At 42.6% G+C, this 72089-nt stretch overlaps 2 protein-coding genes across 3 annotated transcripts; both read left to right on the forward strand.

Annotated features, from left to right (window-relative positions):
• Positions 1–21957: 21957 nt before the first annotated feature.
• On the forward strand, positions 21958–27942 carry LOC308322633 (uncharacterized protein). Its single transcript, XM_080774016.1, has 4 exons — positions 21958–22036; positions 25167–25261; positions 25906–26145; positions 26383–27942. Exons 2-4 carry the CDS (start codon positions 25192–25194, stop codon positions 26658–26660), a joined length of 588 nt encoding a protein of 195 aa, XP_080630142.1. The 5' UTR covers positions 21958–22036; positions 25167–25191; the 3' UTR covers positions 26661–27942.
• A 3930-nt stretch (positions 27943–31872) lies between these two features.
• lman2 (lectin, mannose-binding 2) lies at positions 31873–55905 on the forward strand. 2 transcript variants are annotated; one of them, XM_080774439.1, is made up of 8 exons: positions 31873–32100; positions 35017–35135; positions 38406–38523; positions 43468–43550; positions 46727–46888; positions 50761–50875; positions 50993–51112; positions 51920–55905. In XM_080774439.1, the coding sequence occupies exons 1-8, from the start codon at positions 31938–31940 to the stop codon at positions 52078–52080; spliced, it is 1041 nt and encodes a 346-aa protein (XP_080630565.1). In that variant the 5' UTR covers positions 31873–31937; the 3' UTR covers positions 52081–55905. The 2 variants fall into 2 exon arrangements, with proteins under 2 accessions (XP_080630565.1, XP_080630564.1); XM_080774438.1 differs by lacking the exon at positions 43468–43550 and adding an exon at positions 43658–43743.
• Positions 55906–72089: the final 16184 nt, after the last annotated feature.

A 72089-nucleotide genomic window follows, 5' to 3' on the forward strand; every position in this document is an offset into this window, starting at 1 on the left:
GATGTGTACTCTGTACTCTGTGTGAGAGCTGTTAGGGTGATGTGTACTCTGTGTGAGAGCTGTTAGGGTGATGTGTACTCTGTGTGAGAGCTGTTAGGGTGATGTGTACTCTGTACTCTGTGTCAGAGCTGTTAGGGTGATGTGTACTCTGTACTCTGTGTGAGAGCTGTTAGGGTGATGTGTACTCTGTGTCAGAGCTGTTAGGGTGACGTGTACTCTGTGTGAGAGCTTTTAGGGTGATGTGTACTCTGTGTGAGAGCTGTTAGGGTGATGTGTACTCTGTACTCTGTGTCAGAGCTGTTAGGGTGATGTGTACTCTGTGTGAGAGCTGTTAGGGTGACGTGTACTCTAGTGCTGTCAGAAAGAATTTCATAATATGAAAGAAATTCGAATATTAAAAAATATATATATATTCGAAAGCTAAAATTGCCATTCGAATGGAGCTTTTATCATTTATTAATTCTATTTAATATATTTATTTTGTTTTATGTTATTTTATCCGCTCACTAAATGTATTGAGTAACGAATCTACCGCTGTGAAATCTCCACGGCCGCTTCCACTGCATGTGAAAAGGTGCACGTCCGGTCACGTCGCAGAAGAGGTCAATGATTGGCTAACGTAGGGCCAGATTTCAGGGTAAGCCAATCAGAGACAGTCTACAGGGTGGGCGGGCTTACTGGCTGTAACTCTTTTAATCACAGACACACAAACCCTTGTAACACATGCATAGATACGTCTAGTATACTACACAGACAGAAATCGCCGGTAGAACGAAAATCATAATACAGTCTCATGACACAACTTTATTGCACATCTGTGCTTGCCTTTCATCCACGCTTCTATAGCCTTTTAAATCTCATTTCCCATCCACGGGCACAAGCAAAGTGGTATCAGCATCTTCCACCCGATCTGTGGTGTTGTTTTTGACGAGGGTAGCAACTAGTTAGCATGGGAGCTAACATTAGTTTAACGCCAAGGAGTCCTCCTTAATAACACTATGGTACACGGGAGGCGGCCTTTTTTCCGACAGCATTCTAGCCGACGGGGCAACGGTCCGCTCCGCAGCGGGGGGACAATGCTGCGTTTACACGGGCAGACACAGACGAATGCTAATATCATTTGGAGCAGCTACTGTACACGTCTGTTTGCATCAACATGTTGCTGGCTTCACAATGAATGATAGACTTTATCGTTGCGTCTGCCCGTGTGTAATGGTCAGGGTTTCAATGTCCACAGCAGGCAGACCTGTCAAAAACCTTGCACTTCCCAAAACTCACAAGACATGCCAGCCACGTGTATTATTATAGGCTAAATATGAGCTAAAATAAACAATGTAAATATTCGAATATATTCGAAAATTACAAATAATGAAGCAATGAAATTCGAATTGGATTATAGAGGTGAACTGACAGCCCTAGTGTACTCTGTGTGAGAGCTTTTAGGGTGATGTGTACTCTGTGTGAGAGCTGTTAGGGTGATGTGTACTCTGTGTGAGAGCTTTTAGGGTGATGTGTACTCTGTGTGAGAGCTTTAAGGGTGATGTGTACTCTGTGTGAGAGCTTTTAGGGTGATGTGTACTCTGTGTGAGAGCTTTAAGGGTGATGTGTACTCTGTGTCAGAGCTTTTAGGGTGATGTGTATACTCTGTGTGAGAGCTGTTAGGGTGATGTGTACTCTGTGTGAGAGCTGTTAGGGTGATGTGTACTCTGTGTGAGAGCTGTTAGGGTGATGTGTACTCTGTGTCAGAGCTTTTAGGGTGATGTGTACTCTGTGTGAGAGCTGTTAGGGTGATGTGTACTCTGTGTGAGAGCTCTTAGGGTGATGTGTACTCTGTACTCTGTGTGAGAGCTTTTAGGGTGATGTGTACTCTGTACTCTGTGTGAGAGCTGTTAGGGTGATGTGTACTCTGTACTCTGTGTGAGAGCTGTTAGGGTGATGTGTACTCTGTACTCTGTGTGAGAGCTTTTAGGGTGATGTGTACTCTGTACTCTGTGTCAGAGCTGTTAGGGTGATGTGTACTCTGTACTCTGTGTGAGAGCTGTTAGGGTGATGTGTACTCTGTACTCTGTGTGAGAGCTTTTAGGGTGATGTGTACTCTGTGTGAGAGCTTTTAGGGTGATGTGTACTCTGTGTGAGAGCTTTTAGGGTGATGTGTACTCTGTGTCAGAGCTGTTAGGGTGATGTGTACTCTGTGTGAGAGCTTTTAGGGTGATGTGTACTCTGTGTCAGAGCTGTTAGGGTGATGTGTACTCTGTGTGAGAGCTGTTAGGGTGATGTGTACTCTGTGTCAGAGCATTTAGGGTGATGTGTACTCTGTGTCTTTGAGCGTGAGCAGTCCACTATATTGCACACTGACAGTGATGTATTGCATCACATACATTGTGTAACACATCAGCCACATAACGGCACTTATACTCCTGTTGTCATATACATGACCTAGACTCTCTCCCCATGTCTCGTCTGACGTGTGTGAGCAATGTGGCGTGAGCGTGCATGCGGGTGCGTTGCGTTGCGTGCGTGCATGTGTGCGTGCATTCTTGTATCGTTCTTTATTATACTTGGGAGGGTCAAATGTCATTGCATAATATTTTAACTGTTAACCTGTACAGCACTTTGGTCAATTTCGATTGTTGTAAATGTTGCTTCATGAATAAAGGTTGATTTGATTTGATCTCATTTCATCCGTGCGTGCGGGCATAATGTGCGTGGGTGCGGGCGTGCGTGCGTGGAACATGGTAGACAGACAGACAGACAGACAGACAGACAGAGGCAGAGTGGAGCATGGTAGACAGACAGACAGACAGACAGACAGAGGCAGAGTGGAGCATGGTAGACAGACAGACAGACAGACAGACAGAGGCAGAGTGGAGCATGGTAGACAGACAGACCAGACAGACAGACAGACAGACAGACAGAGGCAGAGTGGAGCATGGTAGACAGACAGACAGACAGACAGACAGACAGAGGCAGAGTGGAGCATGGTAGACAGACAGACCAGACAGACAGACAGACAGAGGCAGAGTGGAGCATGGTAGACAGACAGACAGACAGACAGACAGACAGAGAGGCAGAGTGGAGCATGGTAGACAGACAGACCGACAGAGGCAGAGTGGAGCATGGTAGACAGACAGACCGACAGAGGCAGAGTGGAGCATGGTAGACAGACAGACAGACAGAGGCAGAGTGGAGCATGGTAGACAGACAGACCAGACAGACAGACAGAGGCAGAGTGCTCCATCATAACTTGGAGTGATGAATGATGTTGCCTCACTTCTTGTCAAAACAGAAAAATCAACCATGCACTGAAGGCTTCTCGGCCCGAAGGCAGAGATTCTTTTCACTGAAGGCTTCTCGGCCCGAAGGCAGAGATTCTTTTCACTGAAGGCTTCTCGGCCCGAAGGCAGAGATTCCTCTGTGAAAACAAAGCTCAGTCCAAAGAGACCATGGCGATCTGCAGGGGTAGAAATCAGCCCAACTTATACAACCATAATAAAACCTCAAACTCCAACACAACTGCATGGGTAACCAAAGACAAACACCACACATCATTAAAAGACAATATATCTCTTATGGCAAACCTCGCTCCACGCTGGACACAGAGAGACAGTTATAGAGACACACACAGACTGACAGAGAGAGAGACGTGCAGACACCAATGGACACACATGTTCACATAATTATAATATGATAAAATGTACAGTTTTTGGCCAGAAAGGAAAGTAAGCTTTCTAATAACATAAGCCACCTTTGTATTGGTGAGTGTAGAAGCCATCCTCACTGTTTAGTATGTCTATTTATTATTATTATTATTATCACAATTGTTGTAGTTATTATTTGGCATTATTGGGTATTGGTTTGAGTGGTTATTAAGTATTGGAATCACTGTTTGGACACCAAGGGCACGCCTCCCCAGGCCTAATTGATTGATTGAGAGAGAGCATATGTAGGCCTGGGTGATTGGGGAGCGGCATGCACCTGGTGGACAAACCAGTTTTACCAGACAGAACACGGAAGAGACAACACAGAAGGAGCTGCTTGTAATGTACCATGCACTTTAAAGGAAAGTAAATACAACAACATGACATTGAACCTGTGGACAATCTCTTTCTTTGACCTGCGTACATCCATAGTCCCTAGGTGCATCAGTGGGTTTGTTGGCTATAAGGTAGAAATGTTTGGAACCAACAAAGAGCCACAACAGTGAGTATAGCAAAAACATTCTTTATATTTACGCTACAGACGAGAGGCGCAACATGGTCTGCATTTATGCGATCGCCGGAAGTCGACAGTACCATAGCTCTAAATGCAACGCAATAGAGCTATATGGACCAGAGCCATGGTGCTCACAGGACCGCGCCCGCGAAAAGTTGCTTGCGCTGTCGCCCCGCAACGTCTCAGTGCATTTAAAATGACCGCACGCCGTGCACGACATTGGAAACGAATTACTATCCGTCAGTCGCTCCACGTCTGAAAAGACCTTAAAAGGGACACTTCACCCTTTTTGCAAAAAAAATATATGTTAATGACGTTTAGAAGCTTTAGATCACTTTCCTGGGGGTCTTTATGTGTGTACTATGTGGTTTTAGATATTTTAGATTGTAGCAGTGAGCCCGGTGTCTCTGATGTCATGGACACTGGGCTCACTTCCTTCCTGGACTACATGTTGTCTCAGTAAGACAGCTCTCCCCCCTATCCACAAGGAGGAGCAGTGCACCAAATAATTATGGGAATTGTAGTCCAGGAAGGTAGTGAGCCCAGTGTCCATGACATCAGAGACAACAGGCTCACTGCTACAATCTAAAATATCTAAAACCACATATTACAGACATAAATACCCCCAGGAAAGTGTTCTAAAGCTTCTAAACTTCATTAACATATATTTTTTTGCAAAAAGGGTGAAGTGTCCCTTTAACACAGAGGATTCTTATACTGCATAGTGAGATACAGAGAGCCAGCGGTGGATGGAGAAATGTAAGGCGCAGACAGAGAGGTTACAGACAGAGAGGGAGCGATGGAGAGAGACACGCAGGGCCAAATACAGTCAATCTCCCCTGAGGAGTTTGGCCCGGACCTGCAGAGTGCAAACACAACTCCTGCTGAGAAGAACCAAAAGAAAAATGTCCAAAAAAGGCTTCTGTTTTTGAGCTATTATATCCATAACCGAGGTAGAACAATATACAGCACAGCTATTATGCATACAGTATATAAGGCCAAGGGGTCGGCGACCTTTTTGACATGAAGTGTTTTAGTGTTCTTGTTGCCATGACAACATTATCTTGAATTATGCCACCACGTAAAAATACAGTTGTTGATTGTCCATAAACATATCAACATTTATGTCTTCTTCTGGACATTGTAATTATCATCATTAATAATAACGCACCTATATATATCTCCCAGACTCCGTCCCCCGTTTTGAATGTATGTAGAATTGTGTGCAGGTTTTGCATGCATTTGAGAGAGAGAGCTTCATTTAATGTTATTTCAAAAAGAAACAAATCCTCTCTCTCAGACTTATAACTATAATGTCACGTCACGTGTATATATACGGTATCTCTGGAAATGATGATCAGAATGCCACCAAACTTGGAAACTTGGATCTTTAAACCGCAGCAGAGTACAGTAAGCACCAGATGAGCGCCGGCATACAGTCCATAAAGCTGTGGCCTGGTGGGAACGTTAAGTTGACAGCGTATTATTATTATTATTATTATTATCACAGTGTCCGATGAGTTCCCATGAGAGGTCCATGCAGAATTGATGCAGCGTTAGCCGTGAGAATATAGGAGAATATGCCAGCACTCCACTAATGTCCTCCAGTGAAGTCCTTTAAGCTCCTGTGTTACTATACATTATTGAAGATACCATAAATTATTGACATATAAGAATTATTATTATTGAGAAGAGAAACCTCCCTGTGAAGTAGATACAGTACCAGTGTTGTTTTCGTCGACTAAAACTAAGACGAAAAATGTTCGTCGACTACCTTTTTTCCACTGAAGAAAACTAAATGGATGAAACTAAATTAAAACTAAGCTATGGTGACTAAAACTAAGACTAAATATAGGAGGGACTAGTGGACAATTTTGTCAACAAATAAAAACTAGACTAAAATGTTAGGAAGGGACTAGTGGACAATTTTGTCAACAAATAAAAAGATCGGCTATTTTCAGCAAGTGTATAAAATAAGTCATTATGACGGCAACAAGGCCCGCAAAAATACATTTTAGTCGACTAAATCACCTGTAGATTTAATTTAGTTGACAAAAATCTTATGACATTTAGTCGACTAAAACTAGACTAAACACTAATACATTCCAGGTGACTAAAATGTGACTAAAGACTAAGTGAAAACTCTTCAGGAGACTATGACTAAAACTACACTTATACTGTACATCATGCACCTCAATCAATGCATCTGTGCATGAATGCATGCGTCACTGTCTGCATTTGCATTTGTTTGCTGACAGTAGACCTGTTGCGTGCGTGCGTGCGTGCGTGCGTGCGTGCGTGCGTGCGTGCGTGCGTGCGTTCAATCACTTCCACGTATTCATAGGAGGACGTTCTAAGCATAACGGGTCCTGAATCACATCAGCAGACACCATGAATCAAAGAGACAGCTCAGCTCTCTCTCTCTCCCACTCAGACCAAATCAAAACGCACATGATGTAATAAATACCATTCTTAACCAAAGTTGGGCTATACTTTTTTTTTTTGTCAAAGAAAATCTCTCATCTTTGTTTCTGTGATTAATGGCACCCTCTCACCGGTTCTCCGTGTTTATCAGTACCCGTTTTTTTTTTTACTCCGATCGTTTCACAACATTTCAGCCATGATTTAGCAGAGCGCTCTTGTATTCAGCCATGTGTGCAACGGAATAGAAAGTGATTAATTCATACTAAGATCAACCAAACAGCCAAATTACTGTTATTTACCGGGAAAGTGATGAGAGACATGACAGAGACTACCGTTTTTTTACTTTGCTGAGATCATGCAGTCTGCACACGCTTAGTGCAGCTAGGCAGAGGAACATGACAGCTTGCAATTGGTTAAATACTGTATGCACACACAGTAGTAAAAGCAAACATCGCAAGGTGCTTTTTATAAATAATATTTACTTACTTACCTTACTTACTAAACCTGGGATCAATGGGTGTTGTTTTTTTTTTTTTTTTATTTATGTTTTGTTTTGGCTTTCACCTTTATTTAGGAAAGTAGTGCATGTGCAGGTGAGAAAAGAAACCCAGGGAGGGCTTATATGTGGTTCTCACCAAAGATACAATATACAAATAGTAATATACAAATAGTAAGACAAAGTAATCAAACTTAGGTATGGAAAATAACAAAAACAACAAATACATTATTTACACGTGTGTGTGTGTGTGTGTGTGTGTGTGTGTGTGTGTGTGTGTGTGTGTGTGTGTGTGTGTGTGTGTGTGTGTGTGTGTGTGTGTGTGTGTGTGTGTGTGTGTGTGTGTGTGTGTGTGTGTGTGTGTGTGTGTGTGTGTGTGTGTGTGTGTGTGTGTGTGTGTGTGTGTGTGTGTCTCTCTCGTTTGGGCTGCCAATAACCTCATCTCTCCTGCCCATACAGTAACAGTTACAGTATCACAATAGAAAGCGCATTACTCAGCGCCTCATAACAAAGAACATCGTGTCATTGAAATCCCCATAATGTCCATAAAAAACCCCGTCTGCTCTGCACACTGTGTTATAGTCCTATAAAAGCCGGGAGAGGTAACAATTCAATTAACCCATTCTGACCTGAGATCAGATTCATACGAGGTTTTCCACTAGGACACACACTGGTCTGATTATAACCCATTCTGACCTGAGATCAGATTCTTAAAAAATGTCAGTCGTTCTTCGATTTTTTTCAAAAATAGCAGACCTACAAGCTCGTAGCGCGCCACTCGGTGGCGCGCTATGAGCTTGTAGATCTGCTATTTTTCAATAGCTAAAGCATGACATGATGCTATAACACCAAAATGTGTTCCCGTTCAGAATGGGTTAAACCCTCAGTTTGATGGCCCATATTATACGTAGCCTGTACACCACAGGGTTCTCGAAACATTTCCATGCCAAGATATAACAATTGGAAATTATAATGTTTTATAGGAATATAGCTTTATAAACCTTTAAGGATATATGCTACATATCTCTATATAAGGATGTGTGTGTGTGTGTGTGCATATAAGGGTGTGTGTGTGTGTGTGTGTGTGTGTGTGTGTGTGTGTGTGTGTGTGCCTGCCATGGGCACGCATAGAAAGACATTAACTGACACAGTGGGGTGTCTCATTTAGTCTGTATGCTGCAGCATCCCTGATTGGCACACATCTGTGCAATGAGCAATCATTACTGTATGTGTATACGCATTACTGTATGTGTATACGCATTACTGTATGTGTATACAGTACGCATTACAGCCAGTTTGCTGCTGCCGCATGCTTGCCAGTGCCGTCTCCAGCCACAAATCAGTAGGGGGGCATACGTTTTTAAATCAGTAGGGGGGCATACGTTTTTAAATCAGTAGGGGGGGCATACGTTTTTAAATCAGTAGGGGGGCATACGTTTTTAAATCAGTAGGGGGGGCATACGTTTTTAAATCAATAGGGGGGGCATACGTTTTTAAATCAGTAGGGGGGCATACGTTTTTCCAAAGGGTGCACTTAATTTTTCAAACCCCCCTATATGTACTGTATAACAAATACTCGCCTATTAACAAAGTGATGCGTTGAAAAAGGCTACGACACCAACCACAAACTAAATATGTTGAGCATTATAATGTCTTCTGCATACTGTATATGCACCTTGTATTTCTATTAAATATTCAATTAATTTAAACTTATATATATTTATAATAATAATGAAGAACTTACAAGATTTAACATTTGTAAAACATAGCAAAATATTGGTAGGGTAGGATACTAGTAGCCAATCTGGACTGGAGGGGCACAAAGTCATCATCATCATAACCTTTATTTAAACTCGGAGTACAATTGAGGGGCAAGCCCTCATTTTCAATGTAGCCGAAATACAAAGCACAAAATACAAAAAACAAACTCAGCAACATACACTCTACAATACAGCAATATCAAAATATGAATTGTAAAACAGAAAGTGTCCAAAGCTAGAATAAATATAATAAATAGATGAGACTCAATTAAAACAGTTACATTGATGAGTAAAAGTGCTAGAAATAATTTCCCTGAATTGACCTAGGGAAGGCAGTGATCAGATTTTTATGGATTTTTGGAGTTTGTTCCAATCGAAAGGAGCACTGACAGAAAAAGCTGCTTTGCCTTGCTCAGATTTTGCAAAAGGAACCTTGAGGGTCAGGAAGTCACCCGAGCGGGTCTGATACGGACTTGGGTTCTGATCCAACATAGAACAAATGTAAGAGGGGACCATTCCTGAGATGGCTTTGAAAATGAAAATATACCAGTGCATGTCCCGCCTTTCGGACAGAGAGGACAAGCCTGCGTTCCTATGGAGTGAACAGTGATGGGTACCATAGCTGTCACCAGTGACCCACCTTAGGGCAGAATGATAAACCGTATCAAGGTGCTTTAAAGTGGATAGTCCAATCTGGGGGTGCAAAGCCCCCCTGTGGAGACGGCCCTGATGCTTGTATGTATGTATACGCATTACAGCCAGCCCCCCACATACACACACACACACACACACACACACACACACACACACACACACACACACACACACACACACACACACTTAGTCAGAGTAGGATGTGTCTGTGTGTGAGTCATATGCGAGGAGACAGAAGGGAGAACAGAGGACTGCTTCTATATCCCTCACACAAGGCCTAAAGCTGGGAGGTAAATGAGAAGTACCCTGCTCTTCCAGCGGTGTTGACTTTGTCATAACTACAACTACGACGAAACATTTTTTGTTCAAAAGTACAATATTAAGACTAGAGTATTTTTCTTTTTTTTATACATTTTTTTATCCCACGATTTTGTAACCCATTTTTCACCCCTGTGTCAATCATCTAATGTGATCCTGGGCTCTACACACCCTCCACCAACCTAGTCCCCATATATGGGGGACAAGGGGAGAGCAACGGACTTGAACTCATGCTTCCTTCATGCCTGAGTGTCCAAGTTGCTCCTTTACACCTGACAGGGGGGATTTTCCCTGGTTGGACGTATAGCGCATGGAAGGAACACGTTATTCCAACCAGTTCCTTTCCCCTCCATCAGGTGCCCCGGCTGGCCAGGGGGAGGCAGTTTATAGAGACCAGTTCCTTTCCCCTCCATCAGGCGCCCCGGCTGGCCAGGGGGAGGCAGTTTAGAGACCAGTTCCTTTCCCCTCCATCAGGCGCCTCGGCTGGCCAGGGGGAGGCAGTATAGAGACCAGGATTACTGCATGTTTTTGTGAGGAGTCTAAAAGTAGAAATACAGAGTCAAGTATAGCCTACTTAATACAGGGTACTAAAGCAAATGTACTTGTTGCTTTGCTCCACTGGTGGTCAGTGGATGTGGTTATACAAGTCTTAGACGTTGTTGGAATTTTAGAGCGACCGCCCTATTATGAAATGGTCAGACACTCATTCCCAAACACGTTAAACACATAACCTCCACTTAACAATAATACCCTCCTGTTGTTGCTGGAAAGAATGAGAGAGAGAGAGAGAGTCAAGGAGTGGTGGAGACAGAGCTCCACTTCTTGACTGCATGTGAAAAATATGAACATATTAGAGAATAATTACTATAGCCTAAATTCACAGAAATAACAAAAACAAGGATACAGTTTGACTCTATCCAGGCAATGGTTGGCGCAGCAAAATATGTATCGGCCTGCCACAAAATGAGGGACAATGGGTGAACACTATAAGTCTATACTACAATTAATAGATCAATGTAATTCTGTTTATGTTATTTGTTCTGATTCTGATTGTGTATAATTTGTTATTTTGTTTCATACACTGTATGTAATGCTTTTGTTAACAGGATAAAAGGTGAGGACAGAAATTTGAGGATGCCAATTGCGATTGGCCGGAATGTGATGATGTGTGATGACAAGAGCGCCCTCTTTGTTTTTAGTTCGATGTTTGTTTTAAAAGCTCATTGACAATGAAGAGCAATTGTTTGTTTTGTCCCTATAACACAAACATTAAATGCCATCAACAATAAAGAGAATGTAATGTTTGTTTTGACACCGTTTGTTTTACATCACCATTAAATCACCTAATCATAGCAACATGAGTTAGACTTTAATATATTAGCGCCCCTCACTTCACATGGGTGTGATTTTTATGGTGTGTCTTAATATAATTTTGCTGTGTTCTATTACATTGCCAATGGGGCACTATTACTAATATTTTACAGAAAAAGCAAGCACTTGTACAACAGTCAATGAAAGACAATGGCACAATGACATTCAGTCAATAATAATAAAAACGAATCTATATCAGGAAATCATGTTAAGTATGTCGAATGATTGTAAAACATGTATTAAATTGTACCAAATAAAAGTCTTAAAGACATCAATTACCCAATAAATATATTCAATCCAATGTAAAGGTCCTACAACGTTCATTTCAACATTTCTTTGGGCTCCCGAGTCCCCTACGTGTCTTCTATCCCCACAAATACCCACTTTTGAATGATGGATATTCCATATATACATCATGAACAACCAGGCTTTCTCATCATATGTGGGTTTTTATGTATGTATTATTTATTATTTATGTATGTATTTGTATGTATGGGTTTTAAAGTGTTCTCACAACAGGCCAACTAGCTGATTGGGTGTTCGGTGCTACTCGTGATGTCAAGGTATCTCCCTACTTTGTATTATCCCTTCCCCTCTTCAGTTCATAAAACATCAAACATTATTTGGCAACATAAATAATACAACAATACAACACAATATAAATTAAAAAAGTGTATGTGTGATGTGTGGGTGTAAGTCTGTAAGACATTGAATTGTTAGATTTTATGCATTATAATGGTTTCTAAACGTTTATATTTAAAATGATTAAGTGAAGTTAGACTTTCATGAGATCACAGTTACTGTATGCAGCTAACCACTGTATTACACTCGGAGTGTAATTACACTGTACCACGGCTCCCCCTAGTGACCGTTTATGGTAGGTGCACCGTACATCCAGCAGCGCTAGTGCGCATGTGCACGTGCACAGCCCTCTGTGTGTTCTGGTGAATCTGGTCCGACTGTTGACAACACTTTAATATACAAAGAAGACTTTAAACGTCTCGTTTGAAAACAGTGTGTTCGTTAAGCAGCAGGAGGTCGACGTTTGTTTGTCAGCAGCTCAACCACTGAAACACAGCAGGTAAGAAGATGAACTGATTCTATTTTTACTCTTGGAACATGGATCGTACTTCTAAACATTTAGAAACCATTATAATGTAACGTTATACATTGACACGAAAACGCGTATTCAGGGCGGAGTCACCACCCCCCGGGTAAACTGTGATTTGCTCTCGTTCACTGCAATGCAATTTGCGGCATTTCCAAAACAATATTGCGCAGAGTAGCGATTATCAAACTTATTTGCAATGACATACGTTGAAAGATCTGTTGCCCGTGGACAAGGCACGCTACCTCCGCAAGTTAGATATTATCGGCATAGATGTTTGTCCGTATGTTATTAAGGATTGGAAAAAGTTGCATTGGCAGCCATAGAAAATTCTGCCAGGGTAAATGTCCCGGATGTGACGTTTTGGGGCGTTCCTGTCTTGTTTCGTGTCAATGTATCAGTAGAGAGAGAGAGAGAGAGAGAGAGAGAGAGAGAGAGAGGACTCGGGGGTGTGGGGGAGAGAGAGAGGGTTTTGATGAATTTGATTGACAATGTTATTCACAGTAGTAATGCAGAATGGGTATAGACCTACATTTCAAACGAAAGCACAAGTCAATACAAACTGTTACTTTGAGGAGGAAACCATGGTCCATATATATCTCTAATCATAGACTTTATATAGCCTATATCTATGGCCCTAATGCGTTGCATTTATAGAGCTATGTTACTCTCAACCTCCGCCGCTAGCATGAATGCAGACCAGCCTCTTGTCTTTAGCGTAAATAAAAAGAACGTTTTTGCTACTCACCAAAACAAAGGCGAGTTGTGTCATTAGAAAGCCTACTTTCCTTAGTGGACGCACTCTGAGCCCCCCACCACACGTAGGCTATTGATTGATTGATTGAAATATTTACTAACAGTTTGCAGAATTACAGTACATTTCAAGCACAAACTCAATACAAAGACTGTTAACTGTGAGTGGACGACCCAATTATAATAAGCATCACACTTGTTTACAAGAGGGACCACCATGTTCAATTCATCAAAAATAAACGGGGTTAGCCCAAACATTTAGACTCCCTTAGAGTTTTTTTTCCCGATTCTGACGTATCTCTCAGAATCGAAAAAACCCTCTACGAGAGTCTAAATGTTTGGGCTAAAACGGGGTCATCCCTATGTTCCCCAGGTCCTATGTTCCCCAGGTCCTATGTTCCCCAGGTCCTATGTTCCCCACTTACCTTAGGATGTAGGGTTAGCGACTTAAGGCGCAGTGGAGTAACTTTTCACTTTTTAACAGTTTCGAATCGCAGCCGCCCGTAGGCTAAGTGCTCGCTGAGAGCGGTTTTGAAGGAGTCTAGGGATTCACATTTATTAATGGCTGCAGTGTTTGTAAATCATTACTTACGGTTGCAATGTACGCTCACAGAAATGGTTGCACTGTACGCTTGAACTGAGACAGAACATTAATAACACATTGGTTCCTTTCACCTCATTCACTTTACACCATTGTTCCTTTCACCTCATTCACTTTACACCATTGTTCCTTTCACCTCATTCACTTTACACCATTGTTCCTTTCACCTCATTCACTTTACACCATTGTTCCTTTCACCTTATTCACTTTACACCATTGTTCCTTGTGTAAACTAGAGTTAAGTGTGATTTCTTCTAATGCATGAATCCCATAATGTCCAGATTCACATGTTGGAGAGTTGGGCTAACACCACTAGGTCTCCAGTTATTAAAGTCCTTCCTTATTCACTTCATTTCAGACCAGTGTGTGGAGTCCAGACTGCAGGTGAAGATGAACTCTCCAGACTCAGCCAGGGACCTTTCTGTTGATCAGGAGGATCCTGAAGACATTTCTATTAAACAGGAGGATCCTGAAGACATTTCTATTAATCAGGAGGATCCTGAAGACATTTCTATTAAACAGGAGGATCCTGAAGACATTTCTATTAATCAGGAGGAACCTGAAGACATTTCTATTAAACAGGAGGATCCTGAAGACATTTCTATTAAACAGGAGGATCCTGAAGACATTTCTATTAAACAGGAGGAACCTGAAGACATTTCTATTAAACAGGAGGATCCTGAAGACATTTCTATTAATCAGGAGGAACCTGAAGACATTTCTATTAAACAGGAGGATCCTGAAGACATTTCTATTAAACAGGAACCTGAAGACCACCCACAACTCGGTACGTATTTTCACTATAGGATAATCTTGGCAAAACATAATCGTGAAAATGATGATATCCGGACATTATAGGACCACAATGGAAACGAGTCTCCAGGACCTTTTGCGTTATACTTTATTGGCCTAAAGGTTTCACTGTGCCTGCATGCTATTCACATTGTTTGACGACTAATAAAGTGTTCAATCAAACAACCCTTCCTGGCAATAGGCCAAAGCATCTAGAACAGGGTTCGTCTGTCACACAGCTCATGAAACAGAGGCACCTCCAGCCATGAAAGCCAGAAATGCCTGGTTACATTTTGGGGCGAACGCTTTGCGGAGCGGTCTTGATACCGGAAGGTCGCCAGTTCGAATCCCTGGACCCCGGACTGAAGTGCCCTTGAGCAAGGCATTGGACCCCTACCATGAAATGTTCTATGAGCAGGGTGTGGCTGTAAACAAGGTCCACTTCCCTGGGTAAACAAAGAACTTTGCTTTGCTTTGCTTTGCTTAGTTAAAAACCATGAAAAGTCTAGAAATGGGTCTGTGAGTCTGATCTGTGTGACTTGACAGACACAGGCTTTTTATACACATCTTGAACAAATGCATATTGAAAAAAATCTCACAAAAGCTCACAATGCATCACAAAATAGTTGGTGTATAGGGGGAAATATACGTTTTTTAATTTATAATGTATTTGTATTTAGTTCATAAAGTTAACTATGACTAAATGCATTTGAAATTAAATAAAAATGGATTTCAATTCAAATATTGCATAAATAGCTGATCTACAAGCTCAGAATGCGTCTGTGGCCCTCTTGTGTGAGTGTGGAAATATAGTGCCCTCTCCATCGTCAAAGTTGCCCACCTCTGATTTAGTGTCATAAACAATAAAGTCCATAGACTTGGCTGGCAAACAATTGACATATAAGTGCTCTAAACAAACATTTAGAAATCACATAGACTTGGCCACCATATCGTGTAAACTTCAAAAGCCATGCATTGGAGGGGCTGGCACCCCTCAAAAGATACCTGCTTGGCCTACTGGCAGCATGCACAAGACATTTGGAGCTGGTCAGTACAGTGGTTTGTGAAATGATCCGCAGACACACAGACAGATTCATACTCCGTACAGAGCCACGTCATAAACATCAAACATTTACATAGATTCTAAACTACGACCCATTAACTTTCACCAGACATGTTAAACTTTTTTAAAGTTTGACGGCAGTGGGTCAGGGGTGGAGTCCGGCTGGGAACCGCAAGGTTCCCCAGCATCCCCGTGGGCTCCCTCAGAGGGCTCCCCCAGTGTTGGTGTCGAAGTATCCTTGAGCAAGACTCTGAACCCCTGATTGCTCCTGATGTGCAGGTTAATGCCTTACATGCTTTCTGCCGGCCGCCGCCATCGCTGTATGAATGTGTGTGTGATCTATATAAAGAGCCTTGGATAAAAGCTCTATATGAATGCACCATTTATGACGACACAACGCACATGAGTCACTTCTCAAAACATGCAGTGGTGGAAAAGTACTATCAATACTGCAATGTAGAAATACTCCATTACAAGTACACCGTTACATGTTGCGGAATGTATCGGTACCAAAATGTACACAGAGTACCACAAGTAGTACTCATTGATGCGGAAGTTTCAAATGTAGAAAATGTGAAACAAATAATAATAAATAAATCTTCTGAAAATAGCAGTTCTACAAGATCACAATGCGTCACAATGCATCACATTGTGAGCTTGTAAATCGGCTATTTTCAAATGAATGATTCAAAGTTTATATTTGTTCTGCCACCATATTAATTCGTTTACAATATATATTTATCTCAAATCTTACTGAAACTTTGAAGCCTGGTTTTGTGTTTCCAGAACCACCTGTAACAACTTGAAGGTATTTACTGTTTGGTCAGTCTTAGTAGGTGTACATGGAAGATGGAAAATAGAGTAGCATTTTAGGAACCTAGTGTTGACTATGACCTTATCTTTCTGCTCCTAGACATCCTGCACATGGTTGTGTGTAAAGAGGAAGTTTCTCCTGAACAAGAGAGGAGCCCCAGTCTGCTCCAGGAGGAACCAGAGCCTCCACACATTAAAGAAGAACAGGAGGAACTACTTCAAAGACCAGAGGATCCTGTTGGATCAATGTTAGCAGTGAAATGTGAAGTTGATGAAGACATCTCTTCACACTGCTCTGAAGTTGAACTGGAATCTGACACTGAAGTCACTGACGACAGTGATGATTGGGGGGACACAAGTGGAGGTGTGCACACTGGAGAAAAACCTTTCCACTGTAAACATTGTGACAAGAGTTTCAATCAGTCAAGTCACCTGAAGACACACCAGCTTGTCCACACTGGAGAAAGACCTTTCCACTGTAAACATTGTGACAAGAGTTTCAATCAGTCAAGTCACCTGAAGACACACCAGCTTGTCCACACTGGAGAAAGACCTTTCCACTGTAAACATTGTGACAAGAGTTTCAAATTTTCAAGTCACCTAAAGAGACACCAGCTTGTCCACACTGGAGAAAAACCTTTCCACTGTAAACATTGTGACAAGAGTTTCAAACAGTCAGGTGATCTGAAGACACACCAGCGTGTCCACACTGGAGAAAAACCTTTTCACTGTAAACATTGTGACAAGAGTTTCAGAAGGTCATCTGATCTGAAGACACACCAGCGTGTCCACACTGGAGAAAAACCTTTTAACTGTAAACATTGTGACAAGAGCTTCTTTCAGTCAAGTCACCTGAAGCAACACCAGCGTATCCACACTGGAGAAAAACATTTCCATTGTAAACATTGTGACAAGAGTTTCACTGAACCAAGTAATCTGAAGACACACCAGCGTATCCACACTGGAGAAAAACCTTTCCATTGTAAACATTGTGACAAGAGTTTCAGAATGTCATCTGATCTGAAGAAACACCAGCTTGTCCACACTGGAGAGAAACCTTTCCACTGTAAACATTGTGACAAGAGTTTCACTGCTCCAAGTACTCTGAAGTCACACCACACTGGAGAAAAACCTTTCCACTGTAAACATTGTGACAAGAGTTTCACTGCCTCAAGTACTCTGAAGTCACACCAGCGTATCCACACTGGAGAAAAACCTTTCCGTTGTAAACATTGTGACGAGTGTTTCAAACATCAAAATTCTCTCAAGAGACACCAGCGTATCCACAAAGGAGAAAAACCTTTCCATTGTAAACATTGTGACAAGAGTTTCAGAATGTCATCTGATCTGAAGAAACACCAGCTTGTCCACACTGGAGAGAAACCTTTCCACTGTAAACATTGTGACAAGAGTTTCACTGCTCCAAGTACTCTGAAGTCACACCAGCGTATCCACACTGGAGAAAAACCTTTCCACTGTAAACATTGTGACAAGAGTTTCACTGCCTCAAGTACTCTGAAGTCACACCAGCGTATCCACACTGGAGAAAAACCTTTCCGTTGTAAACATTGTGACGAGTGTTTCAAACATCAAAATTCTCTCAAGAGACACCAGCGTATCCACAAAGGAAAACACTGAACTGACTGAAGCTCTTGTCATGATGTTAACAGTGTGACAATAGCTTCAGTCAGTTAAAGCTAGTGCAAGTGATTTTCTTTGGTTAAAATAAGTGTGCTGTGATAGTACTCATTAGTGTTTGTTGCAGTAACAGGAGTCTCCATGTCTCTCCAGCTTTATATTAAACATAAAATGCCTTTTCAGAAACAAACTGAAACTGGGAGACCAGTTGTATCCAATTAGGATGGAGAACGCAGTCAGGGCACAGATTAAACAAATGGAAGTGTAAGTGAGGACACTAAGAAATGAGCAGACACAATGGGAACTGGAACACTATAAAAATAATATATGCTCGTAAATTGCTACTCTCTCCTGATTGGCTGTAATTTTGTCACCTACCTGGAAATGTTTTTCTTCTGTTTATTAAAGATCTGGAGAGACGGAGACTCATGTTACTGAACAAACACACATTTATATCACTAGTGATTTAACCTTTTAACAAAGAACGTGTTGTTTTAACCAAACATCACTTACACTGCCTTTAAGTCATCGGTGCCCAAAAGGTAGATCGTGATATACCAGTAGATCAGCCCCTAAAAAATATATATATAATCTATCACTTGAATTAAGGTGACTTGATTGATTAACATAAAAACGGCCTGTCAGCTCAAACCTACAATAATAATAATAATAATAATAATGCAATACATTGTTTTCTAGAGTGTTGCACACAAACATCAGTAGCATTACAAAGTTAATCTATACAAGAAAACTCCTCTATTTCCTGTTGCAAGTGTGTCTATTTAACCATTTCCAGCAAAGGGATAATAATTATTTCGGTCAGTAGATCTTGTTGACAGTTTTCTGAAAAACCTGTTTCTATGTCAGCGGTTCTCAAGGTTTTTCATGTCAAGCACCCCAAAAATTATATGAATTTGGCCGCCGACTCCCATCTGAAAGTATTTTTGTTCTAGGGACCCCCCAGAAGCAAAGTTTTTAGTAAAAACAGGCCTCCGCTCTGAAATAATATATATTCAAAGATTTTGTGTCACATTTTCACGATAAAAAATAAAAAAATAGCAGATCTACAAGCTCGTAGCGTGGCACTCGATCTGCTCATTTTCAATAGCTAAAGTATAACATAATCCTTAAAACACCAAAAGGGGTTCCCGTCCTGAATGGGTTAAGTGCTCAGAAAATACAAAATAAATTCCACTATAAATTAGCTCACTGGGAATATCAAATTAAACGGCTGTATGGTAAATCGTGCATTTATATAGCGCCTTTATCCAAGGCACTTTACATAGATTGTTACATTCAGCCATCCACACACACAGTCATAGTTACACCGATGGTGGCGGAAACCATGCAAGGCACCAACCAGCACATCAGGAGCAATTAGGGATTCAGTGTCTTGCTCAAGGACACTTCCACACTAACTCTGGGGGAGCCCACAGGGTTCGAACTGGCAACCATGCGGTTTCCATCCAGCCACTGGACCCCTGAACCACCGCCACTGCCCATGTTGTTGGCAGTGAGTTGGATAGTCGGGCAGACATATTGTGGATATTTCCACGGATCTTGTCAAAAGAGGAGAACTTTCCGACTCTTTTTCAGTTTGAAGTGTTAACCATTTTTAGTGATTTATTTTTGAGGGCCTCCTATGCCCAGCTTTATGTGTTTGTGTGTGTACCCCATAGCGATTTGATTGGCTGAGCACACGATAGCGATGACTTGATTGGCTGAGAAATGTATACGTATACTGAGGATAAAAAGTGAGGACAGAAAATTGAGGATGCCAATTGCGATTGGCCGGAATGTGATGATGTTTGATGACACGAGCGCCCTCTCACTGAACACGCTTAAATGGGGGGTCCGTAGACTAATGCACGTCAAACTGAGGGTCCTTGAAATGTAACGGGTTGAGAATCCGTCTGGACACCTATTGGCTGCTGAGCCAGCCGGACGGTGTGCCGCGGGTTCGACTCTCGAGCCCAGCGGCCTTTGCCGCGTGTCACTCCCCATCTCTCTCTCCCCCTTCCTGTCTGTCTGTCTGTCTGTCTACTATTATATTCACTATCAATAAAGGCACAAAAAAGCCCCAAAACAAATCCTTAAAAAAATTATTAAAATAAAATAAAAAAGGTTCATGTTGAATAAGACGTACAATCAGTTAACAGTCAGTTAACACAATACTGTCTGTCGATGTTAACAGCAAAGAACGGAAAGAAGTTTCAAATCGTGGGATAAAAAAAATAATATATATATATATATATATATATATATATAAATAAATAAATAAAAAAGACTATGAGGTTGTACTTACGTGGCCGGTTAAGACTGATATGATGTTAGGGGACTTACGTGGCCAAACCTTTTAAACACTTAAAAAACAAAGAGCTAAACTTTTAAATCAATCCTGTATCGCACAGGAAGCCAGTGGAGGGAGGCTATAGTACAGGGCTGATGTGGTCTCGCTTACAATGTCAACACATTGATAGAATTCGAAGCGACTGCCTGCCCTCTAGCCTTTTCATTGTACTGGTACTTAATGCTCATTATAAGATGCTATACCATTTCAGTCTATACTCACTCTGTGTCTAGTGGCAGCGATGGCAGAACGGTTTGCGGAGCGGACTTGATATCGGAAGGTCGCTATAGTTCGTATCCCCGGACCGGCACGTTAAAATTACCACCGTTGAAGTGCCCTTTATGGACAAGGCATTGAACCTCTACCATGAAATGTTCTATGAGCAGGGCCTGGCTGTAAACAAGTTCTTGAGCTTAGTCCAGTTACCCTGGGTAAACATAGTACCTTTCCTTTCCTTAGTCCAGTTACCCTGGGTAAACATAGTACCTTTCCTTTCCTTAGTCCAGTTACCCTGGGTAAACATAGTACCTTTCCTTTCCTTAGTCCAGTTACCCTGCAGGGTAAACATAGTACCTTTCCTTTCCTTTCTCATTGGCCTTTCTCACTCTGTGTGTCATTGGCCTTCTCACTCTGTACGTGTCTCATTGGCGAAAACTAGAGTTCTCAACAGGCCCGGAAATTAACTCAAGCCACTGCCCCCGCTGCCACCCTTAGATCTCCATATATGGAGCTGACATTCCATTATGCTGACCTCATCAAACCCTGTTCTCTCAAGACATGCTCCATATATGGCCCTTTTTGGGGTGAGGTCAGTTCTCGCCCTCAGGTGTCTCACTGGTATGAAACCCTATACACTCAAGACACGCTCCATATATGGCCCTTTCGGGCGAGGTCACCTCTCGCCCTCAAGCGTCTAACTGTACATGTTTCCCTTTTTTTCCTATCCGTGTATATGATGATTTATTTTGTGTATATTTGGTTTTTGTTTGTCTTTAAATGTTTTGATGAATTGAAAATGAACCATTAACCGTAAACAAGTCTTACATGTGTGCTTTTTCTGGTCTCATCCTCTTAAGCAGATTTTGTATTGAACTGTACTTTCCTTGAACTGTACCCAATCTGCAAACTGTTAAACAGTTTTCAATCAATCAACCAATCAATCAATCAATCAATCAAAAATAACCTTGAGTCACCTGTTGGTGTCCCTTTTGGAGCTGCTGGTCAGTCAGTTTGGATCATCCTTGTGAGACAGAGGAGTTCATCACTGGTGCCACTTCCAGTAGGGATGGATTCTGACTCCATGATGGCCCCTGGTGGCCACAGACTCAAACAACACAGAGCCAGAACCAAACAGTCACATTCACTGTAAATGCACACACTGCACATAACTAGCGCTGGTTGGGGGGGTCACTCAGAAGGGTCTATCTATCTCTATGTGTATTAGGATATGAATGGTTTAATTAGTCATTTGTAATTTTTAGTAATTTGGCCACGCAGTCTTTGCCATTCCACTGGTGACGTCACCCGGCCGGAACTCAAGACTTAGTGTATGTTGCAACACGGATGAGAGAAGGATACGGACACGTCTCCGCGGTGTCCGTGCCTCTCTCGTCCGGGTTCATCCATCAAACAACAAACGGCAGTGAGCAGAGAGTGCAGGACGAACACAGAACGTTTCATTATGTAAGTTTGCATTGCACAGACCTTTGTGTATCTTTGTGTCTGGGATTGTCTTTGCACGACAGTCTGAAAACATGAGGAATTTCCACCCGATGATCAAAGACTATGTTTTATTGTGAGCGATAATGCTAAGCTCATACCTTTTTAACATTGCGTTTAATTAGCTCATACCATTATCCTTGTTTATGTTTATCTATAATGATTTTCTTCTTTTTGTCTTCTTTGTTTTTCCATCTCCTTTGGTGTTTTTATATTTGTAAACTGTGAAGCACATTGAGTTGCACTTGCTGTATGAAATGTGCTATACAAATAAAGTTTTGATTGATTGATTGATAAGCTAGCCTCGAGTACAGTCTAGAGTTGAAGTTGAACCAGTTGGTCGTTTTGAGGGACAGACTGTCCTTTTCAACCTGAGGACACAAAGAGGAGAGCTTTGAGTAGGCATACCATATATTCTGAATTACCAAAAAGTCGTGCGTGCGTGGTTCTGTTTGAATTAAATTAATTTGTCAAAAAAGTTTGGCTCCTAAATTTGATCAAATATGCTCTGTATTAGTTATGTATTTATTTAAAGCAGTGGCTCTCAGAGGTGTGATCCAGGGACCCTCATGGTTCCTTGAGGGGGCTGATCTACATCCACACGTGAGCTTGTAAATCGGCTAGTTGAACTATTAAAAAATGTTTTTCTTTCAAAATAGGGCCTTAAATTAGCCTGGCTCCAGCCCCTGAATCGCTAGCCACATTGGACATAACGTAGACATAACAGTAACACATGGATCATTGCATCATGGATCTGCTGCATTGATAATTAGTGAAAAGGTGAGAGGACAGCACAGTTTTAAACAACGTTATTGAACGAATATGAACGGGTCGATTGTTCCAGTCACAATAAGGAGCTTTATTGGCATGAGAAAACATATGTTTACATAGCCAAAGCAAGTGTCAAAATGTAATAAAAACAGTTGAAAATGGGGAAAGTATATACAGTTGGACTGGAGGGGCTACAGCATTTTGTAAACAGCTATCACGTCACATTGCATCGTTTTATACAAACACTTTTTGAAACAAATAGCAGCTAAAACAATTGCAGTCACTTTGGTAGAAATGGCAGCATTTTTTCTGAGGATTGTTTAAATAGTATAAAGACAAACGCAGACTTACGATGTGTTTAAAGGCAGCAGCTCTGTTTACACGTGCAGTAGTTTTTAGCGGTCTACAGATAGTAGTCCTTAGGGTGGTTGTATTCCACCGGCTAACCTCTTGTCGCAACAATTCACAAATGTTACAGAAGGCAGTGAGTGGAGTGAAATACCACGTTAACCTGCTGCTAAACTATAGACCCTTTAACTAAACTATAGACCCTTTAACTAAACTATAGACCCTTTAACTAAACTACCCTTTAACTAAACTATAGACCCTTTAACTAAACTATAGACCCTTTCTGAACCATTATTTACCTTTTCTGTACTTGGGCCGACAGTGACGTCCCAAATAAAGAAAATGTCCCGAAAGGGGACAGTGCACATAATGTGAACGTACACCAAAAGCAGGCCTTAACCCTGTATGTTTTGGTTATAAATCAGTGTTGTTTTTGCTGGGTTTTTTTCTCTCTCTCTGTGTGTGTGTGTGTGTGTGTGTGTGTGTGTGTGTGTGTGCGCGCGCGCGCATGTGCACGGAAAGATTTACATTATATTCTTAATGTATTCACATATTTGAGGCTGTAAAAAATAACATTTTGATGCTGGACAGCTGGATGTGAAAAAGGTTATTCATAATCAAAGTGCTCCGTGAAAAAGTAACTTGCCCTGTTGACAAGTGATTATGCCTGAGCTACCGCATTAAGTTTCTGGTCTATAGGGGTGGGTCGCGGCTGAGATTTGCGCACGCCCTGATTGGAGCTCACCGATCTGTCCGTCAGCCCTCATGGCCACTCCTCTCCCACCTAGTGAAGCGCTACGTCACATAATTTGGAGCGACGCCCACCCGGAAGCGTTGACTCCCACTTCTAGACCAAGGCAGCCAATGCGTTCCTCCAGGCTTTCAATTTTCATGCAGACGAAATGAAAGCCTGGGTATCGAGGCTAACAAGTGATTAACACAATACGCTACTCCTTCCTTATTGTCTGGTATTATTGAAGTTGAGAATAAGAGGAGTTTCTGGTCTTAATGAGTCCTAAACTCTTCTGGGACGTTACTGGTTTCTTTATTATTGAAGTGGAGAATAAGAGGAGTTTCTGGTCTTAATGAGTCCTAAACTCCTCTGGGACGTTACTGGTTTCTTTATTATTGAAGTGGAGAATAAGAGGAGTTTCTGGTCTTAATGAGTCCTAAACTCCTCTGGGACGTTAATGGTTTCTTTATTATTGAAGTTGAGAATAAGAGGAGTTTCTGGTCTTAATGAATCCTAAACTCCTCTGGGACGTTACTGGTTTCTTTATTATTGAAGTTGAGAATAAGAGGAGTTTCTGGTCTTAATGAATCCTAAACTCCTCTGGGACGTTACTGGTTTCTTTATTATTGAAGTTGAGAATAAGAGGAGTTTCTGGTCTTAATGAATCCTAAACTCCTCTGGGACGTTACTGGTTTCTTTATTATTGAAGTTGAGAATAAGAGGAGTTTCTGGTCTTAATGAGTCCTAAACTCCTCTGGGACGTTCATGGTTTCTTTATTATTGAAGTGGAGAATAAGAGGAGTTTCTGGTCTTAATGAGTCCTAAACTCCTCTGGGACGTTACTGGTTTCTTTATTATTGAAGTTGAGAATAAGAGGAGTTTCTGGTCTTAATGAATCCTAAACTCCTCTGGGACGTTACTGGTTTCTTTATTATTGAAGTGGAGAATAAGAGGAGTTTCTGGTCTTAATGAATCCTAAACTCCTCTGGGACGTTACTGGTTTCTTTATTATTGAAGTTGAGAATAAGAGGAGTTTCTGGTCTTAATGAATCCTAAACTCCTCTGGGACGTTACTGGTTTCTTTATTATTGAAGTTGAGAATAAGAGGAGTTTCTGGTCTTAATGAATCCTAAACTCTTCTGGGACGTTAATGGTTTCTTTATTATTGAAGTGGAGAATAAGAGGAGTTTCTGGTCTTAATGAATCCTAAACTCTTCTGGGACGTTACTGGTTTCTTTACAGACTCAGTGGAGTCCAGACAGCTCAGATGAATTCTCCAGACCCAGCTAGACCTGTTCCAGGGAATAAGGACCAACCTGAAGACCAGCCAGACCTGAGTAAGTCTCTCTCTTTTCCAGCTTCAAGGCGTTTTTCATTGTCAATTCATTCAACATTTGCTAGTTGCTGCGGACACATGTGACCGCTTCTGACCGAGGCTAAGTCATTGCAATTAATTTAATAATTAATATTACTTTTTTTTCCATGTCCTGTGAAAGCAGGGAAATCATAGCTTCAAATTGACATATTGGTTGTTCAGTTTGACCCACCAGTTTTGGACATAATTATGGCTTATAGAGTAATGTCTTGCAGAAAACGGCGAGTTGAGAAAACAGGCTTGAAAGGTTCACTTCTGTTACACCTAGCTACATGTTTAAGCATTTATTTCATATTTACATGTCAATTTCAGATATTTATTTCAGACATGCTCTAGTATGTGAAGAGTATGTGAACAGTTTTTCTTCCTCTCCTGAACAGTTAAGTCTTGCCGCCATGACTGTCTCTGTATCAAAAAGGATCACAAATGTAGGCTAAACATTCGCTTGTTTTATGGAAACAGTTGTTTGTGTTGAATGTGCTAATTGCACAGAATTAACGAATTATAACTCTGATTACACATTGTGTCATTGACAGAGTAGATATGCAAGCCATACACTAATGCACATTGCACTTCTTATTTGTATTTGTATTTTTCTGCTCCTAGACGAGGACGTTTCTCCTGAACAGCAGAGGAGCCCCAGTCTGCTCCAGGAGGAACCAGAGCCTCCACACATTAAAGGAGAACAGGAGGAACTACTTCAAAGACCACAGGAATCTGCAGTGAAAAGTGTAGTTGCTGAAGACATCTCTTCACACTGCCCTGAAGTTAAAGGAGAATATGACACTGAAGTCACTGGGGAGGCGAGTGGAGGAGGTGTCTCCACTGGGGAGGCGAGTGGAGGAGGTGTCTCCACTGGGGAGACGAGTGGAGGAGGTGTCTCCACTGGGGAGACGAGTGGAGGAGGTGTCTCCACTGGGGAGACGAGTGGAGGAGGTGTCTCCACTGGGGAGACGAGTGGAGGAGGTGTCTCCACTGGGGAGGCGAGTGGAGGAGGTGTCTCCACTGGGGAGACGAGTGGAGGAGGTGTCTCCACTGGGGAGGCGAGTGGAGGAGGTGTCTCCACTGGGGAGACGAGTGGAGGAGGTGTCTCCACTGGAGGGAAAACCTACGTGTGTAAACTGTGCAACAGGAGTTTCAGCCGTACAAAGTACTTCAAGAGGCACCAGGTGATTCACACCGGAGAGAAACCTTTCCAGTGTAAACTCTGCGACATGACGTTCAACCGCGTGGAGTACCTCAAGAGACACCAGACTGTCCACACCGGAGAGAAACCGTTCCGTTGTAAACATTGTGACGGGTGTTTCAACCATCCAAATTCTCTCAAGAGACACCAGCGTATCCACAAAGGAAAACACTGAACTGACTAAAGCTCTTGTCATGATGTTAACAGTGTAAAGGAAAGGAAAGGTACCATGTTTACCCAGGGTAACTGGACTAAGCTCAAGAACTTGTTTACAGCCAGGCCCTGCTCATATAGAACATTTCATGGCAGGGGTTCAATGCCTTGTGACAATAGCTTTCAGCTATTCAGTTAAAGCTTTTCAGTTAAAGGTAGTGTAAGTGATTTTCTTTGGTTAAAATAAGTGTTAAACTCTATATTGTGATAGTACTCATTAGTGTTTGTTGCAGTAACAGGAGTCTCCATGTCTCTCCAGCTTTATATTAAACACAAAATGCATTTTCAGAAACTGAAACTGGGAGACCAATTGTATCCAATTAGGATAGAGAACGCAGTCAGGGCACAGATTAAACAAATGGAAGTGTAAGTGAGGACACTAAGAAATGAGCAGACACAATTGGAACTGGAACATTATAAAAGCACCCTCAAAGATACGGGGCGAGATAAGAATATTCAGAATTTTTCCTATTTTATTTTTTTTGGCATTTCGCTTTTCGCTTGCCGTATGCTAGCGCTCTGGGCAATTATTAGCTTGCCGTTGACTCCCATGTTAGCGCGGCGGAAAGAATGACTCGTATCTCCTAATCCAGGGCGCTCTCCGTGGTGTTGAATGGATCGATATGCTGGCGCTTCATTTCTGCTCCTCATCCGTCTCTCCCGCAAAATATGAACGCTTTTTGGAGCGTAACATTTTTTATTAAGATGATCGGGGATTGTGAGGTCACTTTGTAAAGTCAACTTTTTTTAAGAAAGTGTTTCCGGTTCATGGCTTTCAGAGTAAAAGCGATCAGACAACTCTGGCACCCCGGAGCTTCTATTTTGATGCACTTCCGGCACTGATTGTGTTTTAACAAAGAACGTGTTGTTTTAACCAAACATCACTTGCACTACCTTTATGTCATCGGTGCCCAAAAGGTAGATCGTGATATACCAGTAGATCAGCCCCTAAATAATATATCGCTTGAATTAAGGTGAGGTAAGTGTTCCAAGTGTGTTCTTAAAGGGACACTTCACCCTTTTTGCAAAAAAAATTATGTTAATGACGTTTAGGAGCTTTAGAACACTTTCCTGGGGGTCTTTATGTGTGTAATATGTGGTTTTAGATATTTTAGATTGTAGCAGTGAGCCTGTTGTCTCTGATGTCATGGACACTGGGCTCACTTCCTTCCTGGACTACATGTTGTCTCAGTAAGACAGCTCTCCCCCCTATCCACAAGGAGGAGCAGTGCACCAAAGAATTATGGGAATTGCAGTCCAGGAAGGTAGTGAGACCAGTGTCCATGACATCAGAGACAACAGGCTCACTGCTACAATCTAAAATATCTAAAACCACATATTACACACATAAAGACCCCCAGGAAAGTGTTCTAAAGCTTCTAAACGTCATTAACATATATTTTTTTGCAAAAAGGGTGAAGTGTCCCTTTAATATGTAACCATTTCCAGCAAAGGGATAATAATTATGTTGATCTTGTTGAGCTGGTTATGTTGAAGGTAGCTCTCAAGTTAAAAACAGAAGTGTGGGCACCCCTCTGCCTTAACCCATTCTGACCTGAGATCAGATTCATACGAGGTTTCCACTGGGACACACACTGGTCTGATTAACCCATTCTGACCTGAGATCAGATTCTAAAAATGTCAGTCGTTCTTCGATTTTTTCAAAAATAGCAGACCTACAAGCTCGTAGCGCGCCACTCGGTGGCGCGCTATGAGCTTGTAGATCTGCTATTTTTCAATAGCTAAAGCATAACATGATGCTGACACCAAAACGGGTTCCCGGTCAGAATGGGTTAAACCCATTTAGACGTGAGGACGACTCTTCAAATGCCCTCTAAATCCTGACCGTTCTCTGAAAAAGAAAAAAACGATGTTTCTATATGTCTATTTTAAAGTGTTTTTAAAATGTAATTTTAAAATGTGGTTCTCAAACTTATTTAATGTCGAGGACCCCTAGAATTATCTGCCTTTTGGCCACCGACTCCCCCAGAAGCAAAGAATTTAGTTAAAAACGTTTGCTCTGAAAGAATATATATTCAAAGATTTGTGCCACATTTTCACGACGCCCCCCCCCCCCCTCCCCCCCCCCAGCAGATTAGCAGAGTCAGTGCCGCTCTATGAGCTTGTAGATCTGCTATTTTTCAACAGCTTAAGCCTTACATAATGCTTAAAACACCAAAAGGGGTTCCCACCCAGAGTGCCCCAAGTGCTCTGAAAATACCACCACCGCTGGAAACATATACAGCTCCATCTCACTGAATTAGAATATTTTGTAAAAGTTAAATTTCTTCTGAAATATAATTCAAAAAGTTAAACTTTCATATATTCTCAATTAATTGTGCATAAAGTGAAGCATTTTAAAACCTTTGTTTTTGTTTTAATCTCGATGATTATGGCATACGCCCAGGTTTGCTTTGACAACAGCCGTAAATTAATTTGTATTGTAATTTGTTCATTCTTATGTCTCGCAGGTGTGAGACATAAGACTGAACAATCCAAATTAATTTACGGCTGTTATCAAACCAAAACCTGGGCTTCCATAACACCTCAACAGTGCCCCAGGCTGATCACCTCCATGCCACGCCACATTGATGAAATAATGTCTTCAGAAGTAGCCCAGACCCAAGTATTAACTTCATACATTAATATACCTTTCAGATGGTCAACATTTCTCATTCAAAAAAACATTTTTTTTTTTTGTGTTTTTAGAGATGGGATTTTTTTATTTGTAATAGCTGTACGCCATAATCATCATGATTAAAACAAAAACGGGTTTTAATGCTTCACTTTATGCACAATGAATTGAGAATAGCCCATATGAAAGTTTAACTTTTTTTTAATTATATTTCAGAAGAAATTTAACTTTTACAAAATATTCTAATTCTGTGAGATGGAGCTGTATGTTGGTGGGGGGAAAAAATGTTCCACTATAAATTAGCTCACTGGGAATATCAAATTAAACGGCTGTGTGTTGGCAGTGAGTTGGATAGACGTGCAGAGATATTGTGGATATTTTATTGGAAAACCACTGATCCAAATCAAATCAAATTTTATTTATAGAGCACATTTTCAAAGACCAGGAGGCCAACCAAAGTGCTGTACAGGAAACATGACCCAAGTAACATAGTAAAACAAAATCAAAGCAACGCAAAAAGTACACAGGTTAATTAGGTCAAACATTGAAAGCCAGGGAGAAGAAATGGGTTTTGAGTAAAGACTTAAAGGCCTCTAAGGAGGGAGCAGACTTAATACGAGGGGCCAGACAGTTCCAGAGTTTGGGGCCGGCCACCGAAAAGGCACGGTCACCTCTGGACCTGAGATTGGAATTGGGCACAGTCAGGAGCCGCTGGTCAGCTGACCTCAGGGCCCTGGATGGGAGGATGGGGTGTAAGGGACCATGAGTGACGATAAATACAGTAGAACAGATTACCCTATTGCCTTGCCTTCTACTACCACCTAGTGGTTGTGGAGTGGAAATGACACAAATAATTACGCTTCATGTGTCTCGGGAGAAAAGACCCAGAACACACTGCACTTGTAAACAGAGCTGCGGCCCAACTGTATATACTTTCCCCATTTTCAACAGTTTTTATTGTATTTTGTTCTGTTTTGCTTTGGCAACGTAAACGTATGTTTTCTCATTATGCCAATAAAGCTAATTTGAATTGAATTGAATTGTCTCTGTGTGCTTCTCTCCGATTGGCACGATTTGTGATGTGCTCGTCTCTGATAGGTTTAGATATTCTGTCCCGTTTACGGATACCCGGCCGTGTGAAAACCATACAGAACGTATTTGTATCCCAAATGGCAGCAAATTAATTCGAGGTTTTACAATTCACCGGGTTTTTTTGCGTAAAGTTTAGTTGTATGTAATTTGGTAATTTAACGAGTAGGAAGTAATTAATTTAATTTAATTATTCCGTCTGTTATATTTATGAAATCACAGATAAACTTGAGTCACGGTGTAGGTTTCCTACCGGAGGATAATATGGGCAGGACTGGCTGACAGTGTTGCCATGTCTGCTTATTATAAGTGACTTTGGGCTTGTTTTTTCTGTAGAGTTGCTTGTAAATGTTGATTTCACCCAACACAACACCGTAAACTGTTCTCCTCTGCATGTTGTAGTATTTAGATGGTTCTGTTATGACTTCTCCTCTGCATGTTGTAGTATTTAGATGGTTCTGTTATGACTTCTCCTCTGCATGCTGTAGTGTTTAGATGGTTCTGTTATGACTTCTCCTCTGCATGCTGTAGTGTTTAGATGGTTCTGTTATGACTTCTCCTCTGCATGTTGTAGTGTTTAGATGGTTCTGTTATGACTTCTCCTCTGCATGCTGTAGTGTTTAGATGGTTCTGTTATGACTTCTCCTCTGCATGCTGTAGTGTTTACTGTTTAGATGGTTCTGTTATGACTTCTCCTCTGCATGCTGTAGTATTTAGATGGTTCTGTTATGACTTCTCCTCTGCATGCTGTAGTGTTTAGATGGTTCTGTTATGACTTCTCCTCTGCATGCTGTAGTGTTTAGATGGTTCTGTTATGACTTCTCCTCTGCATGCTGTAGTATTTAGATGGTTCTGTTATGACTTCTCCTCTGCATGCTGTAGTGTTTAGATGGTTCTGTTATGACTTCTCCTCTGCATGCTGTAGTATTTAGATGGTTCTGTTATGACTTCTCCTCTGCATGCTGTAGTGTTTAGATGGTTCTGTTATGACTTCTCCTCTGCATGCTGTAGTGTTTAGGTGGTTCTGTTATGACTTCTCCTTTTTTTGATTGATTGGAATTTGAAAATTGTATTAACAGATTGTAGAAAGCCAGTTTTGAGCCGTAAGTGCCCTTTCAAGTAGTTATTTATTTATTTGGGCTTGTTTCTAAAGTGTAGCCAATACCTGTTGGACTTCCTTTTGTTGGTTAAACCAGTGTTTTCTCAGACATGTTCATGTCTAAATTGGACATTATGTAAGCTATTCGTCTGCACCCCCATCTGAAAATATTTCATGCCAGGGACAAGTGTTGTTAAATGTTTCAAACATATATTACAATTTATTTCCTTCATTTTTAAAGCGTGCTTGTTTTCAAAGACCAGGTTGCTCATTTCTCTCGCAGAATCTGGCAACACGGCTGGCTGCTCGGCGTCATGGCGCTTCCTTGAAAATAAGGAAAACAGTTGTGTGTGTGAGTGTGTGTGACACCTTGTTCTTCTCCAAGGCCGTTTGTTTGTTTGTTTGTTTGTTGTTCAATGTTCAACATGACGGGAAGAAGAAGCCTTTGTGTTCTTTCGTATCTTGGCACCTCACTCCTCCTTCTCACATGTCATCAGTTGAGTTGTGCGCGCGGCGACATCACGGACGGGAATGCCGAACATCTCAAACGAGAGCATTCTCTGATGAAACCATATCAAGGTAGGTATGTGTGCATGGATGGAGGGAGGGAGGGGTGGCTAAGTTTGGAAGCTATAAACCTCAACCTACTACTATACTAGTATACTAGTATACTAGTATACTAACTCAACTCCCCTGTGTTTTGTTTTGTTTTGTTTTGTTTGTTGTTTGTCTGTGTGTCTTCCTGGCCTGCTTCCGAACCAACCCATAGACGATAATAAACAAGGGACTACATTATTTTCGCTCCTATCATGCCACCAAAATGTGGAACGCCCTACCAACAGTCATTAAGACATGCGAGTCCCTTCTTGACTCCTTCAAAACCGCTCTCGAAGGGCACCTATATACGGACGGCTGCAATTATAGAAACTCATGGCCCCCCGTAAAATCTGATTCACCCCCACCCCTTCCCCCCCTCCTCACTGTGTATATATGTTTCTTTTCCCTTTTTAACTCATTTATACATTCCTCTTCTGTTCTTTGGGCTATATAGAAGTGTCTATTTGTGTATGTCTCTACATGTTTTAATGAATTGAACAAGGTGGACCCTCTTGTAAACAAGTGTTAGTGACTGTAATGCTTTATTGAGTCGTCCACTCACATGGGTAACAGTCTTTGTATTGAGTTGTGCTTGAAATGTACTGTAATTCTGCAAACTGTTAATACATATTTCAATCAATCAATCCGAACCAACCCATAGTCTCGAACGTGACACACACAGTAACTCCTCTATCAACTTGATTTGCTGTTATTTATAGCTCATACGAATACGAGTCTGCAATGGAGGGGTACGCGCTCTGCAAAGTGAACACGTACAGTCGCGCACTGAGAGTAAGCTCACAAATAATAAATATAGACATGCGTGTCGTCCGTGCATGTTATTACTCGAGTCGAGACAGACAGTACACCTTAAAATCCCTTTGTTATGTGTATATAAGTATTTTATAGCCTGACTGTCTAAAGATTTGCCAAAACATTCGTTGCCATTGTGGGTGCATGGGTTTCTGCCGTTTCTCTTGTAAACAATATTTGATTTGATTGATTTATTAGATCCTACATTAGCTTATTACTGTGCATCACAACAACATTAAGTCTTCCTGGGGTCTCAATCACAGCATAAAAAAAAACTCCCAACATATCTGAACATTTATCAACATAAATATTGTAATTGTACTCTGCACTTTATCGTTACATCCTGTGTACAGGTACGTAGGTAGAGTAAAAGTTATTTAGTTTTGGCTTCCTACAGACAATGCAGCAGCTATAGGTTAGAAGACAAACCATTCCTTCTTTCCTTCTTTGGACTACCTTAAAGTTTGTGACCCACTAGCCCCCACTTTGTGACCGGATGGGGGCCGCAAGGTTCCCAGTTCGCACCCAGCCTCCCCCAGAGTCAGTGTCGAAGTTGTCCTTGAGCAAGACACTGAACCCCCTGATTGCTCCAGATGTGCAGGTTGGTGCCTTGCATGGTTTCCTCCGGCATCGGTGATGTGTGAACGTGTGTGTGAATGTAATCCCTGTAAAGTGCCTTGGATAAAGGCGCTATATAAATGCACCATTTACCATTTACACTCTGTGAAAGAATACTGGACTGGAGGTTTTGCCCAGTCATTATGGTACCTCGTCAGATAATCCCCCACATATCCTACAACAACTTCTGTGAACAGACTTCACTGTAGTAGCTTTTCATGAATTATACTTAGGCTGTTCTGCTGTCATGAAAGTTTATAGTTAGTCAAAGTCCAGCCGTCTGCTGTCCAGCCTCTCCCACCCCTCACTGGGGAAAACTCTGGGAGGAAAACAGAAACGGGGTGAGTTGTCTTGTTACCCTGTGAAACACATGCCATAGAGCACCGAAGTCCTGACGTAACTCGCTCATCCCGACGATTCCCCTCCTGGTTCGCGGAAGTAATTTCTCTATGGAGAATAACATGGGGTGATCTTAACATCTTCTACTATAAGCGTTGTGGTCCAAAAATAAACAAGCTGTCTCTGCGTTATTGTCAGGGAGGTGTCTCTGTATCGTTTGCAACAGTCAGTCACTCATATAATGATACAGTCTGCTTCTAGCGAAAATCTAACTAATTCAGTAGCAGTAACATTAGCGTTTTCTCTCAAGTCAGTTGATTCTTCATATCCATATGAGCGAAGCGGCCGGGATGACATGTTTATTTTTCAAACACAGTTCTTATATGAAGCAATCTAAAAATCCTCCTATGGCGATTTTAATGCAACTAAACAAATACATGAACCTGAGGACTGACGCCCTCTACTGGAAGTGACGTCAGACTTCGGTGCTCTATTGCCGTTATGTAGAATAGGATCGATTGAAAGATGTATTGACAGTTTGTTGAATGGGTATACAGTTAAACAGAAGTACAGGTCAATACAACATCTGCTACGAGGATAAAACCAGCATAAGCACTAAGACTTGTTTACAAATTAACCCATTCTGACCTGAGATCAGATTCTAAAAATGTCTTCTACATCCTGACAGTTTTCCATTCTGACCTGAGATCAGATTCTAAAAATGTCTTCCATGTCAGTCGCTCTTCGATTTTTCAAAAATAGCAGACCTACAAGCTCGTGGCGCGCTATGAGCTTGTAGAAGGGTCTATTTTTGAGTGGTGCAACCACTCCAGGGAACAGCAATGTCCGTGTTCACCTATATGTGTTGGTTCACCCACCTATGTGACGTTAATGAGCACCAGTATGACTATGAGTACCAGTAGGGGTGCTGTTGTGCCAGAAACAGAGAGAGATAGTGCTGCACTGTTGCCTGCTAATGAGAGAGGGAGAGAGAGAGAGAGATGCACCACTCAGTTCACACGGGTGTGACAGTAGAAAGAACAAAGCGTGAGATTGATGCTCTCCTTTATGTGTTTTTCTTTTTTAACGTTCCACACGTCTTGCTCTTTGGTCTTGTGTTGTATTCAGGTGTGGGCAGCAGCCCGTCCAGCCAGTGGGACTTCTGGGGCAGTACTTTGGTGACCAGCTCCTACGTCCGTCTGACTCCTGATGAGAAGAGTAAACAGGGTTCCATCTGGAACACAGTGGTGAGCATCTTTAGATGAGGAGAGTAAACAGGGTTCCATCTGGAACACAGTGGTGAGCATCTTTAGATGAGGAGAGTAAACAGGGTTCCATCTGGAACACCGTGGTAAGCATCTTTAGATGAGGAGAGTAAACAGGGTTCCATCTGGAACACCGTGGTAAGCATCTTTAGATGAGGAGAGTAAACAGGGTTCCATCTGGAACACCGTGGTAAGCATCTTTAGATGAGAAGAGTAAACAGGGTTCCATCTAGAACACCGTGGTAAGCATCTTTAGATGAGAAGAGTAAACGGGGTTCCATCTGGAACACCGTGGTAAGCATCTTTAGATGAGAAGAGTAAACAGGGTTCCATCTGGAACACCGTGGTAAGCATCTTTAGATGAGAAGAGTAAACAGGGTTCCATCTGGAACACCGTGGTAAGCATCTTTAGATGAGAAGAGTAAACAGGGTTCCATCTGGAACACCGTGGTGAGCATCTTTAGATGAGAAGAGTAAACAGGGGTCCATCTGGAACACAGTGGTGAGCATCTTTAGATGAGGAGAGTAAACAGGGTTCCATCTGGAACACCGTGGTGAGCATCTTTAGATGAGAAGAGTAAACAGGGTTCCATCTGGAACACCGTGGTAAGCATCTTTAGATGAGGAGAGTAAACAGGGTTCCATCTGGAACACAGTGGTGAGCATCTTTAGATGAGGAGAGTAAACAGGGTTCCATCTGGAACACCGTGGTAAGCATCTTTAGATGAGAAGAGTAAACAGGGTTCCATCTGGAACACAGTGGTGAGCATCTTTAGATGAGAAGAGTAAACAGGGTTCCATCTGGAACACGGTGGTAAGCATCTTTAGATGAGAAGAGTAAACAGGGTTCCATCTGGAACACCGTGGTGAGCATCTTTAGATGAGGAGAGTAAACAGGGTTCCATCTGGAACACCGTGGTAAGCATCTTTAGATGAGAAGAGTAAACAGGGTTCCATCTGGAACACCGTGGTAAGCATCTTTAGATGAGGAGAGTAAACAGGGTTCCATCTGGAACACTGTGGTAAGCATCTTTAGATGAGAAGAGTAAACGGGGTTCCATCTGGAACACCGTGGTAAGCATCTTTAGATGAGAAGAGTAAACAGGGTTCCATCTGGAACACTGTGGTAAGCATCTTTAGATGAGAAGAGTAAACAGGGTTCCATCTGGAACACCGTGGTGAGCATCTTTAGATGAGGAGAGTAAACAGGGTTCCATCTGGAACACCGTGGTGAGCATCTTTAGATGAGAAGAGTAAACAGGGTTCCATCTGGAACACCGTGGTAAGCATCTTTAGATGAGGAGAGTAAACAGGGTTCCATCTGGAACACAGTGGTGAGCATCTTTAGATGAGGAGAGTAAACAGGGTTCCATCTGGAACACCGTGGTAAGCATCTTTAGATGAGAAGAGTAAACAGGGTTCCATCTGGAACACAGTGGTGAGCATCTTTAGATGAGAAGAGTAAACAGGGTTCCATCTGGAACACGGTGGTAAGCATCTTTAGATGAGAAGAGTAAACAGGGTTCCATCTGGAACACCGTGGTGAGCATCTTTAGATGAGGAGAGTAAACAGGGTTCCATCTGGAACACCGTGGTAAGCATCTTTAGATGAGAAGAGTAAACAGGGTTCCATCTGGAACACCGTGGTAAGCATCTTTAGATGAGGAGAGTAAACAGGGTTCCATCTGGAACACTGTGGTAAGCATCTTTAGATGAGAAGAGTAAACGGGGTTCCATCTGGAACACCGTGGTAAGCATCTTTAGATGAGAAGAGTAAACAGGGTTCCATCTGGAACACCGTGGTAAGCATCTTTAGATGAGGAGAGTAAACAGGGTTCCATCTGGAACACTGTGGTAAGCATCTTTAGATGAGAAGAGTAAACAGGGTTCCATCTGGAACACCGTGGTAAGCATCTTTAGATGAGGAGAGTAAACAGGGGTCCATCTGGAACACGGTGGTAAGCATCTTTAGCAGTGGTGGAAGAATTAAATTACTCACATTTTCTTACTTCTAACCCCCAAATTTTGACCTGAGATCAGACTCTAAAAAGGTCTTCTACATCCTGACTATATAATGACGGTTTCACTAGTCACAGTAATATCCAGCAGAACTTTTAGTATCGACTCGTGTCATCATTGAATATTTCTCCACTTCTTATTGTTATTCAAACTCTTTGTCGTGTACTACTATGGGAATTTATTGCAAAGTCCAATCCCTGATTTCCATACCACGAACGGAATCCTCCTGAGCTTCTCTCAAAAAGGGTCCACTTGGAAATAATTAACTGGCTTAACAATATCAAAGAAAAATAATAAAAACACGATTCCTTTTCTAGTCCATTCTGACCTGAGATCAGATTCTAAAAATGTCTTCTACATCCTGACAGTTTTCTGAAAAAGCCATGTTTCTATGTCAGTCGTTCTTCGATTCGATTTTTCAAAAATGGCAGACCTACAAGCTCGAGTGGCGCGCTATGAGCCTGTAGATCTGCTATTTTTCAATAGCTAAAGCATAACATAATGCTAAACCCCAAAATGGGCTAGTTTATAGTTACAAAGTTTACGAAGATTACGGTCAAAAACTTGCATCGTTCCACTGTTGCATGATCAGCTCAACTCTGGATTTACTTTCGCTTTCCTCTGACGTCGCTGGACAATCTCACATGCGCAGTAGCTGTTCTATCGCTCAAAATAACACCGTATATTCAGAAATGTATCATAACATATTGCAACAACACCTAATAATTAGTAAACAAACCAACCGCAATACCAAAATGCAAATACTGATAATAATAATAACACTGATCACCTTGTTGTTATAATACAATAATAATAATAAACAAAAATGCAATAATATTGTAAATCACTCAAAATGTGCTTTAGGTCAGTTTTGGCCCCTACACCCTGACAGTTTTCTTAAAAAAAGCAATGTTTCTATGTCAGTCGTTTTCAAAAATAGCAGATCTACAAGCTCGTAGCGCACCACTCGGTGGCGCGCTATGAGCTTGTAGATCTGCTATTTTTCAATAGCTAAAACATGACATGATGCTAACACCAAAAGGGGTTCCCGCCCCAAAATGGGTTAACCCTCTTTTAGACCCCGAGGCCGATTTCTAAACGAGTTGCTTCTAAATCCTGACGGTTTTCTGTCAGTTCTGCTCAACCTTTTTCATGTTTCAAATTATGTTGTTTCTTATTATGTTGTTTCTTAAGTTGATGTTGTTGTTCCTCCCCCCCCACACACACACACAGCCCTGCCACCTGAAGGACTGGGAGATGCACGTGCACTTCAAGATCCACGGCTCGGGGAAGAAGAACCTGCACGGTGACGGCGTTGCCATCTGGTACACGAAGGACAGACTGCATCCAGGTACAGACCCTCCCTCAGTGGATGCACCTGGTCTAGGTACAGCCCCCTCAGTAGACAGACTGCGTCCAGGTCAGTGTTGTTTTCGTCGACTAAGACGAAAAATGTTCGTCGACTACCTTTTTCCACTGAAGAAAACTAAATGGAAACTGAATTAAAACTAAGCTATGGTGACTAAAACTAAAGACTAAATATACTGACAATTTCGTCAACAAATAAAAACTAGACTAAAATGTTAGGAAGGGACTATAGTGGACAAGAGATCCAGTGTAAGTCATTTTACACTTGGTTGCATGCTGAAAATAGCCGATCTACAAGCTCGTAGATCTGCTATTTTCAGCATGCAACCAAATGTAAAATGATTTATACTGGATCTCTTGTCCACTATAGTCCCTTCCTAACATTTTAGTCTAGTTTTTATTTGTTGACGAAATTGTCAGTATATTTAGTCTTTAGTTTTAGTCACCATAGCTTAGTTTTAATTCAGTTTCCATTTAGTTTTCTTCAGTGGAAAAAGGTAGTCGACGAACATTTTTCGTCTTCGTTTTAGTCGACGAAAACAACACTGATCCAGCCAGGAACATCCCCTCAGTAGTAGACAGTAGACACCCGTAGACTTTGACTGGACATTGTAGGTTTCGTTGGGCAGCCATGTTGTTGCACCCCACACGCACCCCTTTTTGTTTTGTGCCCATATATGGAACGGAACTGATTTGTTTGTGCCTGATGGTGATGACCTGTCCTGACCTCCCTCCTTTGTCTTTAAAATGGGATAACAGAGCACTGAAGTCCTGACGTCACTCGCTCATCCCCTTGGTTTTCTGCCCTGGTTCACGGAAGTCATTTCTCTACGGAGAATAACATGATGGGCTCGTCTTAAAATCGTTTTAATATAAGCGTTGTGGTCCAAGAATAAACAAGCTGTCTCGGCGTTCTTGTCAGGGAGGTGTCTCTGTATCGTTTGCGACAGTCAAGTCACTCATATATATATGACTCGGTCTGTTTCTAGCGAAAATGTAACTAATCCAGCAGCAGTAACGATAGCGTTTTCTCTCAGTCGGTTGATTCTTCATATCCATATGAGTGAAGCGGCCGGGGGTTTTCCAAGCACGGTTCTTATGAGGCGATCTAAAAGGATTATAATGCAAATAAAAAGTACACAAACCTGTGGATTTGCGCCCTCTACCGATATTGACGAATTTGACGTCAGACTTCAGTGCTCTATTGCCAGTTTTATTACCAGTTCGTTGTTTGTTAAATTTCAGAAACAAACAGAAATGTCACATTATGAAAGGATTGAATGGGCAAGACCAGTGCCTGGGCATGTTTCACATCACTAGCCACAACACGGTGCTGTGAGGTTTTAATTTGCATCCCTCCACGAGCCTCGCTCTCCATCATGTCTACAGTATGTGTACAGTACATCACTGATTCTGGACGTGGAACCAAATGGACCCTGTACAGGTCTGTAAAGGCTCATTCATAGTCTGGACTTTCGGTGGTGAGGTGACCACCGAACTACAACATGACGTCACTGAGCCGCGGTGAAGAGCAAACCACCGCCATCGTCCCATCCCTTCTCTCTGTTTTTACGCACCACCACTCAGCGTTTTATTTCAGCTCCGGTGGTCACCTCACCACCGGAGCGGTGGTCACCTCACCACCGGAGCGGTGGTCACCTCGCCACCGGAGCGGTGGTCACCTCACCACCGGAGCGGTGGTCACCTCACCACCGGAGCGGTGGTCACCTCACCACCGGAGCGGTGGTCACCTCACCACCGGAGCGGTGGTCACCTCACCATCGAAAATCCAGACTATGAATGAACCTTAGGTCAGACGCTGTACAAAATAATGTAACGAGTGATTTGTTGTAGATTTAGCCTAGTAGCCAAAAAGTGAACCCGGACATGTTGACTACACAAAGGTTTTATGTTATAAATGTTTAGTATGGGTCCCCAGCATGTAAAAACTGCCGGATGCTAACTTGCATATGTTGGGCAATTTTCATAATTGGCATAATATGTGACCATACCATTAACAACCTAACTAACCAAAATATTCATCATGCTTTATCTAGCATGTGATGTGTCAAACTAGGGGGTTTTCATGATGCTGAATCCATTCCAAGCATTAGTTTTAGCCATGCCCACTTGCCCAAATGTGCTGACATCCTCAATTTGTGATGACGGCATTGGCCGTTTTTAGCCCAATGAGTGTTTTTTTCCTCAAAACTAATGCCTGGAATGGATTCAGCATCATGACAACCCCCTAGTTTGACACATCACATTCTACATAAAGCATGATGAATATTTGGCCTTCTATAGGTTGTTAATGGTATGGTCACATATTATGCCCAACATATGCAAGTTAGCATCCGGCAGTTTCTACATGCTGGGGACCCCTATACTCAACATTTATAACATCAGTTTATACATGCTGGGGACCCCTACTCAACATTTATAACATCAGTTTCTACATGCTGGGGACCCCTACTCAACATTTATAACATCAGTTTCTACATGCTGGGGACCCCCATACTCAACATTTATAACATCAGTTTCTACATGCTGGGGACCCCTACTCAACATTTATAACATCAGTTTATACATGCTGGGGACCCCCATACTCAACATTTATAACATCAGTTTATACATGCTGGGGACCCCTATACTCAACATTTATAACATCAGTTTCTACATGCTGGGGACCCCTACTCAACATTTATAACATCAGTTTCTACATGCTGGGGACCCCTATACTCAACATTTATAACATCAGTTTCTACATGCTGGGGACCCATACTAAACATTTATAACATCAGTTTCTACATGCTGGGGACCCCTACTCAACATTTATAACATCAGTTTCTACATGCTGGGGACCCCTACTCAACATTTATAACATCAGTTTCTACATGCTGGGGACCCCTACTCAACATTTATAACATCAGTTTCTACATGCTGGGGACCCCTACTCAACATTTATAACATCAGTTTCTACATGCTGGGGACCCCTACTCAACATTTATAACATCAGTTTCTACATGCTGGGGACCCCTACTCAACATTTATAACATCAGTTTCTACATGCTGGGGACCCCTACTCAACATTTATAACATCAGTTTCTACATGCTGGGGACCCCTACTCAACATTTATAACATCAGTTTCTACATGCTGGGGACCCCTACTCAACATTTATAACATCAGTTTCTACATGCTGGGGACCCCTACTCAACATTTATAACATCAGTTTCTACATGCTGGGGACCCCTACTCAACAATTTATAACATCAGTTTCTACATGCTGGGGACCCCTACTCAACATTTATAACATCAGTTTCTACATGCTGGGGACCCCTACTCAACATTTATAACATCAGTTTCTACATGCTGGGGACCCCTACTCAACATTTATAACATCAGTTTCTACATGCTGGGGACCCCTACTCAACATTTATAACATCAGTTTCTACATGCTGGGGACCCCTACTCAACATTTATAACATCAGTTTCTACATGCTGGGGACCCCTACTCAACATTTATACCAGTAAGACGCGCAAACGCGGGAAGCGAACGCAGCTCGTACATATTTGGGTTTTGGACGTATAGCTGCTTTGGGGACTCCTTATATGGTTATGGCTGAGTCATGGTGACGTAACAGCGGGACAGACACTTGCATCAATCACAAACAAATCACTCAGCTCCATATATGGGCACAAAAGCGGGACAGACAGACAGACAGACAGACAGACATGATCTGCTAGGTCTCATAGTAAGTGCTCATTGCGTTCGCAAACATAAAACCTTGGTGTACTCAACATGTCCGGGTTCACAATGGGGCTCTGTGGGGTTCTGGCTACTAGACTAATTGGGGTGTCGGTCAGAGAAACGTGGTTCCGTGGCCTAATCGATGCATATCAAAAAAGGGCGACCCTTGAACAGTAAACAGTTTGAGAATCTCTGATATGAAAATGTACTGTATTATGTCATGTTCATTGCATATAGTGATTCCAGCCCTCACATGCTAGTGTCATGATTCATTCATGGCGCCAGGGACCTGGTACAGTAACGTTGCGTTCACACCTGAAGCGAGCGGTCTGACTTTCGCCAGATGGAAGACGCCATGTTTTCACAACCGACTTCCATCTGGAATCGCGGTAGCCCAATCGCTACAAAAGAAGGCGGGCCCTTTCTTTTTACATTTCTTTTCAAGCTACCGTAACTTTCCGGACTATAATTTAAAGCGAAATGTTTTGGCTGTTTGAACTGACTCTGCAATGGTGAAAAAATAGGAACTAGTTTTGCTGCTCATAAATTATATAGTAGCAGGAATTAAGTTAAATGTATTGAACTGAACCGTCTCGGGGAGAACGAGCAGGTCTATTTGGTTACTCTCCCAAAGTTACAAATAAAATGAGTAAAACGATTGAAGCGACTGGAAGCAAATCTATATCTTCAGGTTTGAACGCACCTTAAAGGAGAATTTCATGCTAGAAGGCTTACTTACCTTTATTTGTAGTTGTTACGTCCCCACCAAAGAGGACCAGGTGTTGTTTTGTGCAAAAGTGCATCATTGGCTATTTCCCCTATGGAGATGGGGGATGGCCAATAATGCACTTTTTACAATGGTGGGGATGTAACGACTACAAATAAAGGTAAGAAAGCCTTCTAGCATGGAGTTCTCCTTTAACTGTTTCCAATGTGTCTGGCTGTTCATTCATGTCTGGCTCCGCCCCTCCACCTGTCTGTGTCTCTTTTCATTCATGTCTGGCTCCGCCCCTCCACCTGTCTGTGTCTCCGTTCATTCATGTCTGGCTCCGCCCCTCCACCTGTCTGTGTCTCCGTTCATTCCTGTCTGGCTCCGCCCCTCCACCTGTCTGTGTCTCCGTTCATTCCTGTCTGGCTCCGCCCCTCCACCTGTCTGTGTCTCTGTTCATTCCTCTAGGCCCAGTGTTTGGAAACCAAGATCATTTTGTTGGCCTGGCTTTGTTCTTGGACTCCTTTCGCAATGACCTCCATGGGATGGATGTAAGTGTGTCCGGAGTGTATGTGTGTGCGCGTGCACGTGTGTGTGCACGTGCACGCGCACGTTAGCCGTCCTCAGAAGCCAATGACGTCACTTGTTTCCTTCGCAGGGCCTGTGTTCTCCAACAGCGATCTGTTGTTGTTCCACGGGCTGGCCGTATTTATAGACACGTATTCTAACGACGACGACACTGACGTGAGTCTTCGCTCGTGATCTATTTGTGTGTGTATATATATATATATATATATATATGCATATCACCTTGTACTAGTTATTTCATTGAATGAATTCATTACATTTTTATCCATCCTGATCTAAATCAGTCATTGACAGTTTTTGTGTTGTTTTCTCCACTCTGGTTGGGCATGCCGTCAGTATGAATATGTATGTATGAATCGGTTTAATTTGCATAATAATGAATGCGTGTTCTGATCTTAAATCCCTTTTATTTTAGATCGTTTTTTTTTTTAGTAATAGTACAACATAAACATTACAGAGACTGTAGTTGAGTTGTCTCGCTGTACAATACTTTAAAACAGTTGTCATGTTGCACACATAACGCTGTTATTTGCGCCGCCCAGCTTGTCACACTCCAGGCTGCATTGAACAGCGGCTGCTCAGGGCGCTGTTTTCTGCCCCCTCAATGTCCCAAAGTTCTCTGTTCATTGTACTTCAATGGCTAGTTGGCTACAACGGTAGCTTTGCGGTAGTCAAAATTTAAGCGAGTGACAGCGAGACAACATGTCGATCGTATCAATGCAGAGACCTACGTGGCATTATTAAATCCATCATGGCCCATTTGGCCTGGAGGGAGAACGTTTACAGCCGCTTGGCCCGCTTCCTCCTCCTATCCGTCTCCCCACACTGGCATGGCTATCAAGTTAGCCATGTGCTATCGATGTTTGAGGGTTTTCTCGTCAGCGAAAAGTCAACAAACAGAGCACGGTGACATGCTTGCTGATCTTCCTTAATAATAATAAAAAAAGGCTTAGCCCATGATGCGTCCAGTGGCTTTATAGGTATAGGTTGCTCAGATCTGGACTGGACTTATTTATGTTTTGGACTAGAACCGGCGGACCTCTGTACTGTAGACGCGCAGATGCATGCATCATGCAGATGCGATGCGTTGTTTATTGATGATTAAGCCTACAACAATTTATTTATATTAAATGTTGCTTTTTTGTTTGTCTTTTAAAAAAGGAGCATAAATAAATGTATACCATTCGTCTACCAACTTTAATTATGTAGCCTATACGTGCATATTACATTTGGGGTAGCCTATTCAAAATAATAATAATCAACCAATATCCGTTAATGACCCGGTTAATCCTACCGACATCCCTAGTTGAGATATAAGCGCTATTATTTATTGGTTATTTGATTGGTTCAGGCTACACCGCAATGTAATGGCTGACAGACTCAGGACAGTTTCTTTGATGTTTTAACTAAGCATTTAGCTCTTGAAAAATAGCAGATCTACAAGCTCGTAGCGCGCCACCGAGTGGCGCGCTACGAGCTTGTAGGTCTGATATTTTTGAAAAATCGTGAAATTGTGGCTCAAATCTTTGAATTATATATTCTTTCAGAAGACTTTTTTTATTTTATTTCGACGTCGGGCCTAAATGAGTTAATACTGATTTATTCGGCCCAGGCGGTGGCGTAACCAACCGTCTGGGGCACCCGACTGGTAATCCAGTCGCAGTGTGGCCGCGGGTTCGACTCCCGAGCCCGACACGGCCTTTACTGCATGTCTCCCCCCATCTCTCTCTCCCGTTTCCTGTCAGCCTACTGTCTGTCCCTTCAAAAAACCAATAAAAGGCGTAAGCCGCAAAAAAATATCTTTAATACTGATATATTCAGCTGTTACTATTCCAAACATGACCCGCTTTTGTATGTCCAATGTGTTTGGATTTAGTTCATGAAGTTAACCTAACTATAACTACATTAATTTGAAATGAAATAAAAAGGTTATTTTTCAGGATTCCAATAATTTGGCCAATTATTTTTCAGGATTTCAATTCAAATAATAGCAAAAAAATAGCTGATCAACTTTTAATTTATTTATACTAGTCAACTAGTACCAACAAGGTCGACTAGATTTACTAGTTGAATAGTTTACTAGTTGCTTAACCCATTCAGGCCTTTAAAAAAAAAAGAACGTTTTCTAAATCATGACAATTTTCGGAAAGATGTGAGGCACATTTTAACGGTTTTCCAAAAAATTGCAGACCTACAAGCTCATAGCGCGGCACCGAGTGCCGAGGTATGAGCTTGTAGGTCTGCTATTTTTGAAAAATCGTGAGCTTGTAGATCTGCCATTTTTCAATAGCTAAATGATAACACAGTGGGCTCAAAATGGGCTAAATCCCTACTTCACATTATATTATAATTTTTGCATCTCCATCGAGCACCTGGTTGATTTACTTTTTGTCGTTTTGTAATAAAAAAACAAGCTAACCCTGTGAACAACCCCTCCCTCTCTCTCCCTTCTGTTTGCCCTCTCTCTCTCTCCCTTCTGTTTGCGGTTGCCACTATAGAAAAAAAACAAGCTAAAACCTCTCCCTCTCTCTCCCTTCTGTTTACGGTTGCCACTATAGAGCTCCGAAGTCCCGACGATTCCCCTGGTTCGCGGAAGTAATTTCTCTATGGAGAATAACACGGGGTGATCTTAATATCGTCTACTATAAGCGTTGTGGTCCAAAAATAAACAAGCTGTCTCTGCGTTATTGTCAGGGAGGTGTCTCTCTGTATCGTTTGCAACAGTCAGTCACTCATATATGATACAGTCTGCTTCTAGCAAAAATCTAACTAATTCAGCAGCAGTAACATTAGCGTTTTCTCTCAGTCAGTTGATTCTTCATATCCATATGAGTGAAGCGGCCGGGGTGACATGTTTATTTTTCAAACAAAGTTGTTATATGAGGCGATCTAAAATCACCTCAATGGGGATTTCAATGCGACCAAACAAATACATGAACCTGGGGACTGACGCCCTCTACTGGAAGTGACGTCAGACTTCGGTGCTCTATAGAAAAAAACAAGCTAAAACCCCTCCCTCTCTCTCTCTCTCTCTCTCTCTCTCTCCCTTCTGTTTGCGGTTGCCAGTATAGAAAAAAACAAGCTAAAACCCCTCCCTCTCCCTCTCTCTCTCCCTCCCTCTCTCTCTCTCTCTCTCTAGCGGACGTTCCCGTACATCTCCTCCATGGTGAACAACGGCACCGTGGGCTACGACCACGGCAAAGATGGCCGCTCCTCCGAGCTGGGCGGGTGCTCGGCGGAGATCAGGAACAAGGAGCACGACACGTACCTCGCCATCCGCTACTCCAAAGGACGACTTACCGTACGTACACTACCGCCTAGAGTAGACCCCAGGGCCATTCTACAAATGCTTTATAATCCTAACGGGTACCGTACCTTCTAGACCCCAGGGCCATTCTACAAATGCTTTATAATCCTAACGGGTACCGTACCTTCTAGACCCAAGGGCCATTCTACAAATGCTTTATAATCCTAACGGGTACCGTACCTTCTAGACCCCAGGGCCATTCTACAAATGCTTTATAATCCTAACGGGTACCGTACCTTCTAGACCCCAGGGCCATTCTACAAATGCTTTATAATCCTAACGGGTACCGTACCTTCTAGACCCCAGGGCCATTCTACAAATGCTTTATAATCCTAACGGGTACCGTACCTTCTAGACCCAAGGGCCATTCTACAAATGCTTTATAATCCTAACGGGTACCGTACCTTCTAGACCCAAGGGCCATTCTACAAATGCTTTATAATCCTAACGGGTACCGTACCTTCTAGACCCAAGGGCCATTCTACAAATGCTTTATAATCCTAACGGGTACCGTACCTTCTAGACCCCAGGGCCATTCTACAAATGCTTTATAATCCTAACGGGTACCGTACCTTCTAGACCCAAGGGCCATTCTACAAATGCTTTATAATCCTAACGGGTACCGTACCTTCTAGACCCAAGAGCCATTCTACAAATGCTTTCTAAGGGCCGATTCATACTCCTATTTTAGAGGCGAATAAAAGTCGGTTCGGCGCTGTAGAGCCTACAATGTGACGTCATTTGGCTCTGTAGAGCCTACAATGTGACGTCATTTGGCTCTGTAGAGCCTACAATGTGACGTCATTTGGCTCTGTAGAGCCTACAATGTGACGTCATTTGGCTCTGTAGAGCCTACAATGTGACGTCATTTGGCTCTGTGGAGCCTACAATGTGACGTCATTTGGCTCTGTAGAGCCTACAATGTGACGTCATTTGGCTCTGTAGAGACGTCATTTGAGGTTCGGGGGGGGGCGGGTACCGTCCTAAAGTCGTCTCTTCGGTGCTACTGAAAATGTCTGACGAGCCATAGTCATTTCGGCACTACAGCACCGAAACAGCGGTAAAATAGGAGTATGAATCGGCCCTAATCCTAACGGGTTTCCTGAAAAGCCCCATGTTCCTACTATAATAATAATAATAATAATAATGTTATAATAATAATGTTCCTACTATAATAATAATAATAATGTTATAATAATAATGTTATAATAATGACTCAGTGGTGATCAACCTTTTTCATGTCGAGAAGCCCCAGAATTATTTTTCATGTCCGAAACAAAGATTGGCGTTAAACACTGTTCGCTCTGAAAGAATATATAGTATTCAAAGATTTGCGCCACATTTTCACGAATTAAAAAAAATGGCAGATCTACACTCGGTGCCGCGCTATGAGCTTGTAGATCTGCTGTTTTTCAATAGCTAAAGTATGACATAATTACTGCTTAAAACACCCAAAAGGTTTCCCGTCCAGCATGGTTTAACTAACTGTTATATTATAGCACATTGTCTTCTTAACCCATTCTGACCTGAGATCAGATTCATACGAGGTTTCCACTGGACACACACTGGTCTGATTAACCCATTCTGACCTGAGATCAGATTCTAAAAATGTCAGTCGTTCTTCGATTTCTCAAAAAACAGCAGACCTACAAGCTCGTAGCGCGCCACTCGGTGGCGCGCTATGAGCTTGTAGATCTGCTGTTTTTCAATAGCTAAAGCACGACATGATGCCAACACCAAAACGGGTTCCCGTTCAGAATGGGTTAACTAACTGTTATATTATAGCACTTTGTCTTCTTAAATCCTGACGGTTTCTATGTCTGTGGTTCTCAAACCGTTTCACGTCAAGGACCCCCAAAAATATTGTGTTATTGCCCTCCGAAGAGAACCCCCAAGAGAAGCAAATATTTGTGTTTTAATTAAAACGTTCGCTTGGAAAGAATATATATATTCAATTATTTGCACACATTTTCAAAAATGGCAATGTTGACACTGACACTGTTATTGATATTGATATAGTGATCTAGTACTTTATTGTCAGTTCACACTGACATTTGTCTTGCGACACAGCAGCCAAGTATGCAGAACACATATATACACACACACATTTCGCACAGAACTGTGTGTGTGTGTGTGTGTGTGTGTGTGTGTGTGTGTGTGTGTGTGTGTGTGTGTGTGTGTGTGTGTGTGTGTGTGTGTGTGTGTGTGTGTGTGTGTGTGTGTGTGTGTGTGTGTGTGTGTGTGTGTGTGTGTGTGTGTGTGTGTGTGTGTGTGTGTGTGTGTGTGTGTGCATACTAATACTATGGCAAAATATGTTGGACTACCTTTTTCACTGACGAAAACTAAATAAACTAAGCTAGGATGACTAAGACTAAATATATTGACAATTTCATCAACATATGTGTTTGGTGTTGGCATCATGTCATGCTTTAGCTATTGAAAAATAGCAGATCTAAAAGCTCATAGCGCACCACCGAGTGGCGCGCTACGAGCTTGTAGGTCTGCTATGTTTTGAAAATTCGAAGAACGACTGACATAGAAACATAGCTTTTTCAGAAAACTGCCAGGATGTAGAAGACGTTTTTAGAATCTGATCTCAGGTCAGAATGGGTTAAACAATGTTAAACTCATTTTGCCATTCACTTTATGCACGCGCATACCCTCTGTAAAAACTAGAGCAAAATGTTAGAAAGGGACTAGTGGACACGAGAGCCAGTATAAATAAAAACACAAGTCATTTTGCACTTGGTTGCATGCTGAAAATAGCAGATCTATCATCCCTTCGATTCCCCTGGTTCGCGGAAGTAATTTCTCTATGGAGAATAACATGGGGTGATCTTAATATCGTCTACTATAAGCGTTGTGGTCCAAAAATAAACAAGCTGTCTCTGCGTTATTGTCAGGGAGGTGTCTCTGTATCGTTATATTGTCAGGGAGGTGTCTCTGTATCGTTATATTGTTAGGGAGGTGTCTCTGTATCGTTATATTGTTAGGGAGGTGTCTCTGTATCGTTTGCAACAGTCAGTCACTCATATAATGATACAGTCTGCTTCTAGCGAAAATCTAACTAATTCAGCAGCAGTAACATTAGCGTTTTCTCTCAGTCAGTTGATTCTTCATATCCATGTGAGTTGAAGCGGCCGGGGTGACATGTTTATTTTTCAAACACAGTTCTTATATGAAGCAATCTAAAAATCCTCCTATGGCGATTTCAATGCAACTGAAAAAAATACATGAACCTGGTGACTGACGCCCTCTACTGGAAGTGACGTCAGACTTCGGTGCTCTATAGTACACATGTATATTATATAATATAGTATAGTACAGGGGTATACAGTATATTATATAATATACTATAGTTGATATAGATACTCCACTGTCACGTTCTTAGTTTATACATGATTCAACTACTTTTTTCATATATGTGATGTATTGCCATGCTTCTGTTTTTGCTTAAATGTAAGTCGCTCTGGATCAAGAGCGTCTGCTATAAATGCCTAAATTGTAAATTCCCCAAAATACATTTTAGTTCGACTAAAATCTCATGATATTTATAGTCGACCAAAAACTTAGACTTGACACTAAAACATTCCGTGTGACTAAAACTATTCCAAGAGACTCGGGGCTGTATTTTGCGTGTCTTAAGTACCAGGTCTTATTCCCTAACTTGAGTAAACTAAAGACCTGGAGGCGTGATCAGATCAATGCCATTTGGCTATTCTGAGTGTCCAAAGAGCATTGATCACGCCTCCAGGTCTTTGGTTTACTCAAGTTAGGGAATAAGACCTGGTACTTAAGACACGCAAAATACAGCCCTATGACTATGACTAAAATAAACTATGACTAAAATAAAAACTTCCCTTCAGGTGATGGTCGACGTGGAGGACAAGAACGAGTGGAGGGAGTGCATCGACATCGGGGGCGTTCGACTCCCAACGGGTTATTTCTTTGGCGCCTCTGCAGCGACCGGCGATCTTTCTGGTAGGAGGGGAGGAAACGCAGAGATGTCCGCGAGACACACACACACACACAGAGAGAGAGAGCGAGAGAGCCTGTTCACCGCTCAGTTCACACAGTTGTGATTACTTGTCTTTCCAGACAACCATGACGTCATCTCCATGAAGATGTACCAGCTCATGGTGGAGCATACCCCAGAGGAGGAGAGCCAAGACTGGACCAAGATTGAACCCAGCGTCAGCCTCTTCAAGTCCCCCAAAGGTAATGAGGACAAAGTCATGGTCAAAGGTATCGAAGGCTGCACCATGTGGACAAAGTCATGGTCAAAGGTATCGAAGGCTGCACCATGTGGACAAAGTCATGGTCAAAGGTATCGAAGGCTGCACCATGTGGACAAAGTCATGGTCAAAGGTATCGAAGGCTGCACCATGTGGACAAAGTCATGGTGAAAGGGCACCTTACGGACGGCTGCAATTCCAAACTGGCCCCCCGTAAAATCTGAATCCCCACCGCCCCCCCCCACCCCCTTTCCCCCTCACTGTATATGTTTCTTTTCCCTTTTTTACCTCCTTTTATGATGATTTCCTGTTCCGTTCCTTGACAATTTACAATTTAGGCATTTAGCAGACGCTCTTAATCCAGAGCGACTGTATAGAAGTGTCTTTATTTGTACGTCTCTAAATGTTTTGATGAATTGGGGTTCCCTGAAAACAACATGTTTTCAGATGGGGGGTCGGCACCCAATTACATAATTATTATTTCTGGGGGTTTGAGAACGACGTTTATTCAGAACACTGTCAGGATTTTTTCAAGACCTTTTGTAGAATCTTTTGGGCCGATTCACACTCCTATTTTCCGCTGTTTCGGGCGCTGTTGTGGCGAAATGATTTTGGCTCGTCAGAAAACTTCGTCAAATGACGTCACATTGTAAGGCACATCTACAGAGCCGAACCGACTTTTATTCGGCTCTAAAATAGGAGTATGAATCGGCCCTTTCTCAGGTCAGAATGGGTTAAACTTTGCCGCCTCCTCCTCCTCCTCCTCCTCCTCCTCCTCCTCCTCACACAGACAACATCGACGATCCCACGGGGAACTTCCGGGGCGCGCCGCTCACCGGCTGGAAGGTGTTCCTGCTCCTGCTGTGCGCTCTGCTGGGCATCGTGGTCTGTGCGGTGGTGGGCGCGGTCGTCTTCCAGAAGAGGCAGGAACGCAACAAGAGGTTTTACTGAAGAGAGAGAGAGAGAGAGAGAGAGGAACCTTTTCAACTGAGAGGTATTATTCCTCGTGACACAAACTCTACAGATTCACTGCACTCACCCGGGACCCCTCTCTCCCACCGCTCCGCTCGTTTCCCCCAACGGGAACCGGTTCAGTTCTTATATTACAGTAATAGTCCATGGAGCCAGAGCTCCAAAATTGGAACGTCGATTATGAATTGAGTGTAGCCGAAACCTATACCTAATATTAACCCAATTTTGAACGGGGAACCCATTTTGTCGTTGGCATCATTGTCGTGCTTTAGCTATTGAAAAATAGCAGATCTACAAGCTCGTACGAGCTTGTAGGTCTGCTATTTTTTGAAAAATCGAAGAACGACTGATATTTTTTTTTTAAATCTGATCTCAGGTCAGAATGGGTTAATCAAGACACACTGGTGTGTCCAGTGGAAACCTGGTATGAATCTGATCTCAGGTCAGAATGGGTTACATTTTTATCGCCATGAAACTTCCCCAGTTGATTACGTACACGAAGACAATGATTTATTGTATCACAAATGTATTTTTTTTTCTCCATTATATAGGAAAAATATGCAAAAAAAATAGAAAATAATGAGAAAGCTACTATACTGTGGGAGGGGGCTATCGTATATTAATTTACGTATATTGATCCTATAAACAATTTAATATAGGTATGGTTTAGCGGCCCACTCGATTCATAATTATAACGTTACCATTTTGGAGCTCTGGCTCATGGACCAAAAGAACCAAAAAGAACTGAACCGGTTCCCGTTGAGGAACCAACCGGTAGGAAGAGGGGTCTCAGTGTGATGTTTTTTTCTTTTTTTTCCTAGAGATTGTACAAATGTTTGTATCGTTGAAGCACTGCATTGAGAGTCATACCAAGCATGATAACTATAGTGATGCACCGAATATTCGGCCCGCAGAAGATATTCGGCAGAAAATGGCTTAAAAAAGCATTTTCGGCCTATTCGGTTTTCGGCCTGAATAGGCAGAAAATATATCACCGAATAGTGTGTATGCAATTAATGCATTCAAATGAGCTGAATAAATGTTTTCTGGACCCATAACAGTGATTATTATTGAAGTTAAGTTTTGCCATAACCATAAATCAGGTAGCTTTAAGGTACGGCAATGACAGCAATGGTAGGCAAAAATATGTATAATATTAAATATATTCGGATATTCGGTATTCGGTTTTCGGCCAACTGTTTCCTATATTCGGTATTCGGTTTCGGCCAGGAATTTCCCTTTCGGTGCATCCCTAATGATAACTAAATATATATATATATATTTTAACCGTTTAAACGCTCTGGAGCAGGTGGTTTTCAACCCTTTTCACATCAAAGGTCTGTTATGTATTCTGCATTAGAGCCACGGAGGAACCACCGTTTGATGAGATTAATTAACCCATTCTGACCTGAGATCGGATTCTAAAAAAATGTCTTCTATACATCCTGACGGTTTTCTGAAAAAGCCGTGTTTCTAATGTCAGTCGTTCTTCGACTTTTTTTCCAAAAATAGCAGACCTACAAGCTCGTAGCGCGCCACTCGGTGGCGCGCTACGAGCTTGTAGGTCTGCTATTTTTCAATAGCTAAAAGCACGACATAATGCTGACACCCAAAAGGGGTTCCCGCCCCAAAATTGGGTTTTACCGCTGTTTCGGCGCTGTAGTGCCGAAATGATTCCGTCTCGTCAGAAACTGTCGGTAGCACCGAAGAGCCGACCTCACATTGTATAGGCTCTACAGCGCCGAACCGACTCTTATTCGGCTTTAAAAAATAGGAGTATGAATCGGCCCTTAGCCTCGCAGACCCAAAAACTAAAGAATGACGTTCTCCATGCTGTGTTCATGTCGGTACCACAGGACAGGGGTTCCAGTCAAGGACCCCCCTAATTGACACGAGTAAGACGCGCAAACGCGGGAAGCGAACGCAGATACGTAAATTGCAATAACAATTAGAATAAATTACGAATTAGTGTGTGTAGTGCTCATGTCACCATGGCTCAGCCATAACCATATAAGGAGTCCCCAAAGCAGCTATACGTCCAAATATATGGAGTGTGTTGCATCAATCAAACAAACAAATCACTCGGCTCCATATATGGGCACAAAAGCGGGACAGACAGACACACAGACAGACAGACAGACATGATCTGCTAGGTCTCATAGTTAGTGCTCACTGCGTTCGCAACTACTTAGCCCGTGGACCCCCGTTTGAAAAGACATGCCAGGGACCCCCCCCCCCCCCATAAGAGAAGAGTTTTACGGCTTTAGCAGTGATTCTCAGGGACCCCCAGTTTGACATGCATTTGTCTATACGGACCCCCGTTTAACACAATCAAACGTAAGGGAACGTCTTAGGGATTCGAACCGAGCTGTACAAAGAACGTCCGAGCACGTCCTATAGCCGTGCCTCCTCAACGATACGGGGCGAGATAAGAATATTCAGAATTTTTCCTATTATTATTTTTTGGAACCGTTCGCCTTTCGGCTGCCGTATGCTAACGCTCTGGGCTCATATTAGCTTACCGTTGACTCCCATGTTAGCGCGGCGGAAAGAATGACTCGTATCTCCTCATCCAGGGCGCTCTCCGTGGTGATGAACGGATCGATATGCTGGCGCTTCATTTCTGCTCCTCATCCGTCTCTCTCCCGCAAAATATGAACGCTTTTTTGGATCATATATATCGTATAAATTAAAATGATCGCAATGTAAGCTATAGCAATGTAAAGTCAACTATTTTATTTTTTAGTAGATTGTTTCCGGGTCATGGCTTTCAGAGTAAAAGCGCTGAGACAACTCCGGCCAAACACCCAGAGCTCCTATTTTGAAGCACTTCCGGCACGGATTGTGTTTTAATGGCATTTCTATCTCTGGGACCCCAATGTATATTATTGGACCCATAAGGGTCCATTTGGTTCCTAATTATCATTTAGCTGCATGGGGACCCCCTGGAACTCTCTCAAGGACCCCTAGTGGTCCCCGGGGGCCCCACTAACCCTTTTCACATCAAGGTCCATTGTGTATTCTGCCATTTGAGCCACGGAACCACCGTTTGACCCGAAGCGAAAGAATTCTGTCCACATGGATCCGTGCCGTGTTGACGTTGGCGCCATTAGGAGAGATGATGACAGGCAGATGTTGATCACAAAATAACAATTATTCTACATTCTCTGATTGTGCAGACGTCTCGTAAATGCAGATATTTAACCCATTCTGAACGGGGAACCCATTTTTGGTGTTGGCATCATGTCGTGCTTTAGCTATTGAAAAATAGCAGATCTACAAGCTCGTAGCGCGCCACCGAGTGCCGCGCTACGAGCTTGTATAGGTCTGCTATTTTTTGGAAAATCGAAGAAAGACTGACATTTTTTTTTTTTAAGAATCTGATCTCGGGTCGAAATGGGTTAATCAGACCAGTAGTGTGTGTCCAGTGGAAACCCTCGTATGAATCTGATCTCGGGTCAGAATGGGTTAACAATAATGTAACATGAATACTTGACAGTGTGCCACTGGTTGAGAACCACTGCTCCGTAACTGGACCGCTTTGTCCGCCCGCCCCCCCCCCCGTCTACGACAAATCTATAAAATGAAATAAAACAGGCGATCTATACAAGCTCACAACGCGTCCCGCGGGACGCGTTGTGAGCTTGTAGATCTACAAGGTCACAATGCGTCCCGTTGTGAGCTTGTAGATCTACAAGGTCACAACGCGTCCCGTTGTGAGCTTGTAGATTCTACAAGGTCACAATGCGTCCCGTTGTGAGCTTGTAGATCTACAAGGTCACAATGCGTCCCGTTGTGAGCTTGTAGATCTACAAGGTCACAATGCGTCCCGTTGTGAGCTTGTAGATCTACAAGGTCACAACGCGTCCCGTTGTGAGCTTGTAGATCTACAAGCTCACAACGCGTCCCGTTGTGAGCTTGTAGATCTACAAGGTCACAACGCGTCCCGTTGTGAGCTTGTAGATCGTGGTATTATTTGGCTAATGTTCCCCCTTGAATATGAGCACTGTCCGGGCTCTGGGGTTCAAAGATCACGTCCATAACGCCGTGAGCTTTGACGACGACCTGCTAATCGTTATGGTTGTCGTGCTTGGTGTGGAACGGCCCTTACGCGTCTCTGGAAGTTTAAAAAAAATGAATATCTGTGAACGCTTAAATAAATGTGACTGATGATATTGTTAGTAGTTTCCAATGTTCTGTTTGGTATGCTATCAATCCAGAGGTTAAAGGACCACTTCACCACTTTTCAACCTATCTTCATATAAAACGATTTTTTTTCTACTCAGTCTGTGTCTCATAGGAGGGCTGTGGGCGGTTCAGAAACCAGTCTGTGTCTCATAGGAGGGCTGTGGGCGGTTCAGAAACCAGTCTGTGTCTCATAGGAGGGCTGTGGGCAGTTCAGTAACCAGTCTGTGTCTCATAGGAGGGCTGTGGGCAGTTCAGAAACCAGTCTGTGTCTCATAGGAGGGCTGTGGGCGGTTCAGAAACCAGTCTGTGTCTCATAGGAGGGCTGTGGGCGGTTCAGAAACCAGTCTGTGTCTCATAGGAGGGCTGTGGGCAGTTCAGAAACCAGTCTGTGTCTCATAGGAGGGCTGTGGGCGGTTCAGAAACCAGTCTGTGTCTCATAGGAGGGCTGTGGGCAGTTCAGAAACCAGTCTGTGTCTCATAGGAGGGCTGTGGGCAGTTCAGAAACCAGTCTGTGTCTCATAGGAGGGCTGTGGGCAGTTCAGAAACCAGTCTGTGTCTCATAGGAGGGCTGTGGGCAGTTCAGAAACCAGTCTGTGTCTCATAGGAGGGCTGTGGGCAGTTCAGAAACCAGTCTGTGTCTCATAGGAGGGCTGTGGGCAGTTCAGAAACCAGTCTGTGTCTCATAGGAGGGCTGTGGGCAGTTCAGAAACCGTCTTCCAGTGACATCATCATTAGGCAGATTTTTTTTTTTTTAACAAGATCTTTTTACAAAAATATTTAGATTTTCATCATCGTGAGAACGATGGCTTCCATTTTCGCATTGCAACTTTTCAGGACTAGAAAGCCTGCAGTTTCTATGAGCTCGTCTTCCCCATCGATCGATGATGTCACTGGAAGATTTTGATGGGCCAACAGCCCTCCATAATTATGAGACACAGACCGAGTAGACAAAAACTGCGCCATTTCTTCATGATTATAAGTGAGGACCTATTATTATTATTATTATTATATGAAGATGGGTTGAAAAGTGGTGAAGTGGTCCTTTAAATACTGGCTAATATGAATCTTGCTTTTATTTTGCAAAGCCTTAAAGGGACACTTCACCCTTTTTGCAAACAAATATATGTTAATGACGTTTAGAAGCTTTAGAGCACTTTCCTGGGGGTCTTTATGTGTGTAATATGTGGTTTTAGATATTTTAGATTGTAGCAGTGAGCCTGTTGTCTCTGATGTCATGGACACTGGGTTCACTTCCTTCCTGGACTATACATGTTGTCTCAGTAAGACAGCTCTCCCCCCCTATCCACAAGGAGGAGCAGTGCACCAAATAATTATGGGAATTGTAGTCCAGGAAGGTAGTGTCCATGACATCAGAGACAACAGGCTCACTGCTACAATATAAAATATCTAAAACCACATATTACACACATAAAGACCCCCAGGAAAGTGTTCTAAAGCTTCTAAACGTCATTGACATATATTTTTTTTGCAAAAAGGGTGAAGCGTCCCTTTAAATTATCCTTTCTATTGTGTTCAGAGCCGTCCATGTTCTGAAGCCTTATATGTACATACTGTACATGTGTGACGCCCTGTACATGTACGGTACATGTGCACTGTCCGTGCTCGAGGCCCTGTTGTCAGGTGAAACCTTTGATGCCAAATAAAGGATTTCATGTACTGTACATGTGTTGTTTTCGTCGACTAAAACTAAGACGAGAAATGTTCGTCGACTAAACTTTTTTTTTCACTGACGAAAACTACATGGAAACTAAATGAAAACTAAAGCTACGATGACTAAAACTAAGACTAAATATATATTGACAATTTCGTCGACGAATAAAAACCAGACTAAAATGTTAAGGAAGGGACTCTAGTGAACAAGAGATCCAGTATAAGTCATTCTACACTTGGTTTGCATGCTGAAAATAGCAGATCTACAAGCACACAACGAGATCTGCTATTTTCAGCAAGTGTAAAATCAGTGATTCAGTGAAGGCCCGTCAAAATACAGTTTTAGTCGACTAAATCACCCATAGATTTAGTCGACTAAAATCTAAAACTAAAACTAGACTTAACACTAAGACATTCCTGGTGACTAAAATGTGACTTAAACTAAAGGGAAAACTATTCAAAAGACTATGACTAAAACTAAAATAAAGAATTGCTGCCAAAAACAACCCTGGTACCTGCTATTGTATCTATAATAATAATAATAATAATAATAAAGCTTTATTTGTATAGCACCTTTTAAGAACAAGTCACAAAGTGCTTTTACAGAGAGACGGATATAAAAACATAGCAAGGAGGCACACAATAGAAGAAAATACATGACGATAACAACAAGAAATCAATAAAATCACAAATCAACATGGGTAGGGGATCGAATGCAGCTTTGTAGAAATGAGTTTTAAGGAGTGATTTAAAACTCTGTCGTCCTCAGTCCTAAATGGGTCAATGTCCGGTCATTTTTACTTGGTTAATTCTCAGAAGAGGCCTATAGTCATCTGCTTATTATAATTTGCACATGACCAATTATTTTAAAATTCTGAACTGGGGTGGGGCGCTTATTCGAGAGCCACTGGTTTGGCGGGTAACAAGAAGACTCGCCCCGTTTCTGGTTTCCTCCCAGAATTTTCCCCAGAGAGGGGTGGGAGAGGCTGGACAGCAGACGGCTGGACTTTGAATTTCTCTAACTATAAACTTTCATGACAGCAGAACAGCCCAAGTAACAAATATAATTTATGAAAAGCTACTACAGTGAAGTCTGTTCACAGAAGTTGTTGTAGGATATGTGGGGGATTATCTGACGAGGTACCATTTGAGTGGGCAAAACCTTAACATATACTAAATAATACTAAATTGTTTATAGGGTCAATATAATTAAAATAATATAGCCTTTCTACAGGAGTATCTTTTTATATTTTTTCAAAAAGAATACAAACGGCCAATAGCATATTGCAAAGCTATCCCCCTCACTGGGGAAAATTCCGGGAGGAGAAACGGGCAAGCACCGGGGCGAGTCTTCCGGTATTCGTTTGGCGCATGTGCCTATGCCTCTTATCTTGAAGAAAATCTTTTGTATGCAAACATTCTGCTTAGGGTTAGTTATTAGTTTACGTGTGCATCAAACCTTTTTAGTTTTTACCTGTGCTAATAACTGAGGTTGAAAGGTTAGTTTGTATACGCTGACACAGTTGAGGTTTGTCGGTTGGTACAGTATGAAACAAAAACACAAAAACAGAGTAATGTAGCACTAAACAGGAGATGCTATGAGAATTGTTTACTTAATGATGGAGTGCCTCCATTTTTTTCCCCAACCTAAAACATGATCATCAGGTATTATTATACAATATAAGGGGGAATAACTTTTTTCCAAAAAGTGGTACAGTATTTGTTAAAATCATGCTTTTATGTGGACACGCCCACCAGTTCATTAAGTATGCCTGGTTTGCCTGGTGGGGGGGGGGGGGGGGTGATGGGTGGTGATCCACCTGAACTGAAGCCGCACCCACAATTTACAATTTACAATTTAGGCATTTAGCAGACGCTCTTAATCCAGAGCGACTTACATTAAGCAAGAACAAAAAGCATGGGAATACATCACATAAAGACATTTATCATGAAACATGCGTAGCTAAGAAAGTAACAGTGGAATATCTATAATGAAACTATACATATAAGCTATACATCTATACTACTATGCTACACATATGTACTATGACGTGCTATGACTACATACAATGCACTTATGCTGTCTACATAACATGCTATAAGTCTGTATCAAATGCTATCTAAGTCTACAGAATTGCTATCTAAGGGGGTGGGGTAAGTGCTACGGGCCATGATGGAGTCTGAAAAGGTGGGTTTTCAGACTACGGCGGAAGATTGGGAGTGATGCTGCAGTTCTGACTGCAATGGGAAGTGCATTCCACCCACAGCTGTAGTTGTATGATAAATAATATCAACCCCGATAGTGTGGTGTCACTATATTACTGTTTATTTCATTGGCCCGTGTGACTGTCAAGGGCTCAGCCTCCAGGAAGAAACCCTAAATACAAAGTCAATAATGCACCATTGCACATAAAAACAACTCCAGGGTGTCTAATGAAGTACTGTCACCTCATAGACACATGAACAACTGGAAAAATACAAAAATTGTGGCACTCCATCTTGCTCTGGAGTTGGAAGGAGCCGGTAATCCTCTTTCACTGCAGTCATCCTATATCCTGACATGCTTTGGATATCAACGGATGTTCTGGTCATCCTATCCCTTTGTTTCTTTAACCCATTCTGACCTGAGATCAGATTCATACGAGGTTTCCACGGGACACACACTGGTCTGATTAACCCATTCTGACCTGAGATCAGATTCTAAAAAATGTCAGTCGTTCTTCGATTTTTCAAAAATAGCAGACCTACAAGCTCGTAGCGCGCCACTCGGTGGCGCGCTATGAGCTTGTAGATCTGCTATTTTTCAATAGCTAAAGCATAACATGATGCTGACACCAAAACGGGTTCCCGTTCAGAATGGGTTAAATGGCTTTGGCTTCAGGTTTACTTCATCATGATAAAGGATATGGCAAGTATTGACAATATTGATTGAACGGCTTATTGAACTATAAATGTAACCATGTTCATCCTGAGACTGAAACGTGAGGTCGTAACGGTGATATGAGTTTGTTTGTACCGTTTCTTTATTTTCTTTTTTTTTTACACACACATTGAGAGATTCTCAGATAGGGCTTTCACAATCATGACATTTTAGTTGTACAAATAATTGCAATTAACAATTTAATTGTGTTTTTGACATTTTCACACTGGATCATTATTTTTATTTTTTCTCGCTTTTAGGCTTTGTAAACGATTTGCACAGGGGAGATACTTCAGATACCACAAATAACCTAAATATACACGGACATAACTGACAATGATGGTACCAATAATCAAAATGATGTACTATGCCCAAAACTGACCGTATCCTTGACCATTTTATACTTAAAAATAGACTATGGCGGATCTAAATCTACTTGTATATTTGCAATTTTAGCCATTTTCCAAACAGAATTATGTGTACAGATGAATATAAATTATTCTGGCAATTATCCAAAAGGATATTGATTATCTCACAATTTCGATTAGGCGATATAATGTTATAATTATGACAGGCCTATGCTCAGATCCCATGGCTGAAAAGATCAGATTCATACGAGGTTTCCACTGGACACACACTGGTCTGAGTTTATAGTTTTCTCACCCAGGCCCTCATTTTGATTTCACTGTGACGGGAACCCCTTTTCCACCGGTTGGTTCCCAATGGGAACCCGGTTCTGTTCTTTTTGGTTCTTATAGTAGTCCATGAGCCAGGCAGCGGTGGCCGAACGGTTTGCGGAGCGGTCTTGATATCGTGAAGGTCGCTATAGTTCGTATCCCCGGACCGGCACGTTAAAAATTACCACCGCTGAAGTGTGCCCTTGGACAAGGCATTGAACCCTCTACCATGAAATGTTCTATGAGCAGGGCCTGGCTGTGAACAAGTTCTTGAGCTTAGTCCAGTTACCCTGGAGGGTAAACATAGTACCTTTCCTTTCCTTAGTCCAGTTACCCTGCAGGGTAAACATAGTACCTTTCCTTTCCTTAGTCCAGTTACCCTGGGTAAACATAGTACCTTTCCTTTCCTTTGTCCAGTTACCCTGGGTAAAAAAGGTACCTTTCCTTTCCTTATTCCAGTTACCCTGGGTAAACATAGTACCTTTCCTTTCCTTAGTCCAGTTACCCTGCAACATGGTACCTTTCCTTTCCTTAGTCCAGTTACCCAGGGTAAACATAGTACCTTTCCTTTCCTTTAGTCCAGTTACCCTGCAGGGTAAACATAGTACCTTTCCTTTCCTTAGTCCAGTTACCCTGCAGGGTAAACATAGTACCTTTCCTTTCCTTTAGTCTAGTTACCCTGCAGGGTAAACATAGTACCTTTCCTTTCCTTAGTCCAGTTACCCTGGGTAAACATGGTACCTTTCCCTTTCCTTAGTCCAGTTACCCTGGGTAAACATGGTACCTTTCCTTTCCTTAGTCCAGTTACCCTGGGTAAACATAGTACCTTTCCTTTCCTTAGTCCAGTTACCCTGGGTAAACATAGTACCTTTCCTTTCCTTAGTCCAGTTACCCTGCAGGGTAAACATAGTACCTTTCCCTTTCCTTAGTCCAGTTACCCTGGGTAAACATAGTACCTTTCCTTAGTCCAGTTACCCTGCAGGGTAAACATATACCTTTCCTTTCTATCTTTCTTTCCAGAGCAACCAAACCGTTCTCACTGTCCATTCATTATTCTATTCTGTCCACTAGATGGCATACATTGAACATCTAAAGAGTCTGCCATATGGAGAGTCTATAATGAACAGCCTATACAGACTTCACTGTAGTAGCTTTTCATAAATTATATTTGTACTTGGGGCTGTTCTGCTGTCATGAAAGTTTATAGTTAGAGAAATGCCAAGTCCAGCCGTCTGCTGTCCAGCCTCTCCCACCAACCCCTCACTGGGGAACATTCTGGGAGGAAAACGGAAACAGGGCGAGTGGTCTTGCTACCTACCGTCTAATGCTGGATGCATTACAGTATAATAATAGTAGGCCTACATATTGTTTTGTGTTTGACATTTCTGGGCAACCATGGCCTCTTCATCAGTCCATGCGGTCTCGGAGTGATTAATGAAGAATAATATAATTAGACATTTAAGTGTGCAGTAATTAATGAAGGATAATATAATTCTACGATGAAACAGAACTTTGATACATTATTGCAACGTGATGCTATAGTGGTTTAAAGCAGTGGTTCCCAATGTGCGGTCCGGGGACCCCCAGGGGTCCTCGAGGGAGTTCCGGGGGGGTCCCCAGCTAAATGATAGTTTAGAACCAAATGGTTCCATTTGCACTCAGGGTTAAATTAACATAGATTTTACAATATAAATTGTAAAAATCAGAGATAGAAATGCCATTAAAAGGGGGTCCGTAGACCAGGGGTGCAGGGCAACTGGCGGCCCGGGGGCCACACGCGGCCCCCCCCACCTTCACTTAATGTGGCCCTCAGGTTCACGTCAGAATACTGATATAATATTGGTTTCAGCTGGTTACAATTCCACAACATGCAAAACATGACCTGCTTTAATTACTTCAGTCTAAATGAGTATAGCTCAATGCTCAACACACGTATAATTAAAGGCATTTGAAATTACATAAAAAATGTAAATTTTCAGGATTCCAATTCGAATATAGCAAGAATAGCCTGCGACGTGTTTTGAGCTTGTAGATCGGCTATTTTTGCTACGACGGTAATATATGGCCCTAGGTAGTGACCGTTACAGTCTATGGACGGGATCCCCCACCCACTCGAGTCAAAATAAAAACCAACGAAGAAGAAGGGGGAAGTCCCGCCTCGTTGTCTGGGCCAGCCAATGGGCCAGCTGGGCCTGGGCCCGGATATATAGAAAGATGGCTGCCTCCTGCATGGCAAGGAGACAGGCTTCATTTTATGTTCACGTTAGACCCGCGGGACGCTTTGTCCATATTTTTTACAGTCTATGGTAGTGAGTGATGTGGAAATATAGTGGCTCCTCTCCATCGTCAAAGTTGCCCGGGGGGGGGGGGGGGGGGGGTCCTTGGGGGTCCCTGGGGGTCCCTGGCATAGCATTTCAATATGGGGGTCCTTGACATGAATAGGTTTGGGAAGCACTGGTTTAACCCTCTAAGACCCAGCGTTTGCTTTATTGCGACAACTTATATTTTAATTAATTACTTAATTATTATATTTTTTTTCTGTTCTTTTTTTTTCTCCACCTAAACGTCATCAGTGATGTTCATTTCAATGCCATTGGTCATGATATTTGCATATAAACACCCCCCACAGAGGCTGAAATTCACACAAATTAAATAGATTCTGGACTTTTGACCTTTAACCCTAATAAAAGTAAGTAAAATAATTGTAATACATGTTTTTTGTGATCATTAGAATGTCTAGAACATGTTTTATTCATTATTGTGAAAGATATCCCCCAAATGTAAATTATGAATGTATTATAATATTATATAATTATTATACATTTTTCATCAAACTTTTTTCATTTTATTTTTTTAACATCTTTTTTTAGTCTTAGTCCTAGTAGTACAAAGTAGTAGTAAGGTTGAAATATTTATTTTGCAAGTAGAAATGAATGCGGGTCTTAGAGGTTTAAAGGGGATGCTGTGATACTATGAGTTTATTATGTTATATTAAACTTAAAGATGATAATGAATTGTTTCATTCTGTATTCATAAATGTTAGAGCATTTTTACTGAATGTTAAACAGTAAAGGGTTGGACATTGGTCCTAGTACAGTTTCACCAAACCTTTTTATGTTTGTCAAACCTTAGCCTAAAAACAGTTCCAGGGTCCTTTCTCGTACCATTTCATAGATGGAAGCAGGAAGCTTTCAAAATGCAAATCATAATCTTTATTATAATCTTAACAAAATACAAAAGGTTATACGGAAATGACAGGAAAATGGAAAGTAAAAAACAAACAAATGCCTTTATGTATTCACTTGATTACTTTACACAAAGACAATGATTTATCCTATTACACATTTTCTGAAATTGTACATCTAAATATAAAAAAATAGGCATTATGTATAGGAAAATATGCAAAAAAAAAAAGGAAAATATGAAAAAGCTACTATACTGTGGAAGGGTTATCATATCAATTTACTTATAATGACAATTTAATTATAGGTATGGTTTTGCCCTGCACTCAATTCATAATTAACTTTAGAGAGAGAGAGAGAGAGAGAGGGGAAGTGAGCTAGGGGGAAGAGAGAGAGAGAGAGAGAGAGGAAGTGAGGGGGGAGAGAGAGAGAGAGAGAGAGGAAGTGAGGGGGGAGAGAGAGAGAGAGAGAGAGCGTGCATGCAGATTTCTGCAAAACTATTACCAGGGTACAAAGAAAATGCCCAAACTCTGCATGCAGGGCTGAATTAGGCCAATATCCTTTACTTCTAAATGTACAGAAAAGATCTATTAAATTCTGGAGCCATATTAAAAAGAGTGACCCTGCCTGTTACCATTATAAAACCCTTATAAACCCTGTCTGTTACCATTATAAAACCCTTATAAACCCTGCCTGTTACCATTATAAAACCCTTATAAACCCTGCCTGTTACCATTATAAAACCCTTATAAACCCTGCCTGTTACCATTATAAAACCCTTATAAACCCTGCCTGTTACCATTATAAAACCCTTATAAACCCTGCCTGTTACCATTATAAAGCCCTTGCATGCCAAGAGTTGAACATCCAAAGGAGCCCCCCTCAGTCAGCTGGTTCTGAAACTAGCTGACCTCTCACCTTCTGACATCACAAACCCCAGACAGCCTCAGTGCAGCTACACTATCACTCAGAAGATTATAGACCTAACCAAATTATAACTAAAGAAAAAGATAAATGCATCGCATATTGGAACGAACTCGCCCAATCACAACACAAACTAGAAACATATTTGGCTCTAAACAGACAGTATACTGTGGCAGACTATACCTAACCACAGTATAACTGATAAAAACCTGAGAAAGACTTTGACAATGTACAGACTGAGCGATCATAGTCTGGCAATAGAGAAGGGCAGACACAGACAGACCTGGCTGCCCAGAGAGGAGAGGCTGTGCTGTCACTGTGATGACGGAGCTATGGAGACTGAGTTACACTTCTTAACACAATGTAAAAACTACACACTGTGATGACGGAGCTATAGAGGCAGAGTTACACTTCTTAACACAACGTAAAAACTACACAAATATTAGAGAGGAGTTCTTCCCAAAATTTAAAACAAATTTCCCAGAATTCCGAAGTATGACAGAAAGGGAAAGATTACCAGTCCTTCTGGGGGAACAGAAAGAATGTGCAGTTTTGGCTGCAAAATATGTCAATTCCTGTCACAAGAAAAGGGACAACCAGTAGAGACTAGACGAGAGAGAGAGAGGGAGGGTGGGGGAAGAGAGAGAGAGGGAGGGAGGGAGGGGAAGAGAGAGGGAGGGAGGGAGGGGGGGAGAGAGAGGGAGGGGGGAGGGGAAGAGAGAGGGAGGGGGGGAGGGGAAGAGAGAGGGAGGGAGGGAGGGGGGAAGAGAGAGGGAGGGGGGAGGGGAAGAGAGAGGGGGGGGAGGGAGGGAGGGGGAAGAGAGAGAGGGGGGAGGGGAAGAGAGACAGAGGGGGGAGGGGAATAGAGGGAGGGAGGGAGGGAGGGGGGAAGAGAGAGGGGGAGGGGGAAGAGAGAGAGAGAGACAGAGGGGGGGGGAGAGAGAGAGAGGGAGGGAGGGGGGAGGGGAATAGAGAGGGAGGGAGGGGGGAAGAGAGAGGGAGGGGGGAGGGGAAGAGAGAGGGAGGGAGGAGGGGAAGAGAGAGGGAGGGAGGGAGGGAGGGGGAAGAGAGAGAGGGGGGAGCGGAAGAGAGACAGAGGGGGAGGGGAATAGAGGGAGGGAGGGGGGAAGGGAGGGGGGAGAGGGGAGAGGGGAGAGAGAGAGAGGGGAGGGAGCGGGCGCTGCATCAATGTGTGACTGTGACAGGAAGTTGAACTGTCACCTTCAACACTTTTGATTGGCTACACAGCCACCTCCATGATGACATCATTGACTCGTCTTCTCCTCCTGCCATTGGCTGCTGCTGCTGCAGCTGAGAGAGAGAGAGAGGGAGAGAGAGAGAGAGAGAGAGAGAGAGAGAGAGATTTTACGGGGGCCAGTTTCTAATTGCAGCCGTCCGTAGGGGCCCTTTGAGAGCGGTTTTGAGGGAGTCAAGCTGATGTGCGCATGTCTTAATGACTGTTGGTAGGGCGTTCCACATTTCGGTGGCATATAGGAGCGAAAATAATTTAGTCCCTTGTTTGTGCCGAATCTGGGTTGCACGTGGTTCGTTGCACTCCCTCTGCAGTGTTGTGGGTGTGGACTTTAACGTTAACATTAAGGAAGTATCTAGACCGGTACATGCAGGGTATCTTGGTGGCGTATCGAATCTCGTACTTTTCAACCTGTTCATAGACTATTTTTTTTCTCCATCACTTTCAAGATGGAGCTTATATAGAACAGAAATAGAGCGGTATAGTTGCCAGGGTCTAATTTACTCCCTTTCTTGTGCGGGGGGGGGGGGGGGTTACTTCGGCCAGTTTGAAATCTCGGGGGACCTGTCCCTGTTTGATGGAGAGGTTTACTATGTGGGTAGTCTAGGAAAATTGGCCTCAGATCCTGTGCAGCAGGAGGCGTGGCCCAGTGCGTTGCGTTTCAAATGAAATGCGAATCAAAAGACAGGGGCGGGTTCCACATGGAGTGGGCGCTACATCTAAATAAGACGGAAGGGAAACAATTGCTCCTTGAGCGGTGGTGGCCTACTACAATTCCATTTGGAATTGGATTCCCTTCGGACTATTTTCATGGTATGCACAGTGCTTCAGACCTGGAAAGGGGAGTGTCCGCTCAGATTCTGAGCGCAACGTACTTCCCTCACAGGGATATGTTCCTTTTTTCCCAGAAGTTCCTTTTTTCTCGCCCGCCTAGTGGCAAAAAATAAAACTTCTGGGAACTCAGATTACTATGTGGGTGATGACTGGAGCTATGGAGAGATGGCTGAGTCTTTGAGAAATCTGGAGGGAATATTGTCACTATAGCTCTGTCCTTCTGGATAGAACTAGAACGACATAGAGAAGTGTCTCTGTCCTTCTGGATAGAACTAGAACGACATAGAGAAGTGTCTCTGTCCTTCTGGATAGAACTAGAACTACATAGAGAAGTGTCTCTGTCCTTCTGGATAGAACTAAAACTACATAGAGAAGTGTTTCTGTCCTTCTAGAACTAGAACTACATAGAGAAGTGTTTCCTCACCTCTGGCTCTGTCCTTCTAGAACTAGAACTACATAGAGAAGTGTTTCCTCACCTCTGGCTCTGTCCTTCTGGATAGAACTAGAACTACATAGAGAAGTGTTTCCTCACCTCTGGCTCTGTCCTTCTGGATAGAACTAGAACTACATAGAGAAGTGTGTTCTCACCTCTGGCTCTGTCCTTCTGGATAGAACTAGAACTACATAGAGAAGTGTTTCCTCACCTCTGGCTCTGTCCTTCTAGAACTAGAACTACATAGAGAAGTGTGTCCTCACCTCTGGCTCTGTCCTTCTAGAACTAGAACTACATAGAGAAGTGTTTCCTCACCTCTGGCTCTGTCCTTCTAGAACTAGAACTACATAGAGAAGTGTTTCCTCACCTCTGGCTCTGTCCTTCTGGATAGAACTAGAACTACATAGAGAAGTGTTTCCTCACCTCTGGCTCTGTCCTTCTGGATAGAACTAGAACTACATAGAGAAGTGTGTTCTCACCTCTGGCTCTGTCCTTCTGGATAGAACTAGAACTACATAGAGAAGTGTGTTCTCACCTCTGGCCCTGGCCCTCGTGGCTCTGTCCTTCTGGATAGAACTAGAACTACATAGAGAAGTGTGTTCTCACCTCTGGCCCTGGCCCTCGTGGCTCTGTCCTTCTGGATAGAACTAGAACTACATAGAGAAGTGTGTCCTCACCTCTGGCTCTGTCCGGATAGAACTAGAACTACATAGAGAAGTGTGTTCTCACCTCTGGCCCTGGCCCTCGTGGCTCTGTCCTTCTAGAACTAGAACTACATAGAGAAGTGTGTTCTCACCTCTGGCCCTGGCCCTCGTGGCTCTGTCCTTCTAGAACTAGAACTACATAGAGAAGTGTGTTCTCACCTCTGGCCCTGGCCCTCGTGGCTCTGTCCTTCTGGATAGAACTAGAACTACATAGAGAAGTGTGTTCTCACCTCTGGCCCTGGCCCTCGTGGCTCTGTCCTTCTAGAACTAGAACTACATAGAGAAGTGTGTTCTCACCTCTGGCCCTGGCCCTCGTGGCTCTGTCCTTCTGGATAGAACTAGAACTACATAGAGAAGTGTGTTCTCACCTCTGGCCCTGGCCCTCGTGGCTCTGTCCTTCCGGATAGAGAAGTAGAGGAAGGTGGAGATGACGTAGGGAGTGAACACCAGTATCTTGACGATCAGCTGGGTCAGAGTCATGAGAGGTTCTGCTGGGTCGGCGCTCGGGTCGGAGGAGGAAGAGGAGGAATCTGTGAAAGACAAACGGAAGCTTTACGGTCCAAACACTGGATGGTCTTCTCACGGTGGGGCAGCTATGAGCTTGTAGATCTGCTATTTCTCAATAGCTAAAGCACCAAAATGGGTGTCCCGCCCGAAAAGGTGCTGCACAAGGTGCCCTTTTTTTTCACTTGAATAGGTCCGCTATTTTTTTTATCGAAGAACCTGCACTGACATAGAAACATAGCTTTAGATCGTGGGGGGCCTAAATAATGTAGTATAGAAGCGTTTTTTTTAATCAATATTTGATCAATGTCACCGCATGGTCCACACACTACAAATTAATTAAAAAAAAATGTAAAGGGACACTTCACCCTTTTTGCAAAAACATATATATATGTTAATGACGTTTAGAAGCTTTAGATGTCGTGGACACTGGGCTCACTTCCTTCCTGGACTACATGTTGTCTCAGTAAGACAGCTCTCCCCCCTATCCACAAGGAGGAGCAGTGCACCAAAGAATTATGGGAATTGTAGTCCAGGAAGGTAGTGAGACCAGTGTCCATGACATCAGAGACAACAGGCTCACTGCTACAATCTAAAATAGCTAAAACCACATATTACACACATAAATACCCCCAGGAAAGTGTTCTAAAGCTTCGAAACGTCATTAACATATATTTTTTTAGCAAAAAGGGTGAAGTGTCCCTTTAAGAGCACATTGCCAAAAGGGGCAAGGGGGGTGCTCTATAGCACCCCCTAGTGTCTTATCTGTGCACGCCACTGGGAAGCAACAACTGTGTGACTGACGGCGGCGACTCACTTGTCACCTCCATCCAGCTCTCTGGGGACTCAATGCCAGCGATGGAACACTTGTAGAGCCCTCGGTCCTCCTGGCGGACCGAGCGGATGGTCGTCCCTCGGCTCAGGCTGAGGACGGCTCCGTCGTGATAGACGTAGACCGGCTGGCCGCTCGAGGGAGTCTGCCTGTCTCTGGACAGGCAGCCGGGCGTGACGTCACTTCCCTCCAGCATAGGGAGCACAGGGCACAGCAGGACCACTTTCCCCTCTGTTGAAGACAGACACGTGGAGTATATGAACATCTATTGAAGAGACACGTGGAGTTTATGAACATCTATTGAAGAGACACGTGGAGTTTATGAACATCTATTGAAGAGACACGTGGAGTTTATGAACATCTATTGAAGAGACACGTGGAGTTTATGAACATCTATTGAAGAGACACGTGGAGTTTATGAACATCTATTGAAGAGACACGTGGAGTTTATGAACATCTATTGAAGAGACACGTGGAGTATATGAACATCTATTGAAGAGACACGTGGAGTATATGAACATCTCATCTGACTGACTGTGGTTAAGTAGGCTAATCAATTGTTAGGTGTGTGTGGTTGCCATGGCAATCAATTGGCTGAGGCAGAGGCTGGAAATGGCCCTGCAGCTGTGAGGGGACTGTGCAGAGCCTTTTGTGGCGGTTCTGGAGAACCGTTCCCCCAGCTCGTTTGTCCACCATGGGGGGTAGAGCTTTCAGCCGCTCTGCCCCTCGCCTCTGGAACAGCCTTCTATTCCCCCCGACATTCGAAACATGGACTCACTCCCCACCTTCAGATCCCACCTCAAAACTCACCTATTCAGACAAGCTTACTCCCATCTTGAGTAAAAGTCTGCTGCAGGCCTTTGTGTGTATTTTAAACTTGCTTTTTTCTTTTTCTTTTCTGTTTGTTAGGCCACCTTGAGTGACCTGAAAGGCGCCATATAAATAAAATGTATTATAACCGTTGGTTTCCGGCCGACTCGAGTCCGGGGCAGTGCACTCCCTGCGGGGTTGTGGAACGCGCGTGTCGGTTGGGGCGAAACGGTTCTCGGAGTTACGTGCATTTCAACCGTACGCACGCGCGCACACAGAGATGATGTAATTCTAATGGTTGTATGTATACCAGAGACGGTCAGGTTGACGTAGCGGCTGCGTTCTCCTGTTGGGGACTGACACCAGTAACGTCCGCTGTCCAACTTAACCGGGGTCGCCAACGTGCAGGTGTCTCCTACACACCATCACAACGACAAAGGAAGAGGGATGTCAGTTGAAAGTATACGTATCTATCCATCCACGCTACGCACACACACATTTTAATCATTTATTTATGTCCACATAAGAGATACAATTCAAGGACACAGATATTTACACGGTGCTTTAGAGAGTGCAATCAGTAAATCCCGAGAAATACCCACACACCCTTCACGGGTACGAGGAGCAGAGCGTCTTCGCCGTATTTTGGCGGCTATATATGCCGCTATATAGTGGAAGAGGTTGCACAGAATTCCACACGCCGTTGGCGTTTGGCTACCTTTTTTTTTGGCGTCCCAAGTTGTCGGAAGCCTCTTGCGTGTACATTGTCCTAGAGGCTGCCGAAGTAGATTGCAACTATAGACTTTCAGAACGACGAGTGGCCCCAGGAAATTAATCTCAATGCATTTTGCCCATATAGGCTTTTCTTTAACCCATTCTGACCTGAGATCAGATTCATACGAGGTTTCCACTGGACACACACTGGTTCTGATGAACCCATTCTGACCTGAGATCAGATTCTAAAAAATGTCAGTCGCTCTTCGATTTTTCAAAAATAGCAGACCTACAAGCTCTTAGCGCGCCACTCGGTGGCGCGCTATGAGCTTGTAGATCTGCT

This window comes from Protomyctophum bolini, assembly GCF_963924005.1.
Source record: "Protomyctophum bolini genome assembly, chromosome: 10".
Lineage (NCBI taxonomy): Eukaryota > Metazoa > Chordata > Actinopteri > Myctophiformes > Myctophidae > Protomyctophum > Protomyctophum bolini.

Excerpts from the sequence above, each read along its gene's own strand:
- LOC308322633 (XM_080774016.1), top strand. The coding sequence starts at position 25,192 with ATGAATTCTCCAGACCCAGCTAGACCTGTTCCAGGGAATAAGGACCAA. Across the intron at positions 25,262-25,905 it reads TGAAGACCAGCCAGACCTGA|ACGAGGACGTTTCTCCTGAA; the intron begins GTAAGTCTCTCT and ends TTCTGCTCCTAG. Across the intron at positions 26,146-26,382 it reads TGGGGAGGCGAGTGGAGGAG|GAGGTGTCTCCACTGGAGGG; the intron begins GTGTCTCCACTG and ends AGACGAGTGGAG.
- lman2 (XM_080774438.1), top strand. The coding sequence starts at position 31,938 with ATGTTCAACATGACGGGAAGAAGAAGCCTTTGTGTTCTTTCGTATCTT. Across the intron at positions 38,524-43,657 it reads GAAGGACAGACTGCATCCAG|GGCCTGTGTTCTCCAACAGC; the intron begins GTACAGACCCTC and ends TTTCCTTCGCAG. Across the intron at positions 50,876-50,992 it reads AGCGACCGGCGATCTTTCTG|ACAACCATGACGTCATCTCC; the intron begins GTAGGAGGGGAG and ends TTGTCTTTCCAG.